At 42.0% G+C, this 70,532-nt stretch overlaps 6 protein-coding genes across 6 annotated transcripts in view; 2 read left to right on the plus strand and 4 right to left on the minus strand.

The window, feature by feature from the left end:
- impact (impact RWD domain protein) overlaps positions 1-4,522 on the plus strand; it is an 18,762-nt gene extending 14,240 nt beyond the window's left edge. Inside the window, exons 10-11 of the mRNA XM_010731030.3 lie at positions 1,382-1,516; positions 4,215-4,522. Of these exons, the coding sequence (XP_010729332.3) occupies positions 1,382-1,516; positions 4,215-4,274 (195 nt within the window). The 3' untranslated portion in view covers positions 4,275-4,522. The remainder of the gene's footprint in view (positions 1-1,381; positions 1,517-4,214) is intronic.
- Positions 4,523-9,409: 4,887 nt separating this feature from the next.
- LOC104919156 (histamine H3 receptor) lies at positions 9,410-15,149 on the plus strand. The gene is made up of 3 exons (XM_019277663.2): positions 9,410-10,263; positions 10,634-10,800; positions 12,995-15,149. Exons 1-3 carry the CDS (start codon positions 9,987-9,989, stop codon positions 13,850-13,852), a joined length of 1,302 nt encoding a protein of 433 aa, XP_019133208.1. The 5' UTR covers positions 9,410-9,986; the 3' UTR covers positions 13,853-15,149.
- A 15,175-nt stretch (positions 15,150-30,324) lies between these two features.
- LOC104919104 (protein-glutamine gamma-glutamyltransferase K) lies at positions 30,325-47,678 on the minus strand. The gene is made up of 14 exons (XM_019277658.2): positions 47,604-47,678; positions 41,833-42,125; positions 41,536-41,727; positions 38,189-38,440; positions 36,660-36,778; positions 36,448-36,555; positions 35,100-35,277; positions 34,886-35,024; positions 33,333-33,525; positions 32,975-33,128; positions 32,606-32,890; positions 31,297-31,457; positions 31,075-31,211; positions 30,325-30,976 (listed from the first exon to the last, which is right to left on the minus strand). The coding sequence occupies exons 2-14, from the start codon at positions 42,122-42,124 to the stop codon at positions 30,814-30,816; spliced, it is 2,373 nt and encodes a 790-aa protein (XP_019133203.2). The 5' UTR covers position 42,125; positions 47,604-47,678; the 3' UTR covers positions 30,325-30,813.
- Positions 47,679-51,680: 4,002 nt separating this feature from the next.
- Positions 51,681-60,887, minus strand: rabggta (Rab geranylgeranyltransferase subunit alpha). Its single transcript, XM_019277652.2, has 17 exons — positions 60,752-60,887; positions 60,521-60,561; positions 59,931-60,041; positions 58,703-58,827; positions 58,420-58,607; positions 58,072-58,329; positions 57,848-57,931; positions 57,668-57,750; positions 55,909-56,004; positions 54,141-54,246; positions 53,994-54,045; positions 53,821-53,909; positions 53,656-53,744; positions 53,449-53,565; positions 53,245-53,358; positions 53,040-53,127; positions 51,681-52,390 (listed from the first exon to the last, which is right to left on the minus strand). Exons 2-17 carry the CDS (start codon positions 60,521-60,523, stop codon positions 52,242-52,244), a joined length of 1,752 nt encoding a protein of 583 aa, XP_019133197.1. The 5' UTR covers positions 60,524-60,561; positions 60,752-60,887; the 3' UTR covers positions 51,681-52,241.
- A 2,589-nt stretch (positions 60,888-63,476) lies between these two features.
- On the minus strand, positions 63,477-66,142 carry LOC113744029 (GTPase IMAP family member 7-like). The gene is made up of 4 exons (XM_027290229.1): positions 65,941-66,142; positions 64,501-65,277; positions 64,245-64,412; positions 63,477-64,160 (listed from the first exon to the last, which is right to left on the minus strand). Exons 1-4 carry the CDS (start codon positions 66,140-66,142, stop codon positions 63,946-63,948), a joined length of 1,362 nt encoding a protein of 453 aa, XP_027146030.1. The 3' UTR covers positions 63,477-63,945.
- A 727-nt stretch (positions 66,143-66,869) lies between these two features.
- Positions 66,870-69,761, minus strand: LOC113747991 (GTPase IMAP family member 4-like). The gene is made up of 3 exons (XM_027290230.1): positions 69,746-69,761; positions 67,514-68,249; positions 66,870-66,897 (listed from the first exon to the last, which is right to left on the minus strand). Exons 1-3 carry the CDS (start codon positions 69,759-69,761, stop codon positions 66,870-66,872), a joined length of 780 nt encoding a protein of 259 aa, XP_027146031.1.
- Positions 69,762-70,532: the final 771 nt, after the last annotated feature.

Consider the following 70,532-nt stretch of genomic DNA (forward strand, 5'->3'; position numbering starts at 1 on the left):
GTCTAAGGAAACAAGGGGAAGCAGATTCAGTTTAAATTGGGATAGGGATGAGAGTCAGCACCTCCAAGTCTGCAGCCTCTCATGGTTTTCTGCCGGAAAACGTTGGAATGCTCTCACCCGATTGGGAGCGTGTTGTTCCCGTGAGCGAAGGAGTTCAAATATCTCAGGGGTCTTGTTTACGAGCGATGGGAAAAGGATCTGTGAGATGGACCAGCTGGTTGGTGCGGCATCTGCAAACAGTACTGTGGACGTTGTACCGGGGAAGAGGGAGCTGAGCCAGAAGGCAGAGCTCTCCATTTTGCAGTCCATCTACGTTCCAACCCTCTCTTTTTGGTCTTTTGCGTTGAAAGGAACTAGAATCTGATTAGGACGCCCCCTAAGCGCCTTCTTTTGGAGGTGTTCCAGGCATGTCCGATTTGTAGGAGACCACGGGGCAGACCCAGAACCTGCTGGAGGGACTACATAGCCCATCTAGCCTGGAAACATGTTGCCTGGATCCCCCATGAGGAGCTGGAAGAGACATCTGGAACGTCCTGCTAAACCTGCTGCCACCCGTCCTCCCGTCCTTAGAGGACATTTATGTTGTTAGCAGGTACAGAAGCAGAGCATCAAGCATCATGAAAGATTTCACCCAGCTGGCATACAGGTCGAGCCTTAAAGCCCGAACAACAGAGGCTGTGTTATAAACTTCATAACGTAAAGTCTGTCCAGTGCAACTGTGTGTTCTATTTATTATTTATATAATTGTATTCTAGATGTTTTATCTGTGTCATGACAACAAACTGAACTTGGAATTTAAATCTGCATTATTTTGACCAACTGGAGCATCTCAAACAGCTGTAAAGATCTGTGGTTGGTGATAATTTTTATTACTTTATTGATGATGATGCTTTTTTATTTTGTTTGTGTTTAATTATGGTTTTATTTTGTGGGTATTTCTGTCTTTTGTCAACAGTGTTTACTACGTTTGATTAGGATGGGGGTGTTGTAATGTTCATGACTTTATGACAAGTCGAACTTTGAACCTTACAGGGTTGTGTGTGTGTGTGTGTGTGTGTGTGTGTGTGTGTGTGTGTGTGTGTGCGTGCAAACCTTAACCAAACACGTCCTGATGCTAGACAAAGACAAAAGTGAAATTAATTTTCTCATCTTGACTCTGTTGACGACAGCAAAATAGGATAATATCGCCACACTTTGAAGTGTCAGCGCGTCAGCTTTAGACTGACAGCTGACTTAATGAAGATTCATCCATCATATCGCATCTGGTGTGAGATATTTGGCTGCTTGACAATGGCTGTCTGGATTGTTTTTGTCTCTTAACCCAGCTCTCTCTCAATTCACACTCATTTCACACTCACCATGTGTTTATCTCTCACCGCAGATCCTGGACGTGCGCAATGTCATGGTGGTCGTGTCTCGATGGTACGGAGGTATTTTGTTGGGTCCTGACCGCTTCAAACACATCAACAACTGTGCTAGAAACATCCTGGTAGAGGAAGGATACACTGCCTCCACGGTGAGACTTTTATCACTCTGTCATCTTCCACTGACACATCATCAGTCAAATTTGACTTTGCTGTCAGCTTTCTGATGCAGGCAAACACATGGTGTCTTTAGCTTTAATTGACTGGTAACCTTCATGTTCCTCCAATTATGTGAAAACAAAAAAATCTGATTGTTTTGCCTATTTTATAAAGCTTCTTCCAACCCTGTCAGATTGTGTGTAGTTACAGGTTTTAGAGAGAGACATGGATTTATTATAATAATATAGTCTGTTCGCCCTGCTTTGTGTTTCCACAGTAACTCCTCAGTAGCTGTCACATTAGTGATATTGGTCCATTTGAAGTGTCTGCTTGCCACATTTTCTGGAGATGAAACACTCTCTCTTCGCTTTCAGCAGCCTGAAGTTCAGTCCGGTGCGCTTTGAAGTCGTCTTTGTGTTCTGCGAAGTTATTCTATTGATAACACGATTGACCTTCTAGTCGCTGCCACACATAGATTAAAGGTACACCTAACCTACTTTAGTGTCCTACTTCAAAACCCTGTAAACTCACTGTAAAAATCAGTACTTGTTTCCACTCCCACTCTGACAGCAAAGACTCTGATCCCCCAGGAAGCCTGGACTCTGTGAAAACTAATCATCTGTAGACGGAGAGACCTGTAGGCAAAATTAAACTTGTGTGGAAATAATAGGATACACGGTATAAACCACACAAGCTGAACAGCTGCTCATACTTTGTCTGTGCAGGGTGTTTTTATATTTATATTTTTTATTTTCATAGTTGTATAGGTGCTGCTCTATAGGTGCCACCGAGATTCTGCTTGAGCGAAATAAGAAAACACTGGATTTACAGGATAAACGCTGCAGGGTGGAGAAGAACCTGTGTAAAATCTGCACAAATTCACCTGTGGATGTACAAAAAACATGCAGCCACGCTCACCACCACCATCAAACCTATAATTTAGTCAGTGTTTAGACTATTTAAAGTGAGGAAATGCTATTTTTTTCATGCCATTCATTTGCTATCTGAGGGAAGAAAAAGAGATAAAGTCAGGAGATCACTAAAGTCTTTAGGATTCATCCTCTGAAGCACATGATTAAAAAAAAGTATCGTGGTAGTCCATCAAATAGATGTGTTTGAGGAATAGGACCACAGAGGCAGAACTGGTGCAGAACAATGGTTTAATTGCAAAAGTGAACGTACAAAAGCCTCATCAGGTTCAAAACTAGGTAAGGAACTCCAAACAAGCAAACTAATCTGTAAAGGAGCAAGCTAAATCAAAGAAGTCCATAAAACAGGCAAGGACCAAGAAAACAAAGGAGTAGTCGGAAATAACGGAGACTAGAAGAATGGCTGAAATGCTTGAACATAAAACAAAGACAAACCAAGGAACACACAGACTTAATACACAAAGGTGAAACTAATCAGCATAGAACAGACACTCAAAAATAGCTGGAAACAATGTCAGAAAGTAAAGTTTTTGTCACAGAGAGGCAAGGAGAGGGGAGAAAAAGCAAACACTAAACAAGAAACCCATGACAAGTTGTTTTTTCGTGGGAGTGGAGATATGACTGGCAACGATGGGACAGAGGGAGGAAGTGACACAGAAAATAGACACGAAATGAGGACATTGCAGTTAATGGCTGGAGCTTTAACCCCCCTGGCTACCAGACATCCTAAAGTTTTCGAGATGTGAAAGTGGAGGGTTGACTGAAAGATTGGCTGAGATTACAATTCCAAGAGAATTGCTGTTAACTTAGCTCATAAAAATGACGAGTTATGATGACAGTGAAAAGGCTCAGTCTTTACCGCAGCAGCCCAGCGTTCATTTACAACCTGTGGTCATTCGCTGTAGGTCAGTCCCCCCTATTCCTCACACCACTTTACTGTCATTCTTAAGACTTCCACTTAATCTAATCCAATAAAGTCCAAGTACAAATAATACCTAAAAAATAAAAAAAATAGGTGCTAAGGAAACACATACATGGAAACTAAATGGGACCCACAATTGACCCCTGAGGTACACCAGTTTACTCTGTGATGCATTGTTGATGGAAACCCAGAACTTTCTATGGTCCAAGTAAAACACTTCAGATCAGCTCCTAAAGTATATTATTCATTAAAACAACAACAATAAGGCTACTTCCGTCAGCTAAAACTTCAGCAAACTTAACCCTAACCCTTAAACCCAAAAAGGAGATGAAGATGACATTTTTTTTATGGTAATAAAATACAAATACAAGTGTTGGCAAGTGACTGGTTCACAGCCTCATTGCAAACACCATATGGGATACGACGGGGCTGCATGCATATTAATTTCTTCCACATTTATCACTCTGCAGCAGAATTATCATTTATGCTTTTTGTCCAAGCTGTTGGAAGTGTTTAGAGATTTATAAGTCGGCAGCTTGAATTCTCAGAGCAGTAATTAGTGGTGGATGTTTTATAAGAGTATTTAAATATTCCATGTTTAGTTGGATGCAATTATTGGAATACATTAAAACAGTGTGGTGTATGCCAATCAGTACATCGTAATTTGCACATTTCAGTAAGTCAGGAAGACGCGTTTGTCAAAAAAAAAATTGAGTCATGATCTTTAAAACAGCACTCAGACGTTAACCATGGAAAAAGCTTTGGCGCCGTTAAGTGGAGTGCTAATGTAAGATAATCATTAGTTTGTTCGTTCTCTAATCCATTCCTCTTGTTTTACAGGATGAGGCCAGCAAATCAGGAGCGAAGACCAAAAGGCCGAAAAGCAAGAAAACGAAATGAATTCAAAAAGACATTTACTCAACACGTCTCCAGAGTGCTGAGAGGAAAGGATGATTTTAGACGATCGAGTGTCTTAAGAGAGAAAAACGTTGATTTGTTGTAATTATAATAACTCAAAATAATCATCACGTTAAAAGGACTTTGTTATTTTACGGAGGGCTTGTTTGAGCTTCTCGAGCTGATATCGCATCAGATTGCCTTGAAATTAAATGTTTACACACGTTTTCAATAAAACAATCCAACCCTGAGATTTGGAGTATGAAAAATGACTTTGATATCAGCAGAAAATGGTTTCTTTATCACTCCATCAGTCCCACATTGGAGTTATTGATTCACTGATTAGAAAACAACAAACATTACACGCTTGAATGAACGATTTCACATTTATTAGTCAGGATGAGAAATCATTCACACATCGTCTTCACGAAGGCAAAAGTTATTGAAAAAGGGGGAAAAGTCACATGGATCTTGCTAATTAAAGGCCAATTTTCTTGCTCAAATTTGATCACAAAAGTTTAACATTCACAGTCTGACTGACAAACACTCAGGCAGCTGTGATGACATCAGACACCCAGAAAGCTTTTGACTCCATCGAGTGGCTTCGTTTATTTGAAACTGATGAAGTTTGGGAAGGATAAATGATTTATTCTCCATCCGTCATAACAAATAATCCCTCATCATTTACCTCATTTGGGGTTATGACTGAGTTAGATCATCTGTCTCTCGGTTTAATGTTGCATTAGAACCTGAGATACAAAGTCACATTGAGGTTTGAGGTGGATCACACACTTCTAGTACACTCCTTGATGGGTTGCATTCATCAATCATTTGATATGTACTGATATGAGTTTTTATGTCCTGGACACTTGGTTAAGATGAACTTCTCTTAGTAACTTGTGTGACTCCAGGTGTGTGGGTTTAAGTTGGGTTTTGGGCAGTTTAAAGAACTTCATTAATGCCTCAATCAGGGATGTTTTTACATATATAAGTCCGGCTTGTAGACATGCAAATGTTGGGAGATGGTGGAGTGATGGGCAGCCACACATAGCGGTGCTCTGGGAGCTGTCGGGTTCGGTCATAGCAGTGCCCAGGTGGTGAACTGGCACCTCTCCAGGTACCAGTTCACGCTCCATACTGTGATCCATGCTGGACTTGAATCGGTTCCCAAGCCAGGTCCCTGTGGGTTGAGCTGCTGACGTCCCAGATTTGTGTCAAAATGAGTCAAAAGCAAATAACATATTTTTCTGCACCATTCATTTTAAACCGTAACGCTTCGCTCTGTCTCGATGTTGATGTGTGAATTCTGGTCCTTTATACAGCAAGCAATAATTCATCTTTCAGCCTAATCTGTGTGTGAATGAAATTCATACACAATTCTTTCAGCGCTTCCATGAAATATGAACAGACGTCACACAAACGCTCTCACACTCACTCACATAATTCACATCTGCTTTCTCCAGCGCATTTCATTCGACATCCGGTTGAAGCCTGCTAAATATTCAACTTTTTCCACAGCTGTGTGTTCTCTCTCAGAGAGCGTTTAACTCACCTTGGCTCTCCTGTGGGGATTTTTCCCTCACCTCTCCATTTTGGTGCCACTCGATCCTTGGGAAGACACGGTCTGCATATTAACCACTCTAGGGTTGGTTATAGGCAGCAGAGGACTGCTTTCTAAAAATACCCGGGGCTTGTCTGTCTGCACTGTCAGTTTGATTTTCAACACCACAAACCGACTGCTCTGATGTAGAAAGAAAAGTTCATCTTTGTTCAGCATGTTGAGTGAATACAACTCGTAGTTTGATCCGATAAGGATATTTAATTTAAATGAGATTCCTCCATGTCTGTGTTCAAAGCTGGCTGCTCATTTCAGCCATTCAGAATAATTACAGCTAATTCACTTAGCAGAGTTGTTTTTCCGTGACAAGCTATCATCACGCTGAACCCATCATCTCAGCCCTAATCATTTTTTTTTCCCTCTATTGCAAAGATCTCATGGAGCTAAATTCATAATCGAGGCAGGGGAGAATAATTGGCCCACTTTCATAGATTTCAAATTTCATCCACGCAGTTTTCCCTGCTGTTGATTGTTACAACACACCATAGGAGAACTCGAGCTCACGACTCGCTGATTGTTGCAGCTGAATCCAGCAATATGAATATCCTTTTTAACACGTTCAAGTATGGCTTAATTAAATAAGTATAGATTATTATATCAAGTATCAAATATCCGAATATAAACCAATGAATGAAATAGTTTAAGGAACTATTAATATGCAAATCATTGTTGTGTTCTAACATGACTATTTTCATATTTTGTTTTTTTAAAGTCAGATTTTATTCCATAATTTTATCCATTGACTCGCTGATGTTTGTCTGCGGCTCAAAACTTGACATTGACTTATTATTTTAATCCAAAATTATGATTTTAACATAGTTTGGGGTGAACAAAACTGCGACTGAAAAACAGAAAAAATGGAAATAATAACTCAAGTGTGTCTAAATATAAAAACCCAACATCCTTTTGGAGTCATACATGACATGAGCATAACATGAGTCTTTAGGGTGAAAGTTGTGTGCGTGTGATTCATTCATCCGCTACAACCACCTCCCTTTGTGTCACACAGTTCATCACTTGACTCCTCTAAAGGCTTTGTCAATCTTAACAGGTTTTCGAAACAATTTGTTGCACATTAAAACAACTGGGTTTCGGATTTGGGATAGATGTAGTCTCCGTGATATCACCAACAGGTTTCTGAAGAGCTGTTGTGAAGCTCAAAGTGTGGTGGCTCTGGTCGAGATTCATGACATCTCTGCTCATGCACGGGAATATGTTGCCATCAGAGGGTGCAGACATGCATTTGTGGGTACGTGCGACAGTTTACACGCACAGATATTACAAACAGCTGACAGATGTTATGGTTCTAGAGCTAAATGTGAAACTTTCTTAGAAATAATACCTTAATTTCATTCATTCAGTTCTTCGTGTTCTAACTTTGCTGTCATTTCACCCTCATCACTCACCTGTTTGTTATTCCCTCATTTACTCCCCAGTGTGTTTACCTTATTATTCCTTAACCACTAGTTCTCTGTCAGGTTGTCTTCGTGCCATGAGCCGTAGCTTTCCGGTGCCCAGATAGTGTTATGGAATTTTCTATCCTTAGGTTACACAAGGTTCCGTGTGGGCCTTGAGGTCCTCAGCAGTGTTAGATGTTTGGCTTTGGTTGGGAACAGTAGGTGTCAGTCTATCTCAACATTGTGGTGTCCAGGGTCGAGGAGACCTATTACTGCCTTCATAGACATAATAGATAGCTGGCCGTTGATGTTCCAATCTGTGTAAACAGACATCTGTGTCTCCAGACTAGAACATACTGACAATAACACCTCCATGGGTAAAGACATTCTCTTTGACTAATTCTGGGCGTGTATAGTATTTGTGGTGTTATCTTGGGGTTTAAAGTTGATCCACCAGAATGAGTTGGACAGAATGTGAGACCGACTCAGGCACTTCTGATGAACTTTGAGAGTGTCTCTAATTCTCCTTGGGCCAAGTGTCAATAAATAATACAGCATAAGACACCAGAGGCTCCTGAACACTTTCTTCCTTCCTGACCTCACCATTGACCTTTGACTTCAGCAATTTCTCCACAACAGATAGTTCTGCCTCACGTAACCCTTTAAACTTTGACTCTCTGAATCTTTTATGAGTAAAGACTCTTGACCCGAGTGACAATTACAGTGGCTATAAGGAAATGTTGATTTGCATCATTGCACCACACAGCTTTCTGTAATAAACAGTGCAGTGACATACAAACTTTATTACCACGCTTTATGTAAAACTATACTCAATGCATGATAAGATAACTCCAGCTTGTGTGCAGGTTTGGCACTGTGGTCGACGTCTCCGCAGTCATTTAAATAAAAGTCCGAGCAAAAAGCTCGCTGTCTCTCAGAAAACGACTCTTCTGCAGAACACTGAGGTCAGCATTATTATTTAAAAGCACTCCATGGCATTGTTGAATCATTTCACATATCTAAAATGTAAAAAAAGAAAGACAAGGTAGCTGTATTAAAAACTGCCGCAGCTCATACCGCTGTTACCACTTGAAACTGCTACTAGGAGGGCCTGCAGCTCTGACAGCCCACCACTTTCCCACGCTCATGTGTCCAGCATCATGAAGTGAAGTGATAAAATGTGTCACTGGGGGGAAAATATCATTATAAAATCAAAACATAGTCACACATATTGGTTAATTTATCTGTTCTTTACGCAGCCTCATTCATTCATTTGATTCTCTGATTTGCGTTAATTGGTGAAGTTGAACTCTGAACTTGGAGAGAACAGACAAAGGAAGTGGAGGATGCTCATCCCTCCTGTACTGCAGTCATCTCTTGACTGAATCAGTGAACTTGCAGCACGGTGTAAATATTTCTCTGCTGCTGATGACCGGCTCCTCGCAGACATCCTGCTGGATGCTGCAGCTCGGATCATTTCATCTCAGTCTGTTTCATGCGTCTGGACCACTTCACCCTTTGATTGCAGACTTCAGCCTTTGATCAGTTGCTGGGTGGACAAAGAAGCAAAAAAAAAAAAAGTTAAGTTTGTAGAAATGTACTCTGAGTAAGAGCGGAATTTGTCTTGCCTTCAAAATAAAAGCATTAGAAACTTCTTTGTCTCACAAAATGCACACCTGTCAGCTCAGTTTTTATTGCGCTTGAGGCTACATTGAGAATAGATTATGTTGACAAAGACTGTTTTTATAATTGAATACATTAAAATTGCATGATTAGTCTTGCTGGAGCCAGTCCTAGCTGACATTAGGCGGGATGCACCGTGGACCAGTCACAAAGACAAACAACCACTCATACTCACATTCACACCTACGGGCGATTTAAATTCACCAATTAACCTGCACGTCTTTGGACCTGAGTATCACTGACAGAATAAAGAATGGAAGAATGAAAGGACCGCGTATGTGCAACGTCGCCGGCAGGTTCATTAAGAGCCGATGATTCTGGCTGCCGCCACGTCAGCAGTTCTCTTCCACCTCCTGACTAATCTAAAAATCGGCAAAGACATGGCTGATGTTTATTTCTGCTAACATGGGGAACTTATGGAGAGTGACTCACTTCTGGAGCCAGCCTCAAGTGGACGTTCGAGGAACTGCTTTGGCTTCACTTTGTCACACACAGACTTGGAGGATGCCACTTGGAGCCCAACCCACTCACATTCACACCTATAGAGTCACCAGATAGGTGAGGAGAGAACCCATTCAGCACATGCACACACAGACAGGCTTCAGCTGGGGTTAAAGGGACTGAGGGACCACCATGCACCATCACTTTGAAAAGCTGTAATTCCTTTATTCTGAAAAGATGGCCGGATATTGTGCGTGTTTCTGCTCTGGCAGCCTTGACACTGGCAACAAAAGCCTCCGTGCGCTCCGCGGCACCGCACATCCAAGGACTGTAGAAACCAGCAGACCAGAGACAGAGAGAGAGAGAGAGGAGCAACAATTATTAATATTTAAAAAAAAAATCAGCTTTTATTTGTGTCGCTGAGAAACCACACAACTCCATCTGTGGATAAAATGGAAGATTTGGGAAAAGTGCTTTTATTTGCGGACAGGTCCTCGGTCCTGTTGGACTCGTTGGCAAAGTGGATCGGAACGTTTGGGCGCCTAATTGGAGTTGTTGGCTGTTTGCGTGCGTGAAATGAAAAAGGTGTACAATGATTGTGCCTTTGAATTAACTATGGGCGCTCACATTCTGGAGTCCAACTCCAGCGGCAACTTGACTCCTGCTGTGTCCGAGGCTGGGACTGTCCTCCCGGGCTCGCTTGCGGTGATCTTATCGGTCCTCATGGTGACTCTGGTTGTCGTTGTGGTGGCTGGAAACGCGCTGGTCATCATGGCTTTTATTGTGGATAAAACCCTGAGAAATCAAAGCAACTACTTCTTCCTGAACCTTGCTATATCTGATTTTCTTGTGGGTGAGTTGGTGCCTCTTCTTCATCATCCTCATCATCTCCTGTCAGTTCAGTAAATTTGGTCTTTTGTTCCTCTCCATGAATGAAAACCCACCAAAAGCCAATATGTGCACACTGTAATACCCCTACAGTGTAATTATAGTGAGTCACAGCTGCTCATTGGTGACCCACCATCCTCTCTGCTTCATTCACACCCCCCTCATTGTGCTGCAACCTCTCCAAAGAGGGCTGCTCATCTTCATCAAACATCTTTCACTTCATCTTAAGCACTCATCTGAGAGCTCTGAGGAGGTGACTGACTGTAATACAGGTTGAATCATCATCCTCTGTGTGTGTATATGTGTGTGTGTTTGTGTGTGTGTGGTTGTTCCAGGTGCCTTCTGCATCCCAGTCTACATCCCGTACAACCTGACAGGCCGGTGGATGCTGGGTAAGGGTCTCTGCAAGGTGTGGCTCGTCATGGACTACATGCTCTGCTCCGCCTCAGTCTTCAACATCGTCCTCATTAGTTATGACCGCTTCCTGTCAGTCACGAGAGCGGTAAGTACAGGCTGCGGAGGTGCTCATTACCACACACACACACACACACACACACAATGACATACTATCACAGTCAATTCTACAATGTGTCACCCACTGGAGGAGTTTACTCTGCAGTGAGGAGTCATTGACATTCACACGCTTTAGTGCCTCACAAAGCATGTCTGGCTTTAATCTATAATTTTGTCCAGTCAGTCTGAACACAGAGCGCGGATTGTGCGGTTAATTCAGTGGGTAAATAGTTTTGAATGCAAACATTAGCAGTCAAATCAGCGTGTACAGACAAATATAATTCAAGTCAAGAGGGCACTCAGTTAAAAAAGTGCTGCTCTCTCTGTGAAAACTGTTTTATGATGGAGATTTTAAAGTATTTAAGAGGCAGGGTGGATCTAATGAAACATGCGACTGAGTTGGTTTTTTTGGAGCCTGAGACTGAAATTCAGGATTTCACACCTCGCTTTCTGCTGCTTCGATTTTTGTCCATCCATCTTCCATAACTGCTACCAGGGTTGGCTGGAGCTGACATTGGGTGAGAGGCAGACAATCAACCATTCGTGCTCACGTTCACAGCTCCAGGCGATTCAACCTTACAACACCTGGTGTTCCCCGTGAGGGATACCCATCCAAGTCCTAACCAGGTCTGACCCTGTTAGTAGAGTCCAGACTGCTACTTTATCGAGGACACATCACACCGAGTGGCAACCTCTGTGACTGTGAAGTGCCAAAAACTGCAGTTCCTCACACGTACACTTCAGGCTGGCTACAGAACGAGTCAATTTCCATAAAGTCCCCATGTTAAAAAGCCTGAACTCACAGCAGAAATAAACATGTTTACAGCCTGGTACAAGAAACAGTTTTGGTCTCTGTAGCTAATTTCCTCGTTCATGACAACTGTACTGAGTCTGAATTTTTATAAAACTCACCTCTTCAGATTATATTAAGGCTTAAAGTTATGCATAATTAACAGCGTGGCTGTGTTGATTGACAGGTAGCTGTTGTTACAGATGGCTTACTTGAGCAACAGAGGCGCCATTCAGCCCACCTCAGGTCAGACGATGATCCAATCCGTCTTTGAAGATTTTTAAATTAGCCAAGAGGGAGAAGAGGCAGGACTGAAAACATGGCAGTGGCCAGAGCCACAGATTTAGAGCTTGACAGATACTCCAGATGTCCATTCTCGATACTGTCAGTGATTCACACCTTTACAGTCACCATTTAACCTGCACGTCATGTCTTGGAGGAAGCCGGAGTACCTGTGACCCTACCTGTATGGGAGTAAAATCCTGGAACTGGAGAACATTTATTGCAACTTTTGGCCTCACGTGTTGCGAATCAAGTGTAACATTTCTTCCCAGAATGAAATCTTAAGGTCTCCCAAGACGACGTGTTCATCTGTGTTTTGATTGACAGAAAACTGAAATGTTTCCAAGTGGATGATTTGTAAGCTTTCGCTGCCTGTGTCACTTTTAATTCAGTAAGTTTGGCCGATGCCACATTTGGAGAAAAAGCCGCGGTTCGAACAGTTCTTTGCTTGTAGTTGGTGGTAAGGATGAAGTCTTATTTGTTTATTCATGAGTTTTCAGGAGGATTTCTGGGATTTACAATGGAGATGTGCAGTGTTTTGCTTTTGTAATGACCACTCCAGACTGGGGGCCAGAATCAATTTATTAGCATCATGAAGTGGCTCTGTTTTTATAATTCATTGATTTATTTAAGTTGCTCTTTAAACCGCGGTCACATTAGCAACATCATTGTCTCACGGTGACAGCTGTTGCAGCCGCGGAGACACATTTAAGACAGATAGACTTTCAGAGGAGGTGAAGTGAAAACAAAGTGTAAAGAGAATTAACAACGGGGCGATGACGAGTGAGGGCCGGATCTCTTTCACACTCTTGTGTTGAATCGCTGAATGCGGCTCTCAGCCCGACATTCCCCTCCTCTCTTTGGCTTAGGTGACACGCTGAGGAATAAGGCCCTTATGAGTGGGTTTTATTTACAGCATTTCTCTGCTGCTCTGAGGCGGCACAATGCAAACAGGGATTCATTTGAACAAGGCACTCTGAGCAGAAGCAAGTGCGTTTGTCAGCCAGTTTGTATGCGAGCAGCTGCGGGTCTTTGAAATGTAACAAACAGTGTTATCGTGCATCGCTGTGAGTCACACTCGTGCCTCTCTCTCTCTCGCTTTTTCACGCAGGTTAAATACAGAGCACAGCGAAACATGACCCGCCAGGCTGTGTTCAAGATGGTGGCGGTGTGGGTGCTGGCCTTCCTCCTCTACGGCCCCGCCATCATCTTCTGGGAGGCTATCGTCGGTCAGAGTGTCGTCCCGGCTCACGAGTGCTACGCCGAGTTTTACTTCACCTGGTACTTCCTGCTCAGCGCCTCTACCTTCGAGTTCTTCACCCCGTTTGTGTCCGTGGCTTTCTTCAACCTCAGCATCTACCTGAACATCCATCGCAGGAACAAGAACGGAGGCGCCGGCCTCGAGGACGACGCCAAGACGCAGAGGATCGGGAACAAGAACAGAGACGGAGGAGGCTGGAACGTGTTTTTCGTGAAGACTCGGAAGGTTTCATCCAGCGAACCTACTGCTATCTCTGCAGTAATCGAGGACGACGATGTATTGTCTCCATCCTCCAGCGGGGAGCCTAATACCAGCCAGATATTCATACAGAGGGAGAGGTTCTCTCCTAACAGGAAAAACTCCAGGCTGTTTCAGCACACTGCCTCCTGCATGGCGCCTAGCCGCAAGACTCACGGATCTCGTCTTTCCCGGGACAAAAAAATCGCCAAATCTTTAGCCATCATCGTCTGCATTTTTGGAATTTGCTGGGCTCCTTACACTCTACTAATGATCATTCGGGCCGCCTGTAGCGGCGCATGCGTGGCGAACTACTGGTACGAGATTACGTTCTGGCTTCTGTGGCTGAACTCCGCCATCAACCCGTTCTTGTACCCGCTGTGCCATAGCAGCTTTCGAAGGGCTTTCTCGAAGATACTGTGTCCTAAAAGACAATCGGTCCAGCCTCAGATCGAGGCTCAGTCTTGTTGAGATGAACTCAGATGCACTTCCATGCTTTATGAATAACTATTGTTGGTCAAACACTGTAAAAAAAAATTTAATAAATAAAAATCCATATACTGTTCTTCCATAAAAAATCGAGTTCTCAAAATGTTTGCATTTAAGTGAGCGATGCCCGGATTGTCTGACAGCAATACAGCCGTTCCTCCAGTAGTCATGAAATATGTGCTAATTTACTTAATGACAGGTTAAAGCAGTGGACTCAAAGCGGAATATAATTGCCCTTGATTAAAGTGCCCCTAAGAGCAGATGTTTTTCAAAAGATGTACATCTTTGTTTTTTTAAGATTTATTCCTAACCTCCAGAGACAATCTGATCGACGTGCTTTCATACCACACAGTTCTTTATGTGCCGGGAAGGCTGTGAAATGATGACTTATGCAGTCGAATAGAATTTGATGACCATAATTTAGTCTTAAGATGTCGTACGAGATCTGCAGCAAGCAGCAAGTTGTTAAATTACGGTCTGTCTGCACGCTCAGATTGGAGGGAACATTTTTCATTGAGCTCCTGTTTAGATCAAATTGACGTGAAAGGAAGAGTTTTATGGTCTTTTATGTGTTTTTTAAAATAAAGTTTCATCTCTCTCCGTATGAAACATTTTCACTCTGTGTCTTCAAAAAGATACAAATTTGAGCTTCTCAGCACGCAGCAATAGGATGACAAATGTGAAGGCCTCAACATTCAAAGCACCTGAAAAGAAGAGAATAAGCTGCACTTGTTTACAGAGTCACAATTCACGACGTTTTATTTCATTTTATCTGAAAAGTGGCCGATGATCCAACAGAATCAACCGTTATCTGCCAACACTTAATCTGCACTTCATTTAAAAAAAATGTACTCTTGTTGATGTTTGAAATGTACAGCACTATAAAACGAGAGCAGCGTTCAAACTTTTGTACAATAATATCTATGCCAAGCTAGATGGTTGTGTTCCTTAAGTACAGTATTTCATTTAAAGACTTGACTGGTTTATACCACCCAAACTACTTGACTACTTTGTATCTTGGCTATGAATGTGTGTTGGTGTCAGTAGCCAAAGAAAGAATAAAAAGAAAACTGCCTACAGGCTCCGTAACTGTACACGTTATTGGTAAAAATCTGAACTGTCTAGAAGGAAAAGTTTGACTTTTTTTTTTACCAAGAGTTAGACGAGTAAATTGATACCTTACTCATACCTATAAGGAAAGTATAAAGATACAGCCAGAAACTGCAGTACCTCAAATGTCCACTTGATGCTGGCTCCAGAATGAGTCAGTCTCCATAAGTCCCCATGTCCAAATGTCCAACTTCACAGCAGAAATAAACATGTTTACAGCCTGGTACAAAAACAGTTTTGGTCTCTGTAGCTAATTTCCCCATTCATGACAACTGTACTGAGAGTGAATTTATTTAGAACTCACCTGTTCAAATTATATTAAGGCTTAAAGTTATGCAGGATTAAGAGTGTGGCCCCTTTGATTGGCAGGTGGGTGCCGTTACAGGCAACTTGTTTAAGCACCCAGGCATCATTCAGGTCCACCTATGCTGCCACACTGAGCTTCACAACGGCTCTTTAGAAACCTGTGGACAACGTGACAGATACTACATCAATGTTTTATATAGTTTATGGTCTGAAGGGAACAAAAATCTGTCTAACAGCACCTCTAAAGTTGTGGTTGTGGTCACACAGGCGAAAGCAAAAGAAGAGGTGAAGATGCAAGTGAGTGACCTGAAAAGTTTTAAACTAGAGCAAGTGACTGGAGGGAAATAACCCAGACATGACGTCTTCAGTAAGGTCTGTCTGAGACTGAGCTGAATATAACGTCTTGTGACAAGTGAAAGATTTTTTTCTGGCTCCTCTGATAAGACTGAGATAAGTCAGGTATGAGTGGGTGGACAAGAATGTTGTGTCGTGTGTTGTGCTGTGTGTGGTTTCATGGATGTACGATGCATACCCGACAAATTACCGTGGAAAACTCGCATCAGATACAAAGAAATATTGAGGTTGTTCTTAGAAAGGCCGGTGGTCTTCATAAGAGACTTATCTCTGCTGTGAAAATAAGGAGCTCTTCCTTTGTGAAAGACTATTGTCAAGTTTTTATTATCTGATAACAAGTCCTAGATAAGTGTAAGGCATGACAGAACTGCAGCGCATTGACCTTTGATACATTTTTCCAGGACAGACGAACAGAAACCAAATATATCCGGAAAAAAAAAACATCCTTAGAGATTTCAGACCGCCGGGAAACAACAGCATCGCTCTGCCCTGTGGGAATTATGTGGGACATTGCACTTGAGAGAAAAAACAGACACTTGTTGAAGAGACAGTTGAGGAAAACCATCGGGGAGACACGCTCTGCAGAAAACAGTTGATGGTGTTGAGAGAAAAGTCATGGCAACTAAATGATGATTTGTTTTTGACTTCTTCCAGTCAGCGCACTTCAACATCATTTCTTTGAAAGTTGAGTATTGTAATACATCCTCCTACAGTTAACGGCGTGTGTAAACTGTTTAGATGGCAAGTTCACAAGTTCACGTACAGATGATGTTTTCAAAGCATTCCTTTCTTTCTCTCTGTTAAGAGTCGGCAACATCTCAGTCAAACTTTTGGACCGACTTCTATCACCACATTTTCCATCTCCACTTCTGACTGTGACACCACATTAAGTGGGTTTTGTTTTAAAAGAGAGTTCTGTCTCCCCCCAAAAAAAAACAAAAAAAAAAAAAGTTTTTTTGGTCGACCACGGTGGCGAGAGCTCTTGGGGATAAATAGATTTTCCGGTCTCTGTGGTGGCGTTATTCTCCCACTGACCCCGTTTAATAATAGTGGTTTAAATGCAGCGGTTGCCGTAGGTGTGGATAAACATTTTGTGCCTGTAAAACCGGAGCTGAAAATGCTTTCCATAAACAGATATAGGAAAAAAAATGTGAGACAAGACTTGTCATACATGCTCCTCAAAATCCATCTGTCAGAATGGAAATAGACTTCTGAGTCGTGGAGCACAAGCGGCCGTTCCCTCGCTTCTCAAAACGGGTGACAAAGTCAATTTGGAGGCATTTCTTAAAAGGTCAGCCGAGGATGAGATGAAAAGACTGTGGTTTGGGTGACCTGTGCAGAGACGCAGGTGGACTTGCAAATAGAAAACAAATTGCTCAGCCGCAGCATTGGCATTGTTTCTGTGCGCTGTGGGAGACCTAAGAACCAATATTCACAGCCTTTCAAAAAGAAAATTGGAAGTGGCTCGCATGCTTTTGGTTCACGTGTGGATTGCTCTGAGACACAAATATGGTAATATAATTGTTATTGAAAAAAAAATCAAAACAAAATCAAATAAGACACACACAGCACTGGGTTGTTGTATTTTTTAAAGCAGATGACTGTTCGACATGGCAGGGAGTGCAAATGTAGCTGCTGCTCACCGGGCAGTGCAGCATGTGTTTGGAAGATGATAAGCTCATTTGGAGAAGACAAAAGAAACACCGCTCCTGAGAATCTTCCAATGGGGATCGCTGCTTGCGAAAGCAACACGTCCCGCTTCTCGCTTTTCAAACGTTCAGTCGCGGTTTACGAGCCATTTCGGAAAAAAAAAGACGCGGCAGAGGCTTACAGTCGAGAGGAAGATTAACGCCGAGGCTGTGAAAGCTTTGTCCAAGAAAATGAAAATTATTTCAGTCGAGATATGAGCAGTGAAAGGGGAGTTTTCCACAAGGGAACCTGCAGGAGTTATTAACAAAGCGGCTGTTATCAACCTTTTAGCAAGATTCACACAGTGTGGATTCTTTTTTTTTTGTAGGTGTTTCTACATCTTCCGAAACAAAAAAGACTGTAGGGAACAGCATACTTCTCACCCACACTGAGTTAATTAAAGAAAAACTCTTCTTAATGACCCCTCATGCCCTAAACGAGCTAACTGCCTGAACAGAAACACTCTTACCACAAGAGGTCAATCAAACATGACTTTTTTCCCCACTGTGAGTTTCAGCACTTCTGTACTTCTTCCTGTTGATTGCTGCCAGCAGTGTCTGTGTATCAAAGTAAAATTGTACGTGGTGTCAGGCTGAGTGAAGAGGCTCCTGCAGGAAGCAGCTTCTGGGCAAGTCGTGAACCTTTCTTGGCAGTTTATGAACATGAATAATCGGTTCATTTACCCGTTTCATGGTTTCATCACATTTAAACAACAATCTACAGTCATGCAAGACAATATGAGTCTATAAACAACAGTGCTTTGAGCGACACGCCAGAGTTAAAACAACATTATGTAGATATTGGTATTTTTGTGATTTAGCGTCCCCAGAGTGCAATCCCACCGCTGTAAATGCATTTATTATGATTATATTACTTATGATCAAAAACATCAAGCAGCCAGCTCATATTACTGACTAGTCCAACAGGAGTCAGCCCAGCTCAGCGTCTGTCTTTCAGCTTTTTACTTCACCAAGCACTCACCAACGACTAAAAGTCAGTCCCAGGTTTACTCTTGTCCGGCAGCTTTTTGCTTGGTCACTCTCTCCTTTTCTCTTCTTAGCTTCATCTGTCAATGTCCTCTTCAGTCTCTTCACCTCTGTCATTATGTCCTTGAGCACGGTTACTTTTTCCCAGTTGCCCAGCTCCTGTTCTGGCACGACACCAGCTCCACTCCCAGACAGCACTCCTGTGGTACTCTGAGCTCACAGTCTGGTCAACTCGGCTAATGAACTGAGCTAACATGAGCTAACAGCAGTTACAGCTGTCAGCAGTTTACTTCACTGTCCATCAGGAAACTCTGTAAATCACAGAGAGTTGAGGCGGAGCAGCCGGAGGACTTTAGAGAGAAAACCAGAAAACATTTTCTCCATAAAATATGATCCAGTTTCACCAAAATCAGTGAAATAGTTGGTGCTGTGTGACTTAAAATGCCGTAAAATGTGACGTACTTCTCGTGGACGATCATACCTGGAGCCCAAAGTTACACAGTGCAGAAACAGACGTACAAATGACAGACCTGATTACCTGTTGCATGCTCAAACAAAGTACAGCTGTGGCTGATGGTATTGGTCGTAAATCAAACTACTGAATAAAAATGATTCAAATCTAAATTTTGACTTAATGATGAGCTACAGGAAAAGTTAAGGCATTAAAAATAAAGAACATCCTTGAGGAGTCATGACTGTACGTACCAAATGAACATTTGTCAACAAATGTGAACCTGAAGAGTGAAAGTCAGGGGATCACTAAAGGTAAAGATTCATCCTCTGGGAAACTTATAACTCTCCATCTAATAGTTACTGTGGTGTTTTAGTATTGGACCGACAATCCACCACTGCCAACCCTAGAGCGAGGCTGCCAGCATGACTGAAATAATAAGAAATATTAAAGAGCTGCAGCATCTGTTAGACTTTAAGGAATTTATTTCTGACCTTCAGTTACAGAGTTGCACTCATCTATTATTTAAAAATCTCTGAAAGATGACCTTTCCTGGTGACTGAATGAAGATTATTTCACTGAAATGCCGTCTAAGAAATGATGAATAAAAAACTGTCTTTCTGAGCACAAAATATTCTGTCTTTAAAGCTTATTGCGTTTCAGGGAGCAACCTTTAGACAGGACAGATGAGCACTTGGTGTTCCTGGCACAAAATCGCTTTGATGAATCAGTTCATCAGTCAAGTTGTCTTGTTTTATGTGCCACAAGTAAAATTCCAAGTAAAGAATGATGGGAGGAACTGAAAATGCCTAAAGTGGTTTGTAAAGACTTTTATTTATCCTCAAAATGTCATGTTCCCTTTCAGCAGCGTACAAATTGTACCGTTTGATACAGTTTGGCGGCGGCGTACGGCGAAACAACACGGAGAGTTTCTTCTTTCTTCAGCTGATACGTCGCCTATAATCTTTTTTAAAGGGCAAAGCAAATAGGTTTCACATTATTAAGCTGTAACTCCATTTGTAGCGTCTCCAGTGGCATCATTAGTTAAGGTCCATAAAAATCGTTTTTTTTCCACCTCTGTTGTCTCCATCAGAGTTTGCAACACCTGGAATTTTGCACTTCATTGAAAGTCATTTTTCCAGTCAGAAGACAATGATAAGGGTAATTTTGATTTGCTGCTAATGCTTTCTGTTCTCGATCTCAGAGAGATCCTGTTTCCCAAATTTAGACTGGACCGGCCACAGATACATGAATAATAAAATAATGAGCATGATCAGGTTGGCAAGCAGTGGACAAACAAAGCCTGGCACTATAATACTGCTGCTGATGTATTCAAGGAAACCCGAGCACACACTGTTCTTAATATTGATTTGAATGTGTTTTTTTTTTCTACAAACAAAACTGAACCATGTGTGACTCTGCCTGCCCTGGGCTGATTCTCTGATATTCATTCTTAAGGTTATTTAAGTGTGTTGTTGTTTATCTGTTTTGCATACGTAGTTATTTTATGTGTTATGTAGCCTTTAGCAACCGGCTTTGAAAAGTGCAACAAAGATTTTGTTATTAATATTAAAAACAGTCATGACTAATTAATGTCAAAGCTCACTTGAAAAGTTAAGCTGGTGTTTCTCAAGCTTTTTACACCGTGTACCACTTCAGAATATATTAGACTCTACAAGTACCAGAGAAACACTCTGTTCAACTACAGACAGTTTACACCTGAGGCAGGTTTATTCTTATACGTCTTCCTAATATTTGCCAGAATTTCAGTATTTTTGAATAATTTATTTAACCCCGACTTAATATCTTTCCATCCTATTTCAGCCCAACATTGACATGACTACCTAGAGCACTGATATCGACAGTAAATATTACAGGAAATGCAATGAGAGAGGTCACGTACCACCAGTGGTACACGGACCATAGTTTGGGCACCGGTTAACCAGATCAACCTGAAGCTTTGGCATTTAACAGCTAATGTTTTGTGTGGTTGTGTGGTGCTATAAAAAGCTTATTTCTAATCTATAAGCAGATACATGCACTCTCTCCAAGATTTTGGAGACAGGCGTTCTGGTTTTCGTTTGTAGTACCAGTAGTATTGATCATATTTAAACAGGCAGATCATCTTTATCAAAAAGGAATCTCATAATTTACTGTTATCGGACAATGATTTAGTTTTGTATCAGCTTTTAAAAAATATAATGACGTTTTATAACTTGGCTCAGGAACAAAGATCACACCTCAAACTCATAAATATAAATATCCGTTCACTCTTCTTCTTCTTCCTTTTTTTTTTCTTTCCCCCCTCTCTCTCTTTTTTGTTGCAAAAACCTGAACCACCAGAGCTCGAATCTTCTCGCCTCCCTCCTGGTTCCCTCTCACCTTCCTCCCAGTCCATCTCCAAACTCCTACAGTACATCCATTTGTTCACAACCCTGATTTCTTCCCTCACCCCTCCTACAGCACATATCCTTACCGCTGTGCTCTTTGTCAGTGAATCTGCATTCATATGCAGATTTTACTCGAAATGTGTCTTGTCATGCATAAGAAGCTGTTAATCGGACTGCGGGGGAAGTCTTTGTAATCAGTTATCCGTTTTTTTTGGATGTTCGCTTGCTCCACTGGAAGCCTCAAAACATTGGCGGTTACCCCCAGAGGCGATAGCTGATGGGTTTCTGGATTCATAAACAGCAAACCCTGTGCAAAAATCAAAGCAACGCTGCAGCTGCAGCTCAGAAAAAGGATGAGTGTGATGAATTTCAGTAAAATACTAATGATAAGAGCTTGAAATAATCAAACTTCGAGTCATTCCCACTGCACAGGGCTTAAAGAAATCATAAAGAAAGCTCCATGTGACTGGATCCATATTTAAAAAGTCTCTTTTAACTTCCTCTGTCACTCTTCAGGACACTTAAAACCAACCTGATTTGTTTGTGCCCTATATTAACTCACTTGTGTCACCCACCTGTCACTTGTCTGTCACTCACGCTGTCGTGAGACCGTTTTAAATTTGCAGCCCGATTACTTTTGACCTCGTTTTGTATGTTAATTCAGCACAGAGAGTTGAGCGAGCCGCTCAGAAAAACAAACAAACAGCTCATCTAAATGAGTACAGAAAAGTAATTTGACTGGCACGAATACACAGATGACACAGCTCCTGTCCTGAGAAGTCAAACACCAGTGGAGGAAGACGCCTCCTCTCACTGTGGATGTATATATATATATATGCTTCTTATCAATATTTTTAGATTAATTAATTGATCACATGACTACTGTACTGATTTCTTCAGTTCTAAGGAGCTTTGCAGTGTTTTGGTTCTTGGCTTAACCATGTTCACTGCAAGATAGCGCTACCTGTAATAGTCTGTGATCGGTTCAGACATGAGCTCATAAATTGGAGCCTGCCAAGATGGGTTCTCACCAAGCAGCAACCTCCATGGCTGGGAAATTAAGCCGCGAAAAACTGCAGTTCCTCAAACGGGCTGGCTACACAACAAGCCAGTCTCCATAAGTCCCCATGTTAAGATGCCCAACTTCACCGCAGAGATAAACATCCACCATTCCCCCACCGAGACTCTCAACTCCCTCCTGATTCACTTCTGTCTCCCCATCGCCAGCTAACACCGGACAACCTCTGAACTCCTCTAATCCTCCTACAGCACATCATCTCGGTTCAACCTCATCCATCCACCTGTCTAAACTTAAATTAATGTTGGCGTGGTCCTTGTTAGTGGATTAAGGCATAAGGTTTTGCATAATTAACAGCGTGGCCGCTTTGATTGACGGGCAGGTGCCATTACATCACAGGTGGATTGTTTGAGCACCCAGGCATCACTGAACCCGCCTCAGGTCTGCAGATGATCCACGTCTTTGCAGATTTTTTAGATTAGCCGGGAGGCGACAGAAGCAGGACATAGCGGCGGCCAAACAATGAGCTGAAACTCTGTGGAGCCGAGGGAAGCTGCAGATTTCAGGTGATAATTCTCACCTTCTCATAGATTCATCACTACAGCTGACACCTCTCACATTTCACACATTATTATTATTATTTTTAGAAAAATATCTATTAAAGTCACTTCACGTAATTATTTTAAAGATCAAGTATTTTTCATTTGACAGTGTTTGTTGTCTCTGAGAGACTCTCAGCCTGAAGTGCTGCTACTGTTCTGTTTTGAATCCTTAAAAACTGAGGGCCGGGCTTCGACCTCATTGACTGCTGTGTCAGTATCTGCCTAATGGACAAAACATTTTCAATGACAATACTTGAAACACAATCCACTCTTTTCCACCAGCCCTTCAAAACTGACAATATCGAGATGTTCCCAGAGTTTCTAGCACAGTGATTCGGAAACATGATGGACACGTACTCAGTTGTACATGTTGCCGAACATTGCAGCAGAGTTTACATCAGCCCACTGAGACCACACATCTTCCTGAAAACACACAGCTACCTACACTTTCACACGCATGCACACATCGCCTGGAGGGACTTAATAATGTATCAACTAACCAACAGTGTCTCGTGGTTTTTGTTTCTGCCGTGTGTAGTGACCTCCACGACCCCAGCACTCCCACCACGAGTCAAAGGTTTCAGAAAATACTCAGCAAGTCTTATTTTTCTGCACCCGCGCACACACTGTGATAGTTTTTTTTATTACTCATCTCTCAGCACAGCACGGCATGTTTAACAGTGAGACCTGTAGATACAGTGAGGGTCTGTTCTGAGTTGTATGTTGTAATTGAAATGGGAGAGAACCAGCTGAGGGAGTGGATGCTTTCTCGCTGATATAACATCTGCCACGAACTGAAAGACGGGAGTCCCAACGCAAGGTAAAAAAAAAGTCAAACATTTATAACGGCATGAAGAAGAAGAAGAAACCACGACCCCTCAAGGAGCTATATTGATTCCTGAGCCAGCCAGTCGAAGCGTGAAAGTTGCTGTTAGGCAAACACGTGTGTGCAAACATGTTATCAGTAAAGAGCATATTGCAATATCGATGGGTGTTTATCCCTTATAGTCTGGCACAAACAGCATCAAGCCAAGGATTTGAAACGACTTTATGTCTCCCGTTTCCAGAGATTTATGTTGGCTTCAGTGTGTATTAAATCAGCCTTCTTGTCCAAGCTGGGGAAACCATTACACTATCAGTTTGACCTTTTCTATTTTCAGAATATTCTGTTGTGATAATGTCACCCCGTCCTCCAGCTCGCAGGAAAGCCAATTTTTCACGTGGTGGTTTTGAAGGTCTACATCTCACTGCTCTCCATCCACAAGTCTTAGCCCGAGGCACCCATAGTATTATAAGACCGTCTCGTAGGTGGTATAAAACCGTGCATGCTCTGAAGAATCTAAGGTTCAGCAAACATCTATCCAACAGGAACATTCCCGGATTTATCTAAAAATGTTGTGCTGCCACAGGCAGAGATATTGTCTTTAACAGTGACAGCGTATTTCTGCACATACTTACAATAACAAATTGCTCCACCATCACTTGTACCCCCCCCCCCCTCCAAGTGCAGTCACTGATATTCCCAGACAGCACAGGGGGTTTTTAAGGATAAGGCTGTCTGTGCTAATATCCAATCGAAACAGCCCCAAACATATAGAGCACGGGTTTAAGTGAATTTGCTGAACAAAGTGCCACTGTTACGCACACAGAACAAATAACTATGTCATGGCTAAATTGGTTTATTACTCAGGAGGAACATCAGACGTAGAGCATTAGCTTGGTGGCTATGATAAAAAAAAAAATCAGACCTGATCAAAGTGCAATCTGCCTTTTCATATCCTCCTGCAGTCTGTGCAGTCCTGTCACATGGTTTACAGAAGAGAAGGTACAAACCAGAGACATGTCATCCTTTAGGGGTGAAACACAGTCTTTAAAGCAGCATTGCATAGAAACTGGGATTTATTTATTTTTTTATACTACTGTAGTAAATATGGACAGCTGTACACGTGTATTTGTTAGGATTATTTGACTTTGCGAGCGAAGCCGCAGTGAAGGCCATAACGTGACTTTGGATTAAAAGGGTTGATCCGTGGTCTGCTACTGGGACGCAATGATCCCAGGATACATCACTGAGGATGCGTCCCAGTGCAGCCATGAGATGTTTATGGCACACAGATCAAAAATTAAGCCAAACATCAAGCAAGATCAAAAACACAAGACACAGATACTCATCCAGTGCCTTTTTGCTCTATCAGTCTCACCTTTTCTCTTCTTAGCTTCTTCCCTCACTGTTCCGTTCTGTGTTTTCTTCTGTCCATAGAGGCCTCTGAGCCCGATTACGTTGCCTACTTGCCCAGCTCCTGTTCTGGCATGACAGCAGCTCCGACCTGTGGCTCTTTCCCGCATGTCATTCCCCATCTCTCACTCTCTCTCTCCCAAAAATTCCTGTCACTCTTCAGCTGTCTCTGTCAAAGAAAATCTAAAAAAGTTGCACAATGTTGCTTTAAACTAAGATTTAAAAAATTAAGAAATTCAAATAGACACACTCTCTATGTCTCTGTATGTGTCTAGCATATAGAGACAACAGCTTTGTGTTTTGAGTTTGCACATCCTTTAAAATGAATGAAGGGAAATCATGTGGGGTCCCTTCATATACAAGAGGTGTCACTGAAGATTTCTGAGGCTGTCTACTGCGACCAGTGCCAGAGTCACTTTGTGCCACTTTAAATCATTGTCTTCCTGTGAGGCTGAATGTTTCGCTGCAGAACTGTTTAACCTATAGCCCTGTTTGTCATTGGCCTTTCACAGCACGTCCAATCAGATTGCAGCTAACCAAGAGGCTTGAACAGGTCTGGAAATTACAAGAAATTTTACCATCACTGGATTTAGTACAAAAGATGGCACACAAGTTGTCAGCTTCTTGTATCACGTAGCAAACAGATAACTAGATGTCTTTAATTTTCAGGGAGAAGAATTCAAAAGTACAATTCATTATGTAAATCATGACAACTCAAACGTAGGCCTCCGCAGGGGAAGCCACTCACGTTAATCAGCAGTGTGTGTCAGACATAAAAGCTTAATTACCTCATGCTCAGGAGAGGCGTCTGCTTCTAAAACAGATTCAACAGATTTCTGTGACACTTCCTGAGAGGTTAGGCGACGGGCCAGAACAGAACAAGACAGTTTTTGGTGTGGTTAGCGCCACCATGTGGCCATTTATGAAGCATGTCTGGTCATAACTTGAATTTAAAACTTTAAAGGTGAAGAAACTTCAAACTTTTTTCATTGAATAGTTTGCAAACACAAATATCATCCAAACTTCACCATATTTGATACGTAATATATTTGGATAATCCCGTATGTCTTTAGTTGTCCACACAGTTTTCCTATGGCTGCCAAATTAATTGTGTTCATGTGTTCATAATGCCATAAACTCTTAAAGTATTGTACAAATGCAACTGAATTTAGTACAAAGAAAATATAATGTAATCATATTTAAAGAACAGGTGCAGGTTAGTTTCAGCTATATGCATTTAAATGACTATACCTCCTCACGACTCTTTAGAGAGGATGTAGGTATTTCAGAAAACGTTATATATTTCTGACACAGATCTAAACATTCTCTTAATTTAAACAAATCATCCTTGTAGAAGTCATTCATCCTCTGAGTGCCTTTTAAGCTTAATTTTATGCATCACATTTCCTTTTATCCTTGAAGCTGCCGTGCTCTTTCTTGCTTTTTCTCTTGTGTCACCCACATCCTACCTCGCCATCCGATGTAAAATATGTTAACAAAGGACATCCATCCAGGATTTGAGACATCATGTAATGTGTCAGGAACGGCTGAAAAATATAATAGAAAACAAAAAAACAGATCTTGCACAGTTATATATGTAAAAGGAGTCTAATAACAGGACAATATGCCAGCTCCAGTAATTTTCTCTATACGGTGTAAGCCCATGAGCTTCACATATCTGCACATATCTTTGATTGTACAGTACATGTACACCTTTCATGCAAGGCATCCCAAAGTGTTTCACTGAGCAGAAAAGACAACAATGAAAATAATTTTGCAAAAATAGATAACACATTAATAAAAGTTGGTCATACAATGATAAAATGTTAGAATAAATAAAGGCAATAAGAAGAACCAGTGCAAAGTAATCAAGGACCAATCAAATGTTAAAAAGCAAATCCATTAGGTGAATATACACAATGGATAAGAATTACCAGAGAGGATGATCAAGGCTTAAAAGCTCAGCAGTAAATAACGATCTGTGACATATAAATAATATAAAAAGCCAGAATAAAAAGATAAAAAGTCTTCAGGTGTCTAGCAGACACACAGTGGCTGAAGGCGGAGCCCCCAGCTGCAAAGGATCTGAGAGACCTGCTGGGTACAGATCTATACACTCCTGTAATAAATAATACCTCTGTAAATTTATTTTAATATACTGCTGTCCAATTTGACATCACAAAAAAGCACAACCTCAAAACAGACCAGTAACACACAGAGGCAGCTTTGTGAAGAGTTAAATTGGCTGCAGATCCGTGAAGATGTTTCACTTCTCATCCTAAAGGTTTCTTCAGTTATGACTGGTTTGGGACTCCAGGTACTAACTATTGCCCCAGACGACACAGCTCCCAGGATAACAGAGACACACAAAACCCACCAAATAACAGTTCTTTAACTGGTAGGAGACTCTGGGGAAAACCCGCTGGAGGTACTACATATATAGCCCATTGGGATCCCCGAGGAGGATCTGGAATATGTTACTATGAAGAGGCACGTCGGGAAAGTCCAGGTAAACCTGCTGCCAAGGCGACCTGACCCCGGATAAGTGGAAGAAAATGTCGAGCTGACCAAGATTTAACCCTTCTCAAAGGAAGATGACCCGGATGACTGAGAACCTTCACAGATTAAGTAAGGCAGCATTGCAGTGTTGGTGCACGGCATTAAATTACATTGTACAGCTGCTTCTGTGCACCGTTGTGATGATTTGATTTGTGAAACGCAGGTGTAACTAATAACGTTAATGCTCCCATTTAGGTCCAGCATCAGGTCGGGCATGAGGTCTTCTGGCTCACACACACACACATGCACAGTTTGTTGCAACAGAGTCATCATTAACGTTATTGATTACACCTCCAGCGTGCGCATATCCACAGCGAGAAAGGTCTATTTTTCTTCTTGACATACATGTAGGTGTGCAGCCCAAGTCTTGTTTACTCAAATCATTTCAGCACAGCGAACTGTCAAAAAACAAGGTCATCCCTCTGATGTAAAAATACTTTCCAAGCTTCCAGTCGACATTCACACCCAACCTCACACATCCACTGCACTCCATATGTGAACAACGCACTGAACTAAGATGAATTTTCATCATTTACACTGATTTCTTCTTATTATTTTTTGCACCAAACAAGCATGTTCCCTCACATGTGAACACAAAGCTTCATTAATAATGGTTTGTTGATATTTCAGTAAATTGTTCAGCCCTTGCGCTGGCATGCAAATGAACCTAAATTGTTGTTCAGCCCTTGCGCTGGCATGCAAATGAACCTAAATTGGCTGTAGATGATGTGAACACTTATAAGGAGTTAGTTGGCACCATTAAATGGGCTTTTATTATCTGTGTTTGACGTTAGCGTTTATGAAAAGACAAAGCTGGGAACTCCAACAGAGCCTCTATAGAGTGTGTAGGAAGAAAGAAGGTAAATAAAATAAGAAATGTCGGAGGAATGCTTCGTGGAGAAATGTTCTGCCTGTCAATCAACCTGTCACTGGCAGCAAACTTGGCATTAAAACAACAACATGTGGCACAACATCTTCATCCCATTCTGGATGTCAACAATGTCATAGCCCCCAGCTCAGAAACACAAATATTTTGTCTCCTTGTTAGTGAGAAATTATGTAATATTTTCAGTAATGTTTACTCTATACATCTGTATGATGAAACTGCACCACATGTCTGAAGTCCTGTCACCATCCATGAATGCAGCATGAAATTCCTGTCGTGTCTTTTAAATAAATAAATCATCTAAATTATCATTAAGGTTAATTAGCTTCAAAGCGCACACTCCTCATCTTCCTGACAGGGAATTAAAAGATAACAAACAACCACAGTCAGTTTTTATGCCATCATCTCCGCTTGGTCTTCACACACGGCTCGAAAAAAACAACAACACCTACATCTCAATGCCGTTTCACACTCAAACATTTTTCCTCACAAATTACAGACAGCAGAGCAGGTGAGCAGTTTTACTGTAAGTTATCGTCATCATTATTCTCCAGGACATTTCATAGGAAGATAAAAGATCCAGATCCTTGTTCAGTCCAAGCGACAGCGGAAGTACCAGAAACTGCAGTTCCTCGAATGGCCACTTGAGGCTGGCTCCAGAAGTGAGTCAGTCTCCATAAGCCTCCATGTTAAAATGTCTCAGGTCCAATGATGAATCCATGTTATTGCTAATTTTTAGATCAGCTGGGAGGTGAAAGAGACAGGACTGCCAACATGATGACAGCCCGAGCCACCGTGCTCAATGCTGCAATTGTCTTGAGGCAGGTCCTCATGACGGGAACATTGAATTTTTAATAAATCATTGCAGACTTGATGTGGGAACTGATTTTTTTCTTTGGGTCTGTACTTTCAGGGGTTTTGATTCCCTGCACCACAAAAGAGACCAAGCGAGTGGTGTGCATGTTTCCTTCTACTCATCTCCAACCTAATAAAGAAACTTCCGAAACTCAATCAAGAAAAATCCCTGTGCCAAGTTGTCGTTAACATTACAAACCGTCACGGGACGTGCACGGCCCTGAACAGGAGGACGTGATTAAAACCACACAGAACAACATAAGTACCCATCTACTGAGTATCATTGATATTGGTGTGGTGCCTGCACAGAGCCCAAAGGATACAAAAGACAATACCCACTCCAACAACAGTCTGCTCAACCTGAATGTCAGTCCACCGACTAACTAACTGTTCAGCACTTCACTCAGCTTTGATGAAATGCTCGGAGCTGTTGTAAATTTTCTCATGAGTTGTGCTGGTTGTTCTTCCTCTTGTACCACTCTGCTCTTCGTCTTATCATCAGAAGATACGTCTTCTCCTTTTGGTGGCTCACAATCCTGTGAAAAGACTTCTTGAATTTGGCATTTTAAGTGGTGAACGCTGTTATCTTTATAGTCCTTAATTCATTTCTAATTAAATTTGCCGTTGGCGAGGGACGCAATTTCACAAACAGAGAATACAGCTCCGTCATGCACTGAAGTAATGTTTTAAATTGTGTACAAATACAAGCGCATGTAGGTGTTCTTTTATTCTACCCAGAGGCTGCAGATGAATCATGCAGACCCCAAACTTCCTCCTCTTTTGATAAAATGCTGTTTAAAAGTTTGAAAAGTGACTCAATCACTAACTCTACCACCAGCAGCAGCGGTTTTTCTTCTCTACCCTTGACGCACTCGACCTCGCAGCTTCCAACATGGCAGCACGACCTTGTATCCATTGGCAACCCGTGGCAAATAAACATTTTCATGACACCAGCAGCAGAAATAAACTGTTACATCAATAAATCACCAGACTACAGACGACACATTGGAAATAATTGTTGTTTTTAATGATACATGTAGCAGTATTTGGACATTCAAATAAAATAATTCTGATTGCCAACAAGTGGCAAAGTAAACAAAATAAATATATCGCATATATATATAAATACAAAACTTCTCAATGTAGAGACTGTCTTTATAAACTTCTTTTATTTTTTATTAATTTATTTTTATATTACATCACTTCTGTATATTGTATAACCTTGGCACAAGGTGTAAACTAATACTGTTTTTTTTTACAGAATATATAAAAGTTTCTGTCAATTCTGAGTTCTGACCCACAAACATCACATTCTTTTAGATGTTTTATGATTTGGATTAGGATTAGTTGTCTCTCTGTAGTCATTGGGAATGTTGAAATTGTCCTGCACTGTTGTGTCATGCCTTTGTGAACTTAAACACTAGCTTTCCATATAAATTACGTAGCGAAATGGAGTCAGAATAGGATATAGAGAACGATATTCGGTGTCAGTTTGGAATCACTATAGAGCGCCGTTGCTTTTTTTCTCCTCCACAGTGATGTCGGCCACACCGTGAACCTGTGTGAGCTGCCTGCAGTCCAATGAAGCCAGTAATTTCCTCGGTCCAGGCAGGGTGGGGACGAAATGCTCAGTCAGAGACACTGAGGCACGGCTGCCGATATCTCTGAAGGGGTAGGACAGGAAATGACAGTGGCAATCACAAAAGATGGACAGGGTAGTTTAAAAGGACTGAGCTCAATATAGTGTGTTTTTCCTCCTCACCCATAATTAATCTTCTGAGCAGTTAGAAGGCCGAGTCCTTCCACGTGGAATATCACCGCCTTCAGCACCTGTGGCAGCGGGTTAGTGAATGAAATCTCTACTGCCATCTTCTCCCCGACCACGGCCTTCCCGATTGGCTGCGTGAGAGACAAACACAGCAAGAAAACAACATTCAGACCTGAACTTTACGTTTGTATTTTCCTGATGAATCATTTAGCTCACCTTTATGATGAGGTCCGGCGTCCTGAGCCGGAAACTGAACTGAGTGGCCACGACCTGCTGTGTTTCTCTGACTCTGCCTGACAGTGTCATCATCAGGGCGGCCTGGTCTATCAGTTGATCCTTGTAGTCTTTGTACACCAGGGTCCACTCCAAAATCTTTTCTGTAGACGGTAAACACATGCAAAGAATGTTAAAAGAAACTTTGTGTTAACTTTTCTACCAAAAAATAATATAGATTTAACGTCATGTTGATGCTACTTTGACGTGTCATCAGTAACTTTGTAACTTTGTGCTCCGGGTACGATCACCCACGAGAAGTACGTAAGTCACACACCACCAACTGTTTCACTGATTTTGGTGAAACTGGATCATATTTTATGGAGAAAATGTTTTCTGGTTTTCCCTCTGACGTCCTCCGGCTGCTCCGCCTCAACTCTCTGTGATTTACAGAGTTTCCTGATGGACAGTGAAGTAAACTGCTGCCAACTGTAGCTGCTTAGAGCACCGGGGGAGTGTTAGTGGTTGTACCACAGGAGTTTTGGACCACTGGGAAGAAGAGGTTTTAAAGGGGAACAGACCCAGTGTCGTGCCAGAACAGGAGCTGGGCAAGTGGGTAACATAATCAGGCTCAGCAGCCTCTATGGATATAATTATAGAGGTGAAAAGATTGAAGAGAGACATCGACGGAGGAAGAAGAGAACATGAGAGAGAGGTCGAGCAAGAAGAGTAAATCTGGGACTGACTTTTAGTCGTTGTGTGAAATAAAAGTCTGAAAGACAGATGACGAGCCGGGCTTCTAGCTGTTGGCTGGCTGCTATGTCTTGTGTTGTTGTATTTGCTTGATGTTTGGCTGTTGGCAAAGTTGTCGACTCTCTAGTTTTATATCATAAGTAACATAATGTGTACTAACAATACAGAGCTCGATTTTTAGCTTAACAGCCAAAGCAAGCTTAGCGATAGGTGTGTAGGAGTGAGACATGTAAAAGTGCATCTATGCACTCTGATGACGAGTAGGTGAAACACCTTGAATAAGCCTCCCTCATTTGCATAATAAAGCTGCGATGCATAAAGAAATGTAAAAATAAAAAGGGAAAGTAAATAAATAGGATAATTAACGCAAAGGTGAATAAATACAGAAGCAAATTAGACAGACAGAAATAGAAATGTAAGTCATGTTTAATTCAATTGAAATTACTATATTTGGTTTGCATGTAGTGAGTCATTTACTTAGTTATTAATTGATTGATTTATTTAGACAAGTGTGGGTTGACTTCCTTCCTCCACCCCTCCCTGCAGAAGCTCCACTCACCCTCGTTGGGCAGTAAGTCCACGTCTGTGTTGTCCTTCCTCACCGTGGCCTTGTGGACTCCGGTGTAATACATGACTGCCACCTGGCTGTGCAGGATGACCGTGCGCTGCTCCGAGCTGCTGTTTCGCAACACGATGGTCAGCTCTGCGTCTCCTCCCATTTCGGGACCTTTGCCTTTCATGGTGACTTCAACGGAGACGTCCTGTGCTGTCGGAGGCGAATAGGCCTCTGCCTTGGAGCCATAGCTGCATGCTGTTTCCACAGCAATGCGTTCCGCTTCTGAGCCTGAGAATGACCAGAAATGTGGAGTTAATGCTTGTGATCACTGTGAAAAGGCCATTTCAGTGTGGGAATTTGGTTTAATGATACCTTCAGGGTGTTTGTAGAGGTGTGTGATATCGTTGCGTTCATCAGAGCCAACAGCCTTCGTGCTGATGAAGTGGCCCATCGTCTTTTTCTCACTGTAGATTTTACTGAAGGTCCCATCTATGTTCTTTTGCCAATAGATTTTATCACTGTTAACCTGAGGGAGGGGGAGCATGAAAGAGAGAGAATAAACCCCTGAACAGATGGGAAACGTCACACATCCTTTGATGCATGCCATATGGCTCGATGTTAGCACACTGCACACGCATAAACTGCCAACACAAAACAGCAACCAAAGGATCAGTCGCTCACTCCTGGAGGTCAAAACTGAATTTCTTTGCAATAACTTAGTGTCACGAACCTCGGCGAACACAAACGGAGTGTCGTGCTTGAGGAAGACCTGACCATAGCGGATGGCAGCGAGCGAAGCGGGGCCACAGCAGAAGGTTCCCTGGCTGGTCTCCTGAGGTGTGGCGTCGACAGCTTGCCAGCCTCCGTTGCCTGCAGGCAAGTCTGGACGAGCCATCCAGCAGTCGTTCCACACGTGGAAGTTCCTTCAGGACAAAAGATTAAAAGGTCAGGGCTTACAAAAAAAACTAGAAGGCTACAAACATTTTGTTGCATTTTGCGAACATTTTACTCCTGGGAGTACCCGTGAAACTTGCAGATATGCCTTTGGTTGTTTTATTTTGTTTTTTAAAATGTATTATATATCATGTGAAACGGGTAGAGAGCTGACGAGAGGCTCCTTTTCATCATAACAATGCAGGATGGGCACAATTCTGTTCGGGATGTCATCTACCTGTGTCCGGTCTGTAAGTGCACTTTGGTGACAATGAAACCGCCTATGAGTTTATTTTAAAAAAGAAAAGATCATGGTGCTACTACAGTTCCACATTTCAAAAGAGGACAACTGAGATGAGGAAACAAAATACAAACCACACAGTAACAAAGGACTTGTAAACATGCAAGGTACCTTCTTCCATCTGTGAAACATCTTCACACTACGCCCGGTCTTAGCATTGCACTTGGAAGTTTTATGTCTTGGTCATATCATTTAATTCTGACTGACATTAAACTCATCCAGAACTCTGCAGCACCCAATATTACAAAGTACAAAATCTCAAAATCTCTGTCATGTTAAGGTGACCTTGAGTTCCATGAAAGGCACCATCGAATAGTCTGTAGGATTCTTTCTATTATTATTAACATACCTACTATTCTCGTCATGAATGCCTCGATTTACATAGCTGAAATATTGCAAAGAAAGGAACGCCATGTATTATGTATATGGTTCACACGGGTCCTTGAATCCTTGGAAGGAAAAGGCCTTGAGTTTTTAAAAATAGACATGTTTCAATGAACGTGTCTGAATATTTTTTTCTTTCATTACATTCTGCATGTATGTTCACACTCTCATTCTCCTGACTCTGATTATAAAAATACTCAGTGTTGTAAATAACTGTGTGATCTGTGTCTTAAACTCTCTCTCTGTTGTGTTGGGTCCTTGAATTTGAAGGAACTGGTGTGAAAACGTTGAGTGCTCTTTGTGTACTCTTTCCAAAGAAAAATAAGCTTGTCAACTCGACACATTTCACGCACGTATCACTCGCGAAGCACAACAAAAGCATGAAGCACAAACTATTCAGGGTCGGATGCACTGATGGGATTGGAGCTCCTCTGCCGACACAAATCTGAAGGCAGGAATCAACTAATGGTTCTGCAGAAAACGCAGGAATGACAATAAGATTAGGTGCAGTCTGTCACATTGTTTCACTAAATTCATGGGTCACATTGAATTGCCAAAACATCGAAAATATGAACGTGGTGCTTCGCATATCGATCTGAGTGGTGCTACTTAAATCGTCATGATGCAGCAGCCTCACAGCGATGAATGATGGTGACAGAACATACCAGATGGAGTCAGTGTTGAGGTAATCTATTGGCTCCAGGTTCTCGTCCAGGTAAACATCTGTCGTCAAGGAGACGTCTGTGTCATGAGCCGAGCTGAAGTTGGTCACAGTTCGACAGGGAATGCCGAAACATCGAGCAACTGAAAAGAAGACGTCAGTGGTCAGTATCTGTGGGACGTTCACCTGTCACACACGTCTATACAGACAACACACACCTGTAGTGACCACGCCAGCGAAGGCCCAGCACTGGCCGTACTTCACGGGCGTGCCGTTGTTTTTATGGTATTCTTTCAGGATTTCCACACTCCCGCTCCAAACTGTCGGACTGGTTCCAAGTGAATAGTCTCCTGACCAGTTTCCCTCCAGGACTCCACGGTCATCAGGAGAGTTGGTCTGGATAAATGAAAAAAAGTATATTTTGAATTCCAGAAAAATAGAAAGTCTGCCCCTATAAATGCTACAAGACTACCAAATTTAATGGTTAAATGACTGACAACATTAGCTGTCAAACAAACAACATAAGATGAAAGAAAAATATCGTAATTCAAATAAATGTTAAACTATAAATTTACTAAACTTTTCAGTCAAAGTAAAAATTTGAAAAAAAAAAACAAACAAACAGAAAACTACTGTTATTGTTAGTACGAATATAAACATTTATATAATGAGCAGACATATTTAAATACGGATAACTGCTGTCACTTTACATTTGTATGTAATTTAAAAAATCAGAAATGTATTTATCATTATTGGCATAACACTGAAATTACGTTTAATATACAGTTACTGGTTGAATTTAGCAGCATTTTGTACACAATAAAAAAAAGAAAAGAAAAGAATATTATAGTGATAATAATACTCATGAATAATATCATAATTTCCTGTACAAAAATGAGAAATAACACTAATTTGTCATTGGGATAATACAGTTTAGTTGTTAATTTACAGATAATGTCTGTAATTTTACAGAGTTTTGTATAAAATCTGATTATTTTCCATAAATTTATGTTGCTGTTTTGTTTTTTTACAGTGCACTCTCAAATCCATTCAGATAAAACAATGATTTCTGTATTGTTGTAATAATAAATAACAAGTCTATGGAAACAGAGGCTCTGTGAGCATCCCTGCATGAACTCAGCGTGTCAGTGTTTAATTAGTGAACGTGCCATCTTGGACGCCCCTGTGCTGGATAAAACATGATAAAGTTCCCTCGAGGGTGCTAACTCTGACTAAACTCCTCGACATGCAGCTCATTCTCTTTGACGTGCGTGTGTCTTTAGTAGTTACACTCACATAATAAAACCAATTTTGATCTCATCCAGCCAGCTTTCAGTCTAAAAGTAGCATTTCATGTTATTGCTGAAACAGGATTTATTAGAGTGAGTCAGGATGTGACAGGTATCCCGCTGAAGCACAGCTGTGATTCAAACTGTTAAAAGGTTGTTTGAGGCAGCGAGAAGCGTTTTCTATTGATCTCTCTGTTCACTGTGTACTTGCACATTATGAAGTGAGACATGAAGGTCAGCGGATCAGGCGTGGAAAAACAGAAAAAGACGGTCTCACCATGGCCGAGATGACTCGCACCACGTTAACCGGATCACTCCAACCAGACGCAGGAGTTCCACTCTTCTCCAGGACAAAGAGGCATGCTGTGAGAATCCCATCATCGAACTGAAAAGAGAAAACACAGAGAGGATGGAGAGATTCAGTCAGTTCATACTGCTTGGCGTATTAAACAAACATCAAACACTGACAGATCGCACAGGTCGACTCACCTGCCCGTAGTTCCACGTCCGCTCTCCAATTTGATACTGTGTGCCGTAGTAAATCCGTCCGATGTCATTCAGGACATATTCCTGCCTCTCGTCTTCTGAATCCATGAACACTGAATCACCTGAAAGAGAGTAAGTAAAACACATTTTATTCTCATTGTTTAAGCATCTCTCTGCCTCCATACACACTTTTCAGATAAATAACTCAGGAGATTGACAAGGGACTCGAGTGATGCTGAAGGTTTCCTGCTAGCTGTGTCAGAGAGCAGGCAGGGGCAGGAGACCTGCAGCGATGCCAGGATGGATCCTCTTCAGGAGAGGGACCAGATGCTCTGAAGGATTTGTTTCTTTTCTTGACTCTGTTTGCTCGTATTCAGAGAGAGGTCACACTGAAAGCCATAATGTTAAGCATTGAGCCGTGCAGCTGGTGCTCTTCTGGGATTTGTGAGTTTTCCTTGACAGAGACCTTACTCACAGTGCAACATTTTAAGAAGTGAGACCCACAAACTCCTCTTGTAAAGGGCGCTAGTTTTGCACAGAGCAATCAGAAGTGCTGCTTAAACCACTTCACTTTGGTGTGGGCCAGCATTTTATTCAGGCACAGGGGACATCTCATGCCTATCGTTAAATTATTTTGCCATAATTCAAAGACAAAGGAGGAGTGTCTGATTCAGGCCACTGGATTAGATGTAGGAGTTGGAAACCTGCGATGATGCTATGGAGAGGGATCAGGTGCTCTGAAGGATTTGTATCTTTTTCATATTCAGCAGGGATCTTACTCAAAGTCCACATTTTAAAGGGTGAACCTACGAGCTGATAATGTCAAGGGCTCGTCTGGGATTTGTGTATTTTTCTTCCTTGAAGTAACAGACATTTTTGGACACCTTCTCGTGGAAACATAAAGACATTGTTATAATCTGGCTGTAGCTTTCCCTTTTTTTCTATTGTTTTCTTGTTTTCCCTTGTGGTTCTGTCTGGGCGTGGTCATCCAATCATCCTCCTCCTGCTGCAACCTGCACACCTTCATCTCATCCACCAATCAAGAATCTGCAGTGTACCCACAACAGCTCTTTACTTCAGTCTTTCCCACATGTTACGGTCAAATCAGTATTTCTTGTTCGATCCACCTCGTGTTCAGTCCTGTTTTTTTGGCTCTTTTGTGCTTTAGGTTTACTTATCTCTGGATTTTCCTGTTTGCTTATTAAACTGCCACCAGCTTAGTTCAGTTTGCCTGCACAGCTCCATCACTGCTTCACATCGTCTGCACGTTCATTTAAATGAACTTGCGACTCTGTTCCTTAATCTTGCAGTTTGGTCTGACTTTTGGGTCCAGATCTCACACAGAAATACCTACCCTGGCTCAAAATGTATCATTTATTTATCTATTTATCACCACCTCTGAAATAAATAACATATTTCCTGTGATGCCTCTGAAAACTATTGCCGCAGAGTTGTATAAACTCACTTTACACATGCATTTACCCAAATATTTGCAGGGCTGTATGTTACTTTATTGTCAGGCGTTCGTGTACCTTCACACCAGGGGTTGAACAATATGTAGATGTCATTAGCCGGGTCATGTGTGGAAACCGCCTGGCCGTTTGCGCAATCTGTCTCCACGATGAGTTGATATCGGCCGATGACTGCAGTGGGTGAAGAATTCACTGACAGCATTATCCTTTTGTCATCCTGTTTCACAATAGCAGCCTCCCAGCGGTCGTCCTGCAGCTCCTCCACCAGAGGGATGATGACGTGGGTTTTCTTTGACACGGTTGGCACCGGCCCTGAGAGGGTGAAAGTGAGATACATATCACCCACATGTGAAGGAATACAGCATGCAGAAACTAGTGACAAATGTTGTTCACACCATTTCCAAACAGTGGCAGAGCATAATTCAGTCAATTCACCATCCCTCGATTGCAGCCACACCTGCATTCCTACCTTTGTAAGGTAAGTTTGTATAAACAGAAACCAAATAAAAAGAACACAGTGTGTACTGTCCTGTCATACACACACACACAAAAACATGCACACACATGCACACACGGCGTGTCATGACAGCATTAGATCCTTCGCTCAGGCTGCAGCTAAAGTGAAAGGCACTGTGTGTGTCACGGACAGCATTGATGTCTACGGTGACTGTGGGGTATAACGATCTGTAACAGCGGCGCATCCAGCTGTTTGCAGCCTCATTAAAGAGATTTCCACCTTAAGTGAATGTGGAAAGCTACAGCCATGCCTGATTTTCATTCTCTGTCCTCATTGGGCGTGACCTTCATCTTTGTTTGCTGTGTTCATCACAGTGTTTGTCAAACATTTTGCACCACCTTGCAGATTTATTCACCCTAAGAAGATTATTCATTGTTGAATTGTTGAATCCTTAATGGAAGTGGGTCAAGAACCAAAGTTGATTAGTTTGAAAGCAGTACTCCTGACGTTCATTTGATCTCTGTCTCACTTTCTTATCGTCACATTTCAGCTCACCAATGCACGTGCTACTGGCAAGAATGTGACTATGCAGCAGGCCGATACTGAAATCAAATATTTCAGGAAATCCATCCTTCTAGTTTCTGTAAACGGTTATCCTCATCAGGGCGCTGGAGCCGATCCCAGCTGACTTACGGTAAGAGGCAGGGTACATCCTGGACAATCACTGGTTTATCACTTAGAGGCTCTCACATTCACACCTACAGATAGTCCACTTTGGTCTGTGGGAGGAAGCCGGAGTACCCGACAGACACGGGAGAACCAAGTGGCAACCTCCTCAAACGCCCACATGAGGCTGGCTCCAAAAGTGAAGTGTCCATAAGTCCCCATGTTCAAATGTCCAACTTCACAGCAGAAATAAACATGTTTTCAGCCTGGTACAAAAAACAGTTTTGGTCTCTATAGCTAATTTCCCCGTTCATGACAACTGCAGCGAGGGTGAATTTTTATAAAACTCACCTGTTCAGATTATATTAATAAAGTTATGCAGCATTAACAGTGTGACTGCTTTGAATGACAGGTAGCAATTGTGATAGCATTTCAGACATTCCTCCAAGTACCACTACAGTGAGGTCACGCACCAAAGTTTAACTGAAGTGAGTCACTATGCTGCATTTTCACAATGTGATGTTTATTTGAACAGACAGACTACTGCTTGAATGAAGCTGTATATTTGCTGAATAGATGCGAGAGTTTCTTCTGATATCCTCATCTAACTCTTGGCAGGAAAAAGAAGAAGTGAATTTCTCAAAATGTCCAAAATATTCTTTGAACATTTTGGACACTCACCGAGCTTTTACTCTTACACAAACCCAGAGCCAAAATGTCAACTCTGCGCACAACATAATTTATAATCCAAAAAGCAGATTTGCTGAATTACATTCACTCTCCCAGGGGGGTCGGATGAGTGATTTTTGTTTCCACTGACACCGGAGCTTTTCATCTAACATCACCTCGGGAAAAACTTTATATTGAAACAGGTAAGACTCTAAAAATAGCAAAACTGTCAGTGTGCCGCTCAATCCGCTGCTCACTTTCATCCTGTGAGGTGTTTTTTCAAAATTTCAGCCTCTCTGAGTCTTTAGAGGGGCTTCAGACTTTGAAGTGCACTGTAAAGAAAACGACGATTGAACTGCCTGAGACTTTGGCATGAAATTTAAAAAAAACAACAGTGTTGTTTCAGATTGGGCTGTGATTACCTTCACGCTGTGGGGCTCACGTCTCAGCGTACAGTGTTTGGACCGAGTACTGTGGAAAACAGTTTGAGCTGAGAGATGTTTGTTTTCAGATGAAATATCCACGATAGAGCGAGTGATGGCATAAAAAAAAAAAAAGCTTTACTTGCAGCTGTTATTATCCTCCTGTGACAGATGGCTTTTTAAATTTATTGGATCATTATATATGATTTGTGTTTATGCTCTTTCTCTCAAGGGAATAATATATTTCCATTTTTGGCTCGCAAAAAAAGGAAATTAAACCTCATTAAATCTCATGCATATTCAACAATGAACATAAGGGAAAGTTTGCATTCCTAATACGCATGTAAACCCTCTCTGCAACAGAGACGTTGTAATTATTCTGTTCAAGCATCACAGCTATAATTTTAGGTTCTATATCCGACACAGCAAGATGAGAGGGAGCAGATACAGGAGTGAACGCTGGGTAAACACAGACAGTTGGTCGTGGCGGCATTAATGTTGAATTGTCAGTCGACTGGATTTCAGTCAGGGGAGCACTGAAGACTCGGCATCTGTAAAACGCTCTCCCTGGAGCATAGCAACAAGAACCGTTACCATAGCAATAGTAACCAAAAATCTTCCTCTCTCTCTCTCTCTCTCTCTATCTTCCCTCCCTCCCTTTCCCCATCTATCCATAAGTCTGTTTATCTCACACACAAATGCAACAAAATCAATACACACACACACACACACACACACACACACACACACACACACACACACACACACAGAGGAGCAGCCAAATTAACAGTATGAGACATGAGCATAAACTTCTTACATGATGTTTTCCTCCCACCACCCCCAACCTGTCACCTTCCTCTCTTTCCCCGTGACTGCCAAGGAAAAAGGCGGTCTGAAAAAAGTCTTAATTATCATGTGCAGCTCCGTACGGGGTTTCATACAGGGTCGAGGAAGCATGTGAGCGAGGCTGGACTGCATCCATCCAGTTTCACATTTGGCCTCTTAAGATTAGAGGTCATGTGGGAAATTTCTATAAAATGAATTAGTATTCATCAGCACGTCTGTTTTGTTGTTGTGGAAGTCTCTTTCTGTCTTTATAATGTAATTGTGGCGTCTCTTTAAAGCCTTAAAACACAGCCGAGCAGCAGTGTTTGAATTTGAAATCAGCTGCACAGTTTCTGTGGAGGACTAACCTGTTTTCAGTTCAAGGTGAAGTTTGTCTGTGTTTGGGTTAAAGGGTCGAGACAGGCTGATCCACATCTTGAAATTCTGTCCTCTGCGAATGATGAAGTTATCACTTTGGTAGAGATTTGTGTGGTGCTCTGTGCGGGTCTCCCCTGATTTGTCTTTCATCAGGTCTATCGATTGCACTTTCAGGAGAAGCTCTGCAAAAAAAACCAAAACACAAAATATATGAGAGTCTGTCGTGTTGTTGGCATTTCATTTGATGGATACATGACATAACTGTGAGCTCTATAGATGCCTGTTACCATCAAGCTCGCTGTCACCACCAGTCTCAGGTTTCCCGCTGTTTGCCTCGTTCTCCTTGTCCAGGTCATCAATCCCTGTGACCAAAGTGTCCGTGACGTCTTCTTCGTTTGGCGTGGGATAGCAGCACGGGCAGACTTTACGCAGCCATCGCTGACATGCGTTTTCCTTCTCAGCGTTGTTCTCTTCTGATCCTTCCTTTTCTTCTTCCGCATCTTCCTCAAATCCAAAAGTGACAGTTGGAAATCGGCCGACTGCAGCTCTGTCTCTGATTGAATGCTTCTCTACAGGCATCCTGAAATGAAGAAAAAACTTAATGAGAAAATCTAGAAGCTCATTGATTATGCATCACAGCACCATTATTATATATGTGCAGCTAAAATAAATCATATTTATTTTTACACTCTGCATTGTCGTACTATTTTTCTAGTTTTATTTTGTCTGCAGATGTTATTAAAGCAATATTACACGAGAGGCTGTGCTTTACCGTCAGTATTGGCACCCTCTCATGTAATATTGTGAATATACAGCAATTACCAACTTCAATAAAACATATCATCAAAAGGTAATCATACTTTGGAGACTACATAGTCATTCACCACTGTGTCTGTTATGAGTTTTGTGAATTACACAAAAAACACTGAATGATTCCATTAAGATTATTGCTCACATAAATACTTTATTTCATTTAATTCATATACAATAATAAAAAAAAACATTTTCAAGTACTTATAGTATGTTAAATGTATAGTTCTTTATACTTGAACTACAGATTAGATGCAGTTATTCTAGGATGTCGTCACTAGTGTTGAGCAAGCAACTTGTAAAGTGTGGTGAGATAAGCTACCGGTTAGTTATTGCATGGGAGGGTGTGCTTTACCGTCATTATTGGTACAACAGTGATGTCGTACAGCACGGCCGAGGCGGTGCAATTATATGTAATATTGAGATTATGTTAAATAAAATAAAACCTATCATCAAAACGTTTCATTTTGTGGCATTCGCTCTCAAAATAAACATTTTTTCGCTCACGTTATCTCCATTTACTGATGACTAATACCTGGAAAACAATCAGTCACATCAGTTTACTACTCCAGTAAGTAGTCTTTAGTACGATCATACGATTTCTAGTCCGACTAACATTAAAGCGGAGTCATATTTTTAGTAATGAGTCAGGTGTGCTGTCCTGTCTAGTTGGCCAATCAGATTGCTTGGTCTTAACTACTTGTTGCCTAATATTGTTTATTTTATATGCATATAGATACACATATTTATATATATTTATCTGTATAAAGCAGTTTAATGTGTGTTTACCTGTCAAGCTCCTTGATTTTAGCTGTATTATCTCTGTGTATGTATCCTGTACACATCCTCGTATGAGTGCACATACGTGGTCAGTAAACTGATTCTGATTCACACCTCACACCCTGCTGTGCATTTTATCTCTGTCGGGCGTTCAACAAACATGTGATGGCTCAAACGCTGTCACGTTATCTTAAACTCAATCCATTGTCCAATTACTTCAGAGGGGGGGGAGAAACCGGCTGACAGTCCAATTACTAATGGCTCTTACACAACAGCTTGTTTTAATTAGTCTGAGAATGAGAGGGAGACATTTCGTATTCGAGTGCTTAATGTGTTGGCGAATCATGACCAATATCTGTCAGTTGAAATGAATATCATGAGACATTTCTTCTGCGTGTGCTGCCTCAAGAGTGACGGGAATGATACAGCCCTGTCGTATGAACTCAAGCCTTTACCGACACCGCTCATCATATTCCAAACTATTAATTATTAACACTATTAATTATGTAAAAGTGGATATTATAACCAATGTTTTTGTCGAGCGGAGGCTGTTTGCCTCCCTTCCTTGTGTCTTTGCCCTCGTTTTTCTGTCGTCTTGTCTATCGCTGTCCCTCTCACCTGCCTGATCACCTCACCACCTGTTCCTCATTCACCAATCAGCTACTGCAGTATAAAAGGCTGACTCGTCCTCTCAGATGCTGATTGGTAACGAGTGCTATTTGCCGTTCTGTGATATCGACCTACCTAAGTCTGCCATCCTTCAGCCAGCTTCTTTCCTGTTGACAGAACTTTTACGCAAATGTTTTATTGAATCTGTCCTGACTTTTCTCCTTTGTGAGGTCTCTTACTTTTAAATAGCAGACTGCAGAGTGTCCAGACATATCTAGGACCCTGAAGAAGGCCCCATCTGCCCTGGCTGACCTCAGCCACCCCCTGAACTCTGAGTCTGAGTTGTTGACGTCATGTCGCAGATGCAATCTTCCAAAATGCAGGGCTAATAGACACAAAAACTAACTTACTTTATGATCGTGTTGCTCCTTGGGGATAATAAAGATCACTTTGACCTTGTCACCATCAGCCCTGCTCCACCCCGGACACCCCATCCATCACTGGCTCCTCTCACCTGTACTGCACTTTCTCTTTGTGTTGTAAATAAACTATTAAAATGAGATTCAGTCTTTGGTTTGTGTTTGCATTTGAGTCCACTACTGCTTTTCTTAACATGGTTTAGATAGCTAGATAGTTCATTAGACACAGCACAGAGGACAGGAGGATTTGATGTTGGTACATGTTATAGTCATAAATGGACAACTGGTACTATCAAAACACGATACATCATAACACATCGTCACAGATAGTTTGGTCAAGTGTGTATTTGTACAACCAGCTGAAGAGAAGCTGGATGTTTAAATCATTTGTCCGCTTGTGTTCAGACAGTTTCTGTCTGAAGACGTCGTCTGCTCTTTTTCCCGTTGTTTCCTTTTGTCTCATGTTTGTGTGTCTCTCTCTGTTTACCAGCTGTATGCATGTCTTCCTGGTATCATCCTGCACACCTCTAACTATAACAGATCATCACGTTGCCAGATCATTCAGTCAGCTTAGTGCTATTTTGCTTTTGTCTATTATTCCTGTTGGTTGATTTTTTTTTCTTCTCTTGTAGCCTGTGTTCTTGTTCCTGTGATTGTGTTCTCGTCTCACAGGATCTGACTGCCAGCCTGTCGATCTGCTGCCACATCCAGCCAACACCTGTCAGTCCACACTCCTGTGGGATTAACCCCGCAGCCAGAACCTGAACCCCCTTTTCTTTCTTTTTTTACTGACTCTGGTCGCCACCTGATTTCAACTGGTTATTAATCCCATTATTGTCTATTTCAACCATTTATCAATTACATCTAGTTTAGTGTACATTTATTTCAACTTTATTGGTTTAAAGATGTAAAAAAAATGTAAATTTATGGGGAAAAAACATTTTACAGTAGTTTTCTGTATTTTAAAATTGTGTCTGTGAATTAGTTATTTTCTATATGTTGATTTATATGAAGTAACAGACACGCTCCTGTGTCTTTAGCATGCACTGGAGCGTTGCATTAATATTCCTCGTCTTGTCTGTTCATTCGACTCTTTAAGGTATCGATACACAAAGAATAACATAGTTATAAATCATTTAAATTTTCACTAACATTGCTCATTTAGTTGTGTACACACAGAGTGAAAAAACAATCAAACAGGACGGATGCTGGATGCTGAATGACGATCTGCTTCAGTTCAAACATCCAGGTGGTTTTCTGCTCTGATTCAGAACTGTGCTATGAAACTAATTAAATTTCTTTGCATTAAGATCAAAACTCCATGCTTTGTCACCTCTTGGTAGCAAAGATTAAAGTCACATTTCTTCACAAGACAAATACACTCAAACTCTGCAAAACCAGAGCGGGGCACGATGTCTCAAACTCATCCTATCTCTGTCTCATTTCCGCCCTCTGCTCCTTCGCTCACCTCACAGAGATCTGACTTTCAAGAATGAGCTCCGAGCCCACTGAAAGCCTTTCCCACACACACACTTTTTACATTCCTCTGCAACGCTGACTGTTATGCGGTGACTGTTTTGCGGTCACCAAGCACATTCGGATGAGGCAATAGCAAGACTGACAGTGAGTTCACTCGTTATTCATATGCCAGTGAAGTTCAGACTGTGAGTACAATAAATCACAGACAGTAGCAGAGCAACGCCTCCACCCTGCTCACTGTGCGTCGTCATTTTTACTGCTGACAGACGAGGATAAAAAAATAAATAGTAACATGATACACATGCTGCTAACATACTGCTGCGTTAGATGATAACTTTGTGTAGTTTAGACCAAGAAATAAGTTATTAAGTTATCCTTCATATGTAGGTTTAACACAGGTTAACACAATGAAATGTATGTACGTAAAAAACAGGTTTGCTCAGCATTAAGAGCACACTAATTGTTGCTGCAGCTGGTTGATCGTTAGTTTTAGCCTCATTAACACGAAACACAAAGCCGGGGATGGTAGGAATGTTGTTTTTCAGTGAAGTTTCATCATCTGAGCTGAGCCGAACTGTGAATATCTGCACACAGTTCGTGGCGATCCACCAAATAGTTTAGATATTTGAGTCTTGAGCTGTTTCTTTTAGTGTGGCTTGAAACTGTTCGACTGAATGTAGCTCTGTTTTGGATTTTCCACTGATGCGTTTTCATCTGCAAGACACACAGTAATTAGAATTGGGAAGCCTCGGTAGGTTGTGAAAGCTCACAGCAGGGTGGGGCCTCACAAACTATGGAAAAGTGAAAATTAAATCCACCACAGCACATGCCTCAGTGCCAAAAATATGAGGAGAAATGCTGCATTAACATGCTCTACTATTTTATTGCCGAGAAAAAAAAAGAGAGAGACTCAACCACAAAGATCAACAAACTTTTAGATAGAAATCTTTGCTCTACACTGTAAAATAACACAGAGATGATGATGAGATCAAGATGCAAAGCAGTTCATCATCGACTGTGTGATATCCGAACTACTCAGAGTTTCTCCCGCTGTGCTGGAGCACATGTCTGGGTGTCTGAATCGCAACATGTTGTATGAGCCCCATGTGCAACTGAATCATATAAACACAAGATGTGGGTCTAAGTTCAGTCTCGGCGACGTCAGCAGCAGATATAACATGTGCTAGTCATCAGGATATTTTCCTGCAGGAGGATGGTGACCCAGTAAGCATCGCTCAGATACACCCATGACTCGTTGCCTTTGGGGCCACAAAAAGAGAAACAAAGGGACCTTCACTGATAAATAAGTTCACATCAGAATTAAAGCATTCACACAAACGACCCTGAGGGATGTAATGTAAATGTTAGACTGTTTATATTAGTTTGCTACTCGAGATGTAAACTACAGAGATGCAGCTGCTGTTGGGAGTCATACATGATCTAATTTATACATTTTTAAGGAAAGGATCCTCTGGTATCTCTTATATAGCAACAACAACAACAACAACAACAACTGTACAACATCAAAAACAAAGTCTGACAGAGCTAATCATGCATAAAATGACACATAGTGGTTCTTCATGGTGATGCCATAGGAGAAACGCTGCTTTTATCAAGGTGTAATAATTCATAATTTCAATAATTTCCAATTTAATTTTATTCACAGCGATGATTTATACACACAGCCACAACATACAGCAAGCCAAACCAAAGCTGTTCAAATATGTTCAAACTGTCTCTTTGTTGTTGTTTTTTATCAATACCAGGTCACATTGCTGCAGAGTTTTGATTTATTATTAAAGATTATTAAGGATAAAAATGCTTCAAAGCACCAAAAGTGCTGGAAATGTGACTTAAAGAACTAATTGTTTGCAGCAGAACATTTTCCCCAAGGATGCCAAATGTCTCTGGCTCTGTACGAATATAAAAAGCAACGCGTGAAACAGCTTGTTCAAACTCACTCAGTGCAACGGGAGAAGAAATGTGACGATGCAGACTTGGAGGGAGGAGAAGTCTTCTGTTCTTCGCTGTGTGTCTTTGTGTTTCACAGACAAGTTAAGACCTCCTTTAAATACTTGTCAGCTAAGACAGTGAGGACACGCCCTCCTGCTGCACAGACAGGAAACAACTTCTAAAATCATTTTGGTCCACTTACCTTTACACAAAGTAAAGACTATTTATTACAAATGATCTCTTTATGATTGTTAAACTTTGACCTCAGACTTGTAAGGGTGTGTTTGAAGAGTACGATTATTACTGTGAGCAGTATTGGAGTACAAACTTATGTCCTATCCTTCATTCATTCAATTCAATTCAATACTGTTATTTTTTGCACAGAGAGAGTGTGAAGGTTACTACAAACCACTCAGAAATACCGTCAGCTACAACCAGTATGCAGTAGAGTAAGAAGAGTAAAAAGAAGAAGAACTAAAATATCATTAAAGATAAAATAAATATTTTCCTGCACAGAATGTACAGCTCTTTTCATTTTAAAAACATATTGTACATGTATTTATATCTACTAGCATCTTCCTTGTATTTTTTATTTAATGTTTGTTATGCACCAAGACAACAAGATGAATTTTTGGTATGTGCAAATTTCCTCGTTTTTTTATTATTTGTCATAGCAGGAAATGAAAGCCATGTCAGTGTGACAGTGTGTGGTGAACCAGCATGCAGGACACTATGACTCCTATTGCTAATGTATTACATTCACCTGTGATTGTACTGTGACATGTCACACACTGTTTGAGCGGGTCCACACCTTTCTCATAAAAAAGGTCTGACACACTGTAAGGCCGTGGGCGATCGATCTGACACGAGCTGGATGACTGAATAATGTGAACTATCCACACGGACTGGTTCAGTTGGTTTTTCCCTGTGTGATGGATCAGCGCTGAACAAACGCAGCCTGATTCTCTTGCACAAGGGAGAATTACTCAGAGGAATACTGAGCGAGCGTGATGAACCAATAGGAGTGTTACATAAATATTTTTGTGATGACGAAAATGGAAATGGAAAAATTAACAAAGTCAGGAATGTTATCACACCTGCAACCACACTAGTAGTTAAAAAACCTTTTATTAACAGTAAAAGACTGAAGCCAGTCCTGGCACCAATGTTGTTTAACATATACATCTATGACCTACCCGCAACAACATCACGGGAATATGGCTACGCAGACGACCTGGCCATCTTGCTCAGCAACCCATCCTGGGAAACGGTAGATGAGGGCCTTTCTGAGGACATGAAGATCCTGTCTTCATACCTGAAGGACTGGCGCCTTAAGCTCAGCGTTGGAAAGACCATGTCAACCATGTTCCACCATGTTCAACAAGGAACCCAACCGCAATTATCAACATCATGGTTGACAATGTCCGACTACAGTCCCAACCCTCCCCTACATACCTTGGGGTGAATCTTGACCGGACCCTGTCCTCTGGTGTTCTGGAGTCTGGAGCCGCAGCACTCATGTTAAGAAGCCAGATGCTGCCCTCAACACTGCCCTACGAACTGTCTCCGGATGCCTACGAGCCACTCCAACTAACCAACTGCCTGTCCTCGCCGGAATCGCTCCAGCAGAGGTCAGAGAAGGTCGAGAAGCAGCCACACTTGCACTCGCTCGGAAGGCCCAGCTGAGTGAATCCCACCTCCTCCACAAGGTTGTCACAGAGACACCACAGCGCCTCATGTCCCGGGACCCCTTTGCCACACACGCCCAGGGACTGCTTCACACAACACCTGTAGACACCTCCAAGGCCGCCTGGGTGAAGTTTGAGTTTGCGTTGAGTTGAGTTTGATGGTCTCCAGAGGATGCGACCCTCAAACTTTGGTGATCCACTTGACTTTTCCTCTAGTGCCACCACCAGCAGGTTGACATTTGTTGTTTTGAGTTAAATGTTTGGATGGATTGTCCTGAAACTTGCAGACAAATGAACTTTAATAACTTTGATTTTTAAAGGTCTCAGTCTCGTCTCGGAGTCGATGGCATTTTTATTCGGCCTTATATCAAGTCTCAGACAGAGTTAATGTATTATTTTTACAACTGCTGCAAACTTTTCTGTGCATTGTCTTATTTATTTGTTAACATCATTACTGTGATTGTGTGATGTAGAACCTCCTGCCTCAAATATAACCAATAATTTGACTGAAATAACTTCTAAATCTTTGGTTCTGTTAACGGTCATCACGCCTCCCCATGCTTCACATGCAGGAGGCAGGAGAAGAAGCTGTAGCTGTCTGAGAGGAGACGTCAGTTAAATCTCTTCTAATAAAATATGTTTGCCTACTGAACCACAAAGAATTCATCTGTCAAACAGCGTCCAAAGAAAACACACAGCTGTATGCAATGCTGAGACAGCTGGTGCCACGCCTCACCCAAAGAGATCCGGTGAATATCAACTCCTTAAGTAGCTCTGATCTTGGTCTTGACTCAGTCTCAGTCTTTTGCAGTCTTACTTTGGTTCATGATCAAATAGCTGCTTTACATGAAGGACTACACCATCAGCAGAACATGTTCAAATGATTCATTAACAAAATGATCACGCTCATTGAAGCCTGAACACTTGTACTTCTTCGGCCTGTTGCTACATTGTCGGGAAGCGTTGATGGGGAATCGACGGACCCCACAAGACACTACGGAGATGAGGAAGGAGTGTTTATGGGAATGTTGGAAGAGGCACCGTTAAGGTGGTCCTGCTCCTGTAACAGGAGACAGTTTCATTTTTTAAACCTGACACACTGGATCTTTGACTGCTAAACATCAGCTGAGGCTGGGTTAAGGTTAACTCTTTCTTTATAGATGACAAATTGAACTCTGGCTCAATTCGTCACCCGTAAAGAAAAAGCTAAAGGTGACTCAGCCTCACCTTCCTTGTCGAGTGAATTTGTTTATGAGATGAAATCACATTTATGTTTTTTTTTCTTTTGTGTTATGGCATAATAACTTTCCCATCCCTTCATTTGTTTTAGTTCACAGACACTCCCAAACGAGTTTTCGCCTACAGTGTGCCATGACATCAGCGTAAAACAAACATCAACCCTGATATGTTGCAAAGTCGAATTCATCGCCTGAAAAAGATGAAAGGCTGTGAGGCTGAATGAGATGACTGCTGGCACACCTCAAGAATGTGTTGGGGATTAAAGAACGTCATAGACAGGATAAATGTGGATGTCGTGTCCGTGACGTCACCTGCAGGTTTCTGGAGAGCTGCTGTGAAGCTCAAAGTGTGGTGACAATGGCCGTTGCTGTCTTGCCTTTGCAAAAACCTCTTGTGCAATTACTTCCTGTGCAATAATCTTACCTGTGTGTCACGGGCAATAACCTCATGTGCAATAATTGTATAATTGCTTTTACCATTTGCTATGCAAATACAAGCAAGATGCAGCACTCACTTTTTATGAACACCCCGTTTTCTTTGTATAGCCTCTAGATTTTATTTTTGCATTTGTATTTATATTGTGGTTTTATCTTTGTCTATACTGTACTATTACCTACAGTATATTAGGAGCAGCACCTCGTTGAAGCCCCCTGTTTCGTTGTGCTTACAGTATGTCTGTTGTACAATGACAATAAAAAGCTTTTTATTCTATTTCTCTGCCACCTCCTGGCTAATGCAAAGAGTTGGAGTGTTGGTGAAGTCAGGCGGGCTGAATGAAGCCTGCAAACAACCTCTAACAGCACCCACCTGTCCATCAAAGCAGCCACTCTGTTAATCCTGCATAACTTTAAACTTTAATATAATGTGAACAGGTGAGTTCTATATAAATTCACCCTCAGTACAGTTGTCATGAACGGGGAAATTAGCTACAGAGACCAAAACTGTTTTTTGTACCAGGCTGTAAACATGTTTATTTCTGCTGTGAAGTTGGACATTTGAACATGGGGACTTATGGAGACTGACTCACTTCTGGAGCCAGCCTCAAGTGGACGTTTAAAGAACTGCATCTTGTCTGAAGTTGTTGCTCGCTCTGTTTGATCTGATGTTCATTTTTATTTGACGACGGCCAAACAAAAGAAACACACAAGAAGCTTGACGTCTGGAAGGCAGTGACACAATGTGTGCTGTTTTATTACTGGGTCTGTGACTTACTGTGCAACAGTATAGTGTCATATATTAAATGCTTTACACAACCGTTTTAAAAAATGTGAATGGGAACTATGCGATGCTCTGAACATGGTATAAGCTTCTCGTTTAAGTTGCTTATAGAAGCAATAAGCCAGCATTGCTGCACGCCGATCCGTTTACAGTCACTTTACTCCTATCAGTGTTTTAGCATGCATTTGTTGTATTAAGGACGTCCGCACTCACACATACACACACGAAATGCAACATTGGTTATTACGCGCTCACACATACACACACAGAAATCTAGACGTTTCGCTGAAGGTGTTAGAGATTTTCTGACATACGCTCTGAAGCATGAAGTTTTAAAACCCTCAAGGGGGGGAGACGACGTGATTGAGATTCTTCCAAGCAAGTGGAACGGAGTCACGAGAGCACTTGCGCTTTCACAAACAAACAAACAAGAGAGAAGGTGAAGGACGACCGAGGGATGGGGATGGTGATGGGGATGGTGACGATGGCAGTGACTCCCGATCAGAGCAGGAGGTCTGTGACTGAGGGCAGCAGCTCGGCTAACTCCGCCTCGACGTTGGCCGTCTGAGTGACAGGGTTGCCACGGAGATCGAGGCGTTTCAGCTTGGGGCAGGAGGCCAGCGGCTGAAGAGCTGCCAGTGTAGAGATTTCTGTGCATTCGGGTTAATGAAAAAGCTTTCCTGTGTGTGTGTGTGTTGAGTAACAATGACAGAGATGAGTAGATAGAAGAGAGGAGGTGCAAAACTAAGAGCCACGTGTCAGATATAACACTGGGACATTAATTCAGCTGTCTAAATATAAAAATTCATTTTAAATATGACATGCACAAAACAAACAAAACTTAAATCTGGCCACATTCCTTTCGTGTATCAGGGGAATCGAGGCGTGACGGGGGGTCTTCTCTCCTTAATGATGATGTTTGCTCTGTGAAATTGCGATGCTGATTTTATTTACTCCCAGTTTCAGGTGCAAACAAATTATTCATTGCGTCGGGGCTTGAACACTCTCGTTACCGCTGCAATTTTCTAAACACTCCGTAAACACCATCCTTCTCTTTTGCATCGCGCTCTTCACACGCCGTCAGCTGCTGCTGCTGCTGCTGCTCGCGGGGTTGTTTTTGCAAGCCTTGCGCACTCAGAGGCTGATTCACACATTTCTTGAGTCACTTGCACACTGTGAGAGGAGTGTACGCAGCCAATATATATTGATTTCTATGACAGTGATGCTGCAGGATGAACAGACAGCCAGAACAGGACGTTCCCTGGCAGGCTAATGAATATGAATGATTTAAAAGGATACTGTTATTCTTCAAGAGGACTTCCTCCAGCTTGGGAAGGTGATAGACTCCCTCCAGGTTCTCTATGGAGTTGTTATCAGCCTCCAAGACCTGCGGGAAGCGTGGAGAAATCATTTTAATCACGCCTCAGGAGAAGAAGACGTGATCAGTATCTTTCCTTAAAAACATGCAGGTCCATGTAGGGACACATAATTGGATTTGAATCACCTCCAGGCACTGCAACATGGCGAACTGAGGAGGCAGCCGCTGCAGCTGATTAGAGGACAGATTGATGTGGGTGACCAATAACAGCTGGTCCAGGTGGCATAAGGTCGTGAGTTTCTGTCAGAGAATAAAGAGGAAAAGAGGAGATGGTACTTATATTAAATACAAAGAAGCAAGTGTGCTTTATTTTTAGAATTCTGAACCCACCTTGTCAGAAATGCTGAAGACGCGCACTTCGGCGTACTCCATTTTCAGGATGGTGTTCTCGATCATGAACTTGCTGCACAGGTCGCTGTAATACGCCGAGCGCATGGAGTCGACTTCCTGAAGGAGAACAATGAAAACGAGATCCTTCAGTCAGACATTTGTCTCTCTTCTGATCAGTGTCATGAACTGGGCTCTGTTAGTTCTCACTTTGAGCGTTTGGAAATGAGCAAGCGTCTCCTTTTCATATCCCAGGGGGTCTAGTGCCCTCATCAGGAGGATAATGGTCAGTAAGCACCCTGCCAAGGCAAACACAGCAGAGTTACAGTACAAACTGTAAGAACAAGGAGCCGTGTGGATGTTTAGTGCGCTTACACTTATTGAGCGGCTCCAGTTCTTGGAGCTGGTTGCATGATTGTAGCTCCGACTGTAACACTGAGGTCTTCTCTACAGAGAGTTCACTCCTACAGAGAAAGAGCACACTCAAGTTTTTACTGCATTGTAAAAAAGAACTCCACAACGTGCAGCCTTTGTTTTAAAGACAGTACCTGAAAAGTTCCTGATCCGTAGCGGAGTCCCGACACCAACTCTCAGTTCGACCTTTTGGAAGTCAAAAGTTCACAGTGTGAGGACGAGGGGGGCGGGGCTTGAGGGGAAAACACCTGAGTAAAGATCACATGTAAAAGATGCATCACCTGTGTACAGAGCGCAGTCTCTGTGAGTGTGTTTTTCAGTCCAGTGCACGGTCAGATTGTGTTCGTTCGTGATGTCGCTTATCGTTCCAGGAGGAAGGTCGCAGATCTGAGCCGGAGCGTTAAAGAAAGGACAAAATGTCCAGTGGAAGACAAACGGAAGAGTTTGGGTCCAACATAAATTAGCAATCCCTCATGGCTCAATACAGCTGACCGACAGAGTCGGGCAGTGTGACTGAATAAAACAGTAAAATATTCTATTAATGAGCATCACTCCTCACTTCACATAATTTTGCTTTAGACACCAGTGTGTAGCATATAGTGGCATCTAGTTACAGTACCTGCTTCATTGCATGAAGGAGAATCTATGGCGACTGTAAAAAACACAAACGAGCTGCCTGTCCTGTGAGGTCAGAGCGGTATCACAGGTGTTTTGGACCACCAGGAAGAGGAAGACGTTTTCAGGTTTGGGGCTCACGCCCGAACTAAAGCTGGGCAAGCTTTTATGGACATAATGACAGAGGCGAAAAAGACTGAAGGGAAAGGAGAGAGTGAGCGAGCAAGAAGCTGCTGGAGAGCTGAAAGGGGAACAGAGCCAGTGTCGTGCCAGAACAGGAGCTGGGCAAGTGGGTAACATAATCAGGCTCAGCAGCCTCAATGGACATAATTATAGAGGTGAAAAGAATGAAGAGAGACGTTGATGGAGGAAGCTAAGAAGCTGCCGAACAAGAGTAAATCTGGGACTGACTTTTAGTCGCTGGTGAAATAAAAGTCTGAAAGACAGACGCCGAGCTGGGCTGACTGCTGCTGGACTAGTCAGTAATATCAGCTGGCTGCTACGTCTCGTGTTGTTACACTTGCTTGATGTTTTATATTTTGTTCATGAGTAATATAATCATTACAAACACACGTCTACAGTTGTCCATATTTACAGCAGTGGGATTGCACTCGAGATGAATCTCAAAAATACAGATTTTTCATGCAGCACTGTTTCAAGGAGAAAAAATTTTTGATCACGCCTGACCGATTAAAAACAGTTTGAGGCGGACTGCAGGCGTCCACACACACGGAGCGCCTCAGCGAGTGACCACAGTATGAAACTGTCTGGCCACAGCTGCATCTCCTCTCCATGCAAAAAAATAATATTACCATGGAATTATGAATATATATGGATTTGAATGAATACAGATGAATTCATAACAGCCACTTTATCTTGCATGTTAACGGATCCATTTCCATGACAACTGGGCAAACTTGAAGACGGCGTGGCGTTGTTTAAAAAGGCCTCGAGCTGAGATAGTTCTGTCAAAATATTAACACGCGCTATTCCACGTCGATTATGGAAATGATCTTTAATTTGACGATCTTATTGGAATGAAACTAACGTTGAGCTCCCTATAGGCCTAAAGCTCAGCCTGCTAAGTTAGATACACTCGAGGAGCTGTGGGGAATTCAACAACAACAACAACAACAACAACAACAACAACAACAACAACAGATTCCTCCTTAAATGCATCAGCAGCTTTCTGACTACACCGAGTGTCCCAGAAAGAAAGAAACGCCACGACAGGAGTTCCCACTACACATCTGCGGTAGAGGTAACAAGAGCATGCCGGAGATAAAACTCTTTCTCTTCATGCACATACCACATCCTCTTATCAGCATGTGGTATGTGAGAGACAACAGGAACACACTGTTCAACACGCATCACACACAGTGGCAGTCAGCAATAATGCCTGCAGGCAATGACCAGCAGATGGAAAAAGGATACCCACACAGGGCTGTGTTTGAAGCGCGGGTGCACACTCCTCCACTCGACTCGCTGGGGCTGACCGTCGAGCACCAGCAGGAGGCCGACGGACTGCGCCTAACAAGACAAGAGGTCTCGGAGTGAACACAGGTTACCACACGGACACGAAGTTACAGCTTTGTAGTTACTGGAGTTGACTTTTTCCAGAGCTCTTTCAGAACACAGTCGGCACCACAGCAGTCCGTGTGGAACTTTTATTACTTTGACACTTCAGTGAACTCATCTTTCAAATTTCTCACACAAATTTAACAAATCTGTGTGTGTGTGTGTGTGTGTGTGTGTGTGTGTAGTTACAGTCCATTTTGCACATTTACTTTGGATTTTACTCTTCATAACGGGCGGCTGTGGCTCTGCATGCGCCAAACCTCCACCAGTGTGTGAATGATTAGCTCCGGTCTGATGAGCAGTTGGCGTAGTGAAGCGTAGTGTAGTGAATGTGTACGAATAAGTGTAAAGTCAAAGCGCCTTGACTGGTGAGAAGACTAGAAAAGCTCTGTATAAAAGTACAGTCCATTAAGCATTTAACATAAAATTCACACTCACAACATGATTATAAATTAAACTGTGATTCTGCAGCATTCTGCCACATCTAAAAATAATCCTAATAAATACAAATACATACATAAATAATAGATAATTGAGCCACATGAAGAGCTTGTTCCACGTCAGGAATAGAGAGGCAACGATTTTTAGTAAAAACTGTTTTAGTAAAAATAAAAGAAGGAAATAGAGACGTTCTTTTATACAGGTCATTGTTCTGGTATGCAAACCAGCTGCTTTTTCTTTTTTTAAGATATTTTTTTCAAGCTTTATTGTGTAGAGACAGCTGAAGAGTGACAGGAATGTGGAGAGAGAGAGAGAGAGACGGGGAATGACATGCTGTTTTTAATTGCAATATGTAGAGTCAATTACTGTATTCTGTTTACATTTGAACTGTTTACATCTTTTCATATTTGCTGAACTCTTTTTTTTAATCTCTTTACTTAACTCTTTATTTTTATTTTTCATGTTTATTGCTTGTTTTGCAGAAGAGAGACAAAGAGATGTCCTGTATCTTTTATAGACTTTTTGCCTTCTGTCACTTATATTCTAACTTCATTTAGGATTGTTTATATCAAGTTTTGGTTGCTTTACTTTGCGTCATTGTACTATGTCACTGTTTGTCTATTTATTGTTTGTTGTGTAAGTTGCATTGTCACTGCAAATCAAATTTCCCCTGGAGGGACAATAAAGCTCTGAACTGAACTGTATGGCAGCGTTGACAATAAAGTTGACTTGAACTTAAATTTACAAGAGCTCCTTTTCCTGTTTTATTCACCTCACTCACTAACTCACCGCTGACTGTGACAGAGTCACTCGCTGTAGTTGAGCTCTTACGGTTACATAACTGTGATGTTAAACCACTGTTTGCAGTGAAACTAGTTCACGGCTGCATTCCAAGTAAGAAGAGAAGACACGAGGAGAACTCGTGTAGACAGACGCACTGTTGTTGTCCTATACATGCACACATTTTTTTATGCATATGTTTTGAATCGCACTTACTCGAAGGACTTTGTAAATAAAACAACCCGGTCTCATTGTGGTGTGTAGGAAGTGCGATGACTAATTGTGCCGCGCTGCAGGTTGGTAACGGCATGTAGGAGTTTTAGAAAAAAGTGAGCTTTGTGTAACCAACTGTTAAAAAAAAACAAAAAAACTGTGAGGATGAGACGATACTGACGTTAACAGGCCTGGAGAAGGCGACGGCAACTCGCTCCTCATCCCGGCTGACATACACGCAGCTGATCATCTCCTCACGTTCGGCTGTTAAAAAAGAGAAGGGACTTAAATCCAGAAAATATCTGCATGCACAGAAAAACTGGCAGGTGCTTTCATACATATCTGTTAAAGACAGACATACCTCTGCCTAGCAACCAGCGATAGTAGAACCAAGCACTCTGGTCGTTGGGGTCAGTGAAGAAAGCATTTTGTACGAGCTCGTATTCTGAAAAGAAATGTGCAGAGTTACACATCAGACATCGACTCCATGCTATTACATTCATTTAAAGCCTCAGACTGCCCCCTGTCTGTCACTCTCAGGTGTTGCTGCTGACTGCACAAATATTTGCCAGAGTCGTCGTTTACCTTTGAGCAGCTGCTCCTCGCAGACGCGATGGGAGTGGGTTTGCGGAGAAGGTGGAGGGGAGGAATGGGGAGGCTCGCGACACGGCGATGGGGGCTCGGGAGACTCCGGGTGGAGCAGCGGCAGCAGGGTGCTGCGGTAGTGCCAGCTGGAGTAGTTGGAGAAGTTGGAGCCGATAAGACGATCGGTAAAGCCCAACTCCTGATCTACAGGCACACCTGACATCTTCACTACCATCCGGCGGTAATCCCAGCAGTGAACTGGTCGAACGGGGAGAACACAGTGTGAGACATGGATGGAAACAGCACAGTGACATACTGGGAAGTCTTTTTTTTTAATCCATGACTTACAGTTGCGGTCGTCAAGGCTCAGACAACGATCACACAGGCTCAGCTCTCTGGCCCAGTCCGGGCGAGGCAAGCGGGCTGAGACCCAACCACGGTGGTGCCAGCTGCCGTAAGACTTTGGGTTCACCTTCAGGCAAGACTCGAGAAAAGACAACTCGGCCTCGTAAACCTTCTGCACTTCATCCTCGTCCCTGCAGCAGATATCAAGAAAGAAAAACATAAAATCTCCTGTCACATCTCACACGATTTACAAAAAAAGTGACGGGATAACTGCTGGTGATCTCACTTCACGGTCTCGATGTGCATCAGGATCTCTCTTCTGTAGTTCCACAGGGTTGCGAAGTCAGGGTTGGATGACAGCAGCTGCTGGGTGAGCTGCAGAGCCTCGTCATCCCAAATACCCTCCTTCCTCTGTGGGTAGAAAGAAAACGAAGCATGACTGAAACTGACAAACTGTGGCTGCTTAGTCAGTGAAAACATACAGTAAGCACTACACATGACAATTAGTTTTAATACTGTACATTAACTGTTATATGTAGCTTAAAGACTGCCATATAAAGGATAAGGCTGGTGTCTCTATATCCTGACACGGCACATTTGTTCTTACTGAACACAAATCTTTAAAAAGCTCAGGAATTTCCTAAATCAGCTGGACGTTGTAGTTTATAACATATATTACTCGAACAGGAGTAAAGTGCTTTTGTTGGAGGCTATTTTCAGCCGTTGATCATACATTTGGTGGTACATATGAGCCGGATTTTAAAACCCTGCACTGGTTACCCGTTTTAGATTCTCTTATTGGTTTTTAAATCACTTAATGGCCTGGCACCGACCTTACCTTTCTGACATGCTACAGAAGTATGTACCGAGCAGGTCCCTCAGATCCTCGGCATCTGGACTCTCTAGTTGTCCCCAGAACCTCCACGAAGAAGTTTAGTGAGGCCGCTTTTAGCTACTGCGGCCCCCATCTCTGGAACAGCCTGCCTGTGGATCTGAGGGACTGCACCTCTGTAGACTTCTTTAAAAAACAACTTAAGACATATCTCTTTAGTTTGGCTTTTACCTAAGGTGCCTGATCATTCACTGCTGAGTTTTAAGCACCTTTATCTCTGTTGCTTATTCACTGTACAGGTCTACATTTACTGTAACTGTTCTTAAATTATGCTTTTTACCTTATAGGTCTTAATTTTTCTCATTATTTGTTTTGTTGTTGTAGTTTTATGCTTTTTATTTTTCTTCTAATCTCTAGTTTTTCATGCAACTGCTCTCTTACCTTAAGAACTGTTCGTTTTTTATCTATTTCTGTTTTTACTCTGCACTTTGGGCTACAATTCTGTATGAAAGGTGCGATATAAATAAATAAAGTTGACGTTGGTCTGGTGAGTATTGACATGAGTGAGTTCATGGTTCGGGTCAGGCTTCAGCTACGACATGTTAGATTTCTTTTAAAAAAGTCTCAATTCGAGTGTGTTTCTTGTATTTTTTCCTGCTCATCCTGTAAAAATGTGAAGGACCTTTGAGAAACATGCATCTCGTGCGGCCACGTATATCTTCAGCTTCTTCTCCCGCTCCTTCCTCTTCTCCTCCTCCTGCTGGGCTGTGGATTTAATCTTCACTCGGCCGTGCTGCAACAAGAAGCACAGAAAACCTTCCAGAACGCAATGAAATAACAACACGGGGACAGCTGCTTGCGAATCCGAACGACCCTTTACTTTTACTTTTCACAACCGTTTATTCCTTTTATATATAGTAAAAATCACCAGATCTGGACCCAACCGTCCTGAACTTTCTTATAATCATATGTCCGTGTTCTGAGCATCACGTGAACGTAATATGTGTTTCCCATGAGCATGCATGGTGTGTGTGTGTGTGTGTGTGTGTGTGTGCTCGACACCTTAATCTTGGTCATTTGATACTGTCCTAGCTGTGTAATCTGTGTGTTTGTGCCTTTTGTATGTCTGTGTGTGCCTTTATGTGTCTATGTGTTTGTGCATGTGTGTGCCTTTATTATGCTCTATTTAACACCACACACTCAGCTGGTATGATCATGAATAATTGATCACACCATGCAAACAACATGGACACAGAGCACAGAGCCTCTTACCATCCTTTGTGTCTGTGCAGAAGACTTCCTCCAGGTAAAATCTGTGGATGAGAGATGTTCACATGCAGACAGCTGACACATGTCAGAGTTATAAATATATTATATTATATTCAGGTTAAAACAGTTAGCTCGGTGCTTAGCCCCGCTGTCAGTAAACTGCAGCTCATTCATAAAAACAACAACATGACGACAGGAGACAGGTTACCATTCACAGAGCAGCGGATCACTCACCTGTGTGCGTCTGTTTCTGTGTTTTCTCAGCCAGATGTTTGATTTGTCATGTCACCATCAGGAGCTCCAACGACTACAAGTCCTCACTTCCGTCTCGTGGAGATGACGAGCTCACGGTGTGTGTGTGTGTGTGTGTGTGTGTGTGTGTGTGTGTGTGTGTGTGTTTTGTTGCCCTCTAGTGGAGAAAACGGTGAACAACAGCCAGTGATGGGAAGTTCGTTTTTTTTTAGGGAGTCGGATCATTTGACTCCCAAACTCAGGCTCTTCATGTTACCACTTCATAATTTCCAGACTTTGAACAGCTCTCATCATGGTAGTGTGGTCTCTTCTTTACAAACATACATGTATCTATGTTATATTTTCACACCCATTAAGTGGAAAGTTTTGTTGTGTTTGGAAGTTTTCACCCAGTTGGAAATTTCCTCTTTTTAAAATTGTACCGGTTAATATACTTTTATATTATAAAGTATAAAGTATTGATTTGTAAGAGGAAGCACAGGGGCACAACATAAATCTGTCTTCTGTTGATTTGTGGACTAAATCGATGTCCTTAACTTTAGGGCATACCTTCTTCGGACACATGATAGATAGCGATACCAAAATGGGGATAATGCATTTTCCAGATAAATTTACAATCAAGACAAAAAGTAAATTATTATCTGGAAATTACTTCCATCTTGTAGAGATGACAACGTCACGGAGAGTGTTTGTGTGTGTGTGTGTGTGTGTGTGTGTGGTTGCCATCTAGTGGAGAAAACGGTGAACAACAGCCAGTGATGGGAAGTTCGTTTTTTTAGGGAGTCGGATCATTTGACTCAGCTCACCAAGAAGGACCGTCTCTTTCGACTCCCAAACGGCTCTTCATGTTACCACTTATACCTTTCATAATTCAGCCACATTTAGCACTGTTTTGTCTGATAATTTATGTGTACGCATATAGCACTTAAATTATTTAATACATCCTTTGTACTGAATGTAATGAAATTTGCTATCCTTACATAGATAAACAGTTGGTGAAGCTAACAGGAGTTTTTCAATTAAAACTCAAATCATAACAGAAGTTTTCTCATGACATTATCATATAAAGCAAGTCTAAACAGTGATACTAATTAATTGGTTCAGTTCCATTGAGTTCCAGTGAGCCAACATGCACCACAGCAGCACCCCAACTCTGTTTGACCTGATTGGTATCACTGAGAAAGGACTGCCAAGAGAAGCAGAACACATTTGTTTGTTGCTGCATCCACGAATGTAAGTTGAAACTCAGCCATGCAAAGAGAAAACTGTATATGAACCAGATCCAGGAAAAGTTCTGCAGGTTAAAGAGGAGCGGGACCACAGTGCACAGTTCAAAAGCCAGATTCTGTGATGGTATGAGGGTGCAATAATACACATGGCATGATGGGTAACCTGCACATTTTTTGAAGACACCCATAATATATTTCTTGCTTATTTCAGAAAGACAATGCCAAACTACATTTTGCACATATTCCATATGTACGCTTGAACTGAGTAGCTGAAATCCTGTATCTTTAAGAAGTCCACAGACACAAAGCTTGGTCCAGTGAATCCTATGCTAAAGAAGATAAGATTTTTTAGATTTAGAAGAGTATTTACAGACAACCTGGGCAGTGTGGTCTCTTCCTTACATACATACATGTATCTATGTTATATTTTCACACCCATTAAGTGGAAAGTTTTGTTGTTGTTGTTGTGTTTGGAAGTTTCACCCAGTTGGACATTTCCTCTTTTTAAAATTGTACCGGTTAATATACTTTTAGAAATGATTAAAGTATTGATTTGTAAGAGGAAGCACAGGGGCACAACATAAATCTGTCTTCTGTTGATTTGTGGACTAAATCGATGTCCTTTACTTAGGGCATACCTTCTTCGGACACATGACAGATAGCGATACCAAAATGGGGATAATGCATTTTCCAGATAAATTTACAATCAAGACAAAACATGCAGCTCCAGTGACTTTTAACCAAAACACCTTTTTAATGAAGAAACACCTTAAACATTTTTTTTGTCCATTGTCCAATTTACCATTTATGAAAGTAATAGTTACAGCGAACTATAATTGACAAACAAAAAGATGGCAGTTTGATTCACACCATTAAAAACATGATTTATTATTGCTATAACAGCAGTGCAAGAAGCACTGACTCAACTCAACTGATTAATTAGTTTCAAAATGTAAGTAAATACTTTACACATTGTTATTGATTCAGTGGAAAGTTTGAGGTACGCTATGGTTTGTCAAATGTTTTTTGGTACCACGTTTTTAAAACGATACGATCTCCATTATTTACACATTTGATACTATCTAAAGTACCAACGTTATTAAAAACAAATCTACAATTGGAACTGCGCCATCCACAATCAATTAACTAGTGGACAATCTCCTCTTCCTGTGAGGTCCACTGATAACTCAGAGAGACCGCCATTATCTGGTAATACATTGAAAACATGGACACAGCTTTTATATTACAAGCTGATAATGTCGACGTATTTCAGTACCACATTGCTTCTGATCGGCTACATTAAGTCTCCTCTATTGTGTGCAAGTGGTTGTTTTCAAACAAGGAAAAAAATGATCTTTCGACTTGTTTGCCTTGTTATGGAAAGAGGTATGGAGTATCCATCCATCCATCCATTATCTGTAACCGTGTATTCTCTTTAGGGTCACAGTGGGGCTGGAGCTTATCCCAGCTGACAATAGGCGAGAGGTGGGGTACACCCTGGACAAGTCGCCAGCTCATCACAGGGTGGTATGGAGTGTAATTTTTTTAATATTAGAATCGTTTAAAATTTTGGTATTGTGACAACCTTAGATACAAAATTCTGCAACTTTCCCATGAATATAAACCCAGGGAGATTAACCAGGGTGCCTTCCCTTCACCTTGAATTACTTTCTCAAGCAACCAAAACAAAATTGCATTACAGAAATACCATCTGGAGCAATTTGGGGTTAGGATCTTGCTCAAGGACAACTGGACTGGGTCACCAGCGGCCCTCTGTTTTCTAGATGACCGGCCTTGGTACATGGACTGATGCATCTAGCTTTCTCCTCCCAGGACTCCCACACAAGAAGACTTCTAACAATAACCCACCAGATTACCACAGAACTGAATCAACCATCGTGATGCAGTGGTTAAACTTCAATAACAACATTGGTTACATTGGACGATTCATTCTGGAATATCAGCTTCAGCGTAAAACTCGTCTTGTGGAAGCACAGATCTGTATCCTGACGTCTGGGAGAAGTTGAGCGTCAACTCGTCCTCTGCGTTTTTGCTGATCTGAAGCGTGGACAGCCATTGCAGAACATTATCAAATTGGCCGGTTGGCATTTTCCCCTCTTGATAAGACTCAGCGATGGATGATCGTCGACTCTCGCCCTTCACTGTAAATTCAACAAAACACAGTTTGACTTTGTGCACAGTGCTTGCTGTGAACGTGAGAAATCTTAAAACCATTTTTTACTCACAGTCTGGCATCAAGAATTCCTTGCTGTTCCGAAGAAGCTCTGTCGATCTCATTATTTCCTTATCCAGCTTTTCAATTTCATGATTGATTTTTGCGTCTGTGTTTTCCTCCTTCTTCCTCTGACCAAAAGCCTTGACTTTGAGTTTGGCCATGTCTCCAACTAGTTGATCTTTAGAAAAAGAGATTAAAACAACAGAATATTCATAAGATGATGGAAACAAACAAATGGATCATCCCTGTCAGGGCATAATACTCACTCAGTGATTTGGATTTAGTGCTTGTCACACTTTCCTTGTTGTCAGCTTGCAGCTCAAGGAGTGTTTCCTTGAAGTTGATCATCAGCTCCAGCTCTCTCCTCCTGTATTCCTCCTCCAGCCGCTGCTTCAGCACATTTTTGAGCTGCCTCCTTCTGAACTTCTCCTCGATTCTGTGATGGACGTCATTCATGTCAGGGCAGTAGAGCCGACCGTTGTTCCCGGCCACCATTTCCTCTATCTTCTCAAACAGCTCGGTAACCTGACTCATGTCAGATTTCTTCATGTTGTTCACAACGTGGTATTTGTTCTCACACTTGTCGACCAACCAGCGTAGAGCTCGATGCTCCCTCTCAATGTGCTCCTCTATGGATTTATCTGCTAGTTTGTCTCCGTACGTGAACAAAACCATGGTATGTTTCCAGATGCTGGCATCGAAGAGGTTCATGTGTTCTTCCAGGGCAACCTGTTGAGCTTCTCTGAACGTCAGATCCGACGGGACAACCAGCAGTACGGCATGAACCCCTAATGGGCTCACAGACAGACCTCGAACAATCTCTTTGTCCATCTCTTTAATGCATTCGCTGGACTTGGACCAGCCTGGGGTGTCGATCACTGTGATCAGTCTGTCAGCAACTTCCTCCTCCTCCACTTGACAGCAGTTATTTTGGCAGGTGGCGAATGCTCCTTTACGCAGGAGGTTATTTCCTGTTGCACTCTTTCCAGATGTCTTCATACCAAGCAGCACTATCCTCAGCTCACGCAGTTTGTTTTTGGATCCTGAGAAGAAAACAGTAGAGGGTGAAAAACCGTGCAGATATTCAAGTCAGGTTGATTTGTTTGGACGTGTACAGAACTCAGCTGTGGCTTATATCTTATCACATTGTTTTAATAAAGAAGCCTAAAGAAGGAAGCAAACAAAATTATCTTGTCGGATAGTACTAAACTTAATCACTTGTGCATGAGTACACATGAATTTGAGTCTTGAGGCGGAAAGGGAGGCTCTGCCAGTAACACAGGCACAAAAAATTATCAGATAGGAAAACAGATCAGATCACAACTACGTTGACTATTGCTGCAAAAGAAGTAATACTAGTAGTTACTAGCAGCAATATTTGATCTTTGAGGCAGGTATTTGTTGAGATATTTCCGTCTGGATGAAAGTGGTGGACTGACTGGTCCACAGATGGACATTGCCATCCACAGAGACATGTGCTATCATGGTGTATAGCATAATATATATATATATATCCTAACATAAAAGCCTGACTCAGCCAGTCCCAACATAAACTGATTTTAAGATTCACCAGTAAATACTGCAGAGCTTTTGTTTGTATTTCTGTAAATTTTGTCCACTTCTGGTATCGATTCACTCCCAGAGTGTTGAAATTCTTTGCCAATGCCAGACTCATTTACTTAGTAATGCTCGATAACTGACCGTACCTTTAAGGGAGTTTCTTCTGGCCTTGACTTGACTTTGCCTCAGTCTTGCTCCGTCTTCCACTCTTAGTCTTTTCTCTTCAATGCTCAGATGTATCTTCTTATCAGGGACAAAATGGTTGAACCCATTTGCAGCCACAGTCTCAGTGATTTTCTCCAGCAGCTCTGCGATTTGAGTACCATCGTCTGCGTTCTTGTTATCCATGACGTGATATCGGTTTCCACATTGTTCAATGAGACACTGCATGGCTCTCCTTCCCCTTCGATGTACTGCTCTATGGTGTTTGTTCCCAGCCAGTCTCCCCTGGTGAAAACTACAATGGTGTGTCTCCACACTCCTTCTCCAAGAAGCTCCATGTGTGTTGTCACTGCTTCTAAGTGTTTGGCATTGAAGGATGCATCTGCGTCTACCACCAGCAGGAAAACGTGAGGCCCAGGGGGGCACAGAAACATGCTGCACATTACTTCCTCCTTGATTGCTTCAGGTGTGTCAGACACAGCGAAGCCTTTCCACCAGCCTGGCGTGTCAACAAGAGTTATTTCAGTTTTACCCACGAAACCCTTCCGGGCCACCGATTGTGCCGTTCTTTTCCCATCTTCTGTATCTTTGATTCCCAAGATGGTGTTTCCGACTGAGGTTTTCCCAACGTTTCGGCTTCCCAAGAGAACCATCTGGACTTTTGGGATGGTTTTCATCTCTTCTGTTGGACAAACAAAGCTTGGTTAGTCAAGCAGCTTACAGCAATACAAGAATTTAAGCACTTGAGCCTGACATGTTATCTGAGGATTTGTGTCACTTTTCAGCTTGTCCTTGAGTCCTTCCATAGTTAACCAACGATTGGTTTCTACTAGCCAAGAGTGATGCAAGGTGGCAGCCAACTAGCTAACTGTAACTGTAACTGTAACTGTAACCAAAGCTAAGCTGTGGTTGGCTATGCGATGTTGGTCTGGCATTGGAAGCTAGTCAATGGTTCAAATTAAGATTTACAGATAGTGACAATTTTCTAAATATCACTGTAATTTTTCTTCCTGCATTCAATGTTCACTTCAACGTTTAGTCTTGTGTATATCACTTTTGGCTGATGCCCAACCTCACTTGGGTGCAATAAATATGTAGCTGGGATCAGCAGCCTGAAAACAAGGAAACCCAAGATAACTTGGGTCTGTCCAAAGATAACAAAATCCACCTGTAAACACCTCTACAGCTCACTAATCAACATGTTATGTCCTGTTTGGTTAATCCATAAAAAACATGTCATGTTTGTTCTTGTTCATGGCGGTTTACGTGTCTGACTGGTTCTTGGCTGGGATCAGTTTGCAGACAATCAGTCGGGACTCATCACGAGGAAGTCACTGATCATGCAAAGTGGTGTAAATAGGCCAGCTTTAGAGGTGTTGATAGGCAGGTTTTTGTCGCCCTTGTTTTCAGTCTTTGTGCCAAGCTAAGCTTGTTTATTGCATGTTTACTGTTTAAACATGTTTACTGTAAAGACATGAGAGTGATATTAATACAGGTATTTGGCAAAATGTACAAAAAATACAATAATATATAATACTGGCATTTGTTTGAGTGCACCTTCTGTCACATTCACCTGGAATGAGTGTTTTCCTTTGTTGTCTTTCCTCCTCGGCCCTCCTCCTTCTGTCGTTTGCCCTCTCAGCCACTTTTTCTTGCTTCTCTCTGATGATGTTCAACGTTTGTTCATCTACCTCGTAGTGAGTGCCGTTGTTGTGCCACACCATCTCATCTATCTTCTCCAGCAGCTCTGTCACCTGAGATGAGTCAGTCTTCTTCTTGTTATTGAACACGTGGTACCTGTTCCTGCATCTTTCTATTAACCACTTGAGCGAATCTCCCTCACTCTCAATGTGCTGCTCTATCGTCTTCTCCCCGAGGAAATCCCCACAGGTGAACAGCACCATGGTGTACCGCCAAACCCGCTCCCCCAGCAGCTTCATGTGCTCCTCCACTGTCCTCTTCTGCTCCACAGAGAAAGCACAGTCTATGGGGATGACAAGGAGGAAAGTGTCTGGTCCGGGTGGACATTTGGACACGTTGAGTTTAAATCTTTGCTTGTCCCCTTCTGGGATCTCAGTGAGGGACAGCGAGCTGCTCCATCCTGGAGCATCGACCACGATGAGGTTCCTACCCTGGACCTCTTCATGTCTCACTTCACACTGAGCTGTTCTGGTTCGGCCACACTCGAACCTGTCCTTTCCCAGGATGGTGTTGCCAGAGGAGCTCTTACCAGACCATCTCCCACCAATCAGGATGAGTCTGCTCTCTGACAGAGTGGTGCTGTCTTCGTCTTCTGGAAGAAAAAGGAAAACACGACAGTCTCAGATGTGAAGAATGAGTTGTGCCAAAATGTCAACAGCCAACCAAAGCTGTGGAACAGCTTCTTTGGCAACTGATGATAAGGCATTTTGTTATCAAAGAGGCAGAGAAACTTTTACAAAAGGAAGTACTGAATACTGAGGAAGACAACGTAGTTAGTTGAGATGAGAAAATCGCCAAAACTAGAATGACAGGGTGATCACAGCGGGACTCTGCTGCTTCAGATGACTGACAGATGAAGAATACCCTTGTAAACTCGCGCTTGTGTTGTCTCTCTGAGATGTTATGGCAGAGTTTTTTTTGACTATTTTAATCCCGTTCAGAGTCTGAGAGTCAAGAGAAACATTTTTAGAATGACCCCGAACGAAAAAACAAATCATTTCGAGACATTAAAAGAAGCCACAAGGAAAAAGGATAAATCAAATCAGCTGAGAATGACTCATCACCTCCCGGTTGTCACGTGCCTTTGATGAAGAGGATGAGAGTGCTAAAATACTTCTGGCTCTTTGATTTGAGGATGATATATGATGTAATGCAGAGCAACGCTATAAGCAAATACTTCATATCTTAAGATGTTCTTTTGTGGTGGCTTTTAGCTGTCTGACTTGTTTTAGGGTGATTTAAGGATGGTGATTATTAACTGAGCAACATTATGATCAAATATATGGAGATATATTAAAAACACCCAGTTCACCTGCCAGTGGTTTTTAACCTGGGGGTTAGGTTGTGAGATCATTCCTGCAGGTAACTAAACGGTTGTGGAGAATAAAATAAAAATAACATATTGTGGTTGGGGACAAAAACTCAGAAACACTATATACTGCAGCTCTATGGTCTTTTAATACATGCTAACAGGCCCAGATAACTGTGTAATATGAGAATCTAATATCTGTTATTGTTGTTTTAGGCCATAGCCAAAACTGAATAACTCGTTCTGTCCTCCTGTGTGAGTTTGGTAGGTTTCATGTGTCAATATCACGTTCTCTGAACAGTTTCAGGCAAACATGACTGATCCACACTACAGCGTCATCACATACTACAAACAACTCAAAATGTCTGTCATATGATCCAGTATCTGTCTGCAGAGGGTAAACAGTGGAGAGAGCTGCTGGGAAACAGCTCTGCATTGTGTGTGTGTACTGGTGAAGAATCTGGTCTAACTGGTTTGGTGTGGCATCAGTATGCAGGCTTCAAATAGTTTGTTCTTTTCTTGTAAGTCAATAGCAACAGGTGCCAACATTTGGGAATGCCCAAGATCGTTAGAACGAGCTGATTTCACTTCAAAGCAGTATAAGTATAATAATACATTATCTGAATAGAGAAAATACATTTGGAAATCTTTTAATTTATACAACTTCATCATTACAAGTACTCAAGCTTCAGGTGATTGTACAGTATCTTGCAGTAGGTTAAACTATGCAGTTACCTGTTTTTCTTCAACAACAAAAAAAAGCTGTTTGATTAACTCACCAAGAGTGTTTTCCATCTTTACTGGTCGTCTCTTTTAATGGCCGAGTTACTGCTAACTGATCATCCCCGAGGGCTCTGCAGAGGTCAGTGGGAAGAAGTCTATCCTCAGGCAGATTTTACAGCCAGTCCACATAGCAGTGACTGAATGTACTGCAACTACAAGAGAAGAGCTCTTTTTAAGGAAGTCTCACAATGTAACCGGTCTGACTGGTTCATAGTCATGTGCCACCCCACAGGGCATGTTTGATCATGAAAACACCTAGCAGGAAAGAGTATGCAGACTATTTCAGTGGACTATTTTGGACTACAGGTATGTGTGACAAGGTCATATTTGCATCATGTGCCCAAAAGAGATGCAATCAAAGTAACATTTGCTCTTGTATTTCTTTGCAGCGGAGTTCAAGCTCATGTGTCAACACAACACAACATTCCTTTACAATGTAACTGTGCTTGTAACCATGGTCTCTAGTGTGTGTTTAACAAGACACTGAACCTCCGTGGGGGCAAAACAAGCTGCTACATCTGAGCCTGGCTTCAGTCTGTGCTGCTAAAGAATAATTTAATTTAATTGGGTTTGTATCAGTTTGTTTGAGAGAGGGAAACACACACAGACAGAGCGGGAGATCTAAAAGTCACTCTACAGCTCACTTCCTCTGGGAGAGCAGCCTCCTTCTCGGACAGTAAGAGCTGAGTAGGTCCTGCTGTTTACTGATGATGATTACATGACATGATTTCAATACTTGAACTCAGTGGCTTTATAACTTCCCACAGTGGTGTTGTAGATATT

The sequence above is a fragment of the Larimichthys crocea genome, chromosome XVII (genome assembly GCF_000972845.2).
Source record: "Larimichthys crocea isolate SSNF chromosome XVII, L_crocea_2.0, whole genome shotgun sequence".
Classification (NCBI taxonomy): Eukaryota; Metazoa; Chordata; class Actinopteri; family Sciaenidae; genus Larimichthys; species Larimichthys crocea.

What these genes read in the sequence shown, in the direction of transcription:
- LOC104919156 (XM_019277663.2), top strand. Translation starts at nt 9,987, where the DNA reads ATGAAAAAGGTGTACAATGATTGTGCCTTTGAATTAACTATGGGCGCT. An exon ending in TATATCTGATTTTCTTGTGG is followed by an intron (nt 10,264 to 10,633) that starts GTGAGTTGGTGC and finishes TGGTTGTTCCAG; the next exon opens with GTGCCTTCTGCATCCCAGTC. An exon ending in TCCTGTCAGTCACGAGAGCG is followed by an intron (nt 10,801 to 12,994) that starts GTAAGTACAGGC and finishes TTTTTCACGCAG; the next exon opens with GTTAAATACAGAGCACAGCG.
- LOC113744029 (XM_027290229.1), bottom strand. Translation starts at nt 66,142, where the DNA reads ATGGATAACAAGAACGCAGACGATGGTACTCAAATCGCAGAGCTGCTG. An exon ending in CAGAAGAAACTCCCTTAAAG is followed by an intron (nt 65,278 to 65,940) that starts GTACGGTCAGTT and finishes TTTTCTTCTCAG; the next exon opens with GATCCAAAAACAAACTGCGT. An exon ending in CACTAAATCCAAATCACTGA is followed by an intron (nt 64,413 to 64,500) that starts GTGAGTATTATG and finishes CTTTTTCTAAAG; the next exon opens with ATCAACTAGTTGGAGACATG.
- LOC113747991 (XM_027290230.1), bottom strand. An exon ending in CCAGGTGAATGTGACAGAAG is followed by an intron (nt 66,898 to 67,513) that starts GTGCACTCAAAC and finishes ACCATTGACTAG; the next exon opens with CTTCCAATGCCAGACCAACA.
- rabggta (XM_019277652.2), bottom strand. An exon ending in GAGATGCATGTTTCTCAAAG is followed by an intron (nt 58,828 to 59,930) that starts GTCCTTCACATT and finishes TTCTACCCACAG; the next exon opens with AGGAAGGAGGGTATTTGGGA. An exon ending in TCTTCAGCATTTCTGACAAG is followed by an intron (nt 53,359 to 53,448) that starts GTGGGTTCAGAA and finishes ATTCTCTGACAG; the next exon opens with AAACTCACGACCTTATGCCA.
- LOC104919104 (XM_019277658.2), bottom strand. Translation starts at nt 42,124, where the DNA reads ATGCCTGTAGAGAAGCATTCAATCAGAGACAGAGCTGCAGTCGGCCGA. An exon ending in CGCTGGCGTGGTCACTACAG is followed by an intron (nt 35,025 to 35,099) that starts GTGTGTGTTGTC and finishes TCTTCTTTTCAG; the next exon opens with TTGCTCGATGTTTCGGCATT. An exon ending in CGCCGGACCTCATCATAAAG is followed by an intron (nt 31,212 to 31,296) that starts GTGAGCTAAATG and finishes TCTCTCACGCAG; the next exon opens with CCAATCGGGAAGGCCGTGGT.